Genomic DNA, 72,089 nt, shown 5'->3' with positions numbered 1-72,089 from the left:
TGGGAGTCAGTGTATAGGTGCAGTTATTTACTACTGTATATAAAAGAAATATCTTTTGCATAATCACATTCATGTAAGTATTGATTGGACGTTTGTTTCTGCACATCATGGAAAATTCAGTCATTTTCTACCACTTATCCGAACTACCTCGGGTCATGGGGAGCCTGTGCCTATCTCAGGCGTCATCGGGCATCAAGGTAGTATACACCCTGGACGGAGTCACACACTACGGACAATTTACCAGAGATGCCAATCAACCTACCATGCATGTCTTTGGACCGGGGGAGGAAACCGGAGTACCCGGAGGAAACCCCCGAGGCACGGCGAGAACATGCAAACTCCACACATACAAAGCGGAGGTGGGAATCGAACCCCCAACCCTGAAGGTGTGAGGCGAACGTGCTAATCGCTAATCCACCGTGCCCTCCTGGAAAATTCACAGAATATAAAAAATATGCAGAAAATCCACAACAAGATTAGCAAAAGTTACCTGAGTGTTTAATATATTCGAATATTTCATGCGCACTTCATACACACTTCTGATATTTAAAATATTTCAGTAATTCATAACGATTTCAGCACAAATTTCCGTCGCAGATTTTTTTTTTCCGAATAACGTAAAGCCTAGTTAAAGCAATAAACAATTCTCTGTAGTGCTCTGATCAAGTCTAGCAATTAGTAAATCTTTATCTTTAGCATTAATGGCTGAATAAGTTGACACCGCGTTCACACCAGCTTAGGTGAGAAAAACCTTTTAAAGCCTTTTAACACCTTTAACACCTAAATACATTGTGTACACACAGATAGGCTTGAATTTAAAGCCCAAAACAGGTTGCCATGGTTTTCTCCACACACCATGGCTACCAATATAACATAGCACCTCCACCAATTTCCCAACTCTTGAAATAAATAGCTTTGAAAGTGCACATGCTCGCAAGGCAGTACAAAATCACTGGCCTTTACTGTGTTACTGTTTTTCACCCATTGCTTCTTTTTTTTTTCATTCAGAGGTTGAATAAGTCCAACCTGGACCACTTAACCCTCCTGTAGTGTTCCCTACTTAGCAATGTTCAGAGCCATCGCCTCAGGCTGTCTCTTTAGATTTTATAGCACAAAGCACCGGTGGGAGAGGAAAGCGATGGAAAAAGAAGGATGTCGCTAACATCTCCTTTCCGCTTCACATTTACAAAACGCCAAGCGTTTTTAATGACCACATTTCACCCTGTTTCTCTCAGGTGTGTTATGTGCCTGTTATGACTTTTTTCGGTTCTGTTTGTGGGCGGCTCTAAAGTTGCCGCCTCAAAATCGCAGGGTTTATGGTTCGATCCTGAACTCCAGCTACTGTCTATATGGAGCTTTTCTCCTTATGTCTGTGTGTCATGCAAAAAAAAAAACTCATCTCATTAGGTAGAAGGTAGGACTGTGATAAAATGCCGGAGTGACATACAGTGTGTACATGTATGTCATCAAGAACATGTTTTCTCACTCAATGCACCTATTGGCATGTTTTTTAGAGATGAGTGGAAACCAGAGAACCCCAAAGAAACAGGTACAAGCATGTGAAGTGGTAACTCAGGGCTTAAGATGTTTTTCTATTGCCTGGAAAGTTGTAAGTTCAGGTCTCACAACTGCCATGCTACTGTACCTGTTCTGGGCTCTTGAACAAGGCTTTAACAATTTGTCTTCTAAATATTGTAAAAATAAATGCATAGAAGATGAGTGTTGTATTTGTAAGAGTGTCGTCCTTAATCTTGGAAGAAAATAATATAAAAAAGGTTAAAACACTACATTGAGAGATTAGGAGAGCTTTGAGGTATACACTACTGGAATACTTTGTTCATTCATTCATTCATTTTCTACCGCTTATCCGAACTTCTCGGGTCACGGGGAGCCTGTGCCTATCTCAGGCGTCATCGGGCATCGAGGCAGGATACATCCTGGACGGAGTGCCAACCCATCACACACACACACACACACACACACTCTCATTCACTCACACACTCACACACTACGGAAAATTTTCCAGAGATGCCAATCAACCTACCATGCATGTCTTTGGACCGAGGAGGAAACCGGAGTACCCTGAGGAAACTCCCGAGGCACGGGGAGAACATGCAAACTCCACACACACAAGGCGGAGGCGGGAATCGAACCCCCAACCCTGGAGGTGTGAGGTGAACATGCTAACCACTAAGCCACTGTACTCACCAATATTTTATTTATTTATTTATTTATTTATTTATTTATTTATTTATTTATTTATTTATTTATTTGTTTGTTTATTTATTTATGTCCTTCGTTTCAGGCCATCCCCATGTTCATGTATTGCTAATCAAGGGTTAATATAAATCCTGGTTTTGTCTGGGCATCTCAGTGGCTGATGATGTGACAAGACTTCTTTCTAACCAACTATTCTGAAAAGTTCCACCTTGTCTTCCTGTCACATCTTTACACCCACACCATCTCTCCTTTCCCCCGATACCGCTTTCCAGTCTGGATGTAGCAGGCGTTCCGTCTCAGGTTTGCAGCAACCGCCATGGTTTCCCCTGTCTTTTACGGAATTATACACATATCGGTGATTGACGTGGGCAAACTTTTAAATGCAGCAGCAGTTCCGGACCCTCGTAGCTCTCATACTGTAGCTTTACGGTTATTTTCATGTAGTTCTTGAGCAACTAAGGAATTAATACAAAATTCCGGTAAAAGTTGAAGTACAGCTTGAGATTTTTCACTCGTGTTAAAGCTTAAACTCTTAATGCATTTGAAATATAAAAGTACACAAAAGATTCCAAGGATTTTCTAAGTTTAACTGCTGAGAGAATGTTTGATTGTGCTTTTTGTCACAAAGAAACCAGCAGGCAGCTTGGGAGAACATCAGCAGTTTTATTTCTCATCTCTTCCTCATAGCTCAGGTGATGAAAATGAGTTCTAACCCAAATCCAATCTAATTCATTCATTCATTCATTAATCCATTCATTCATTCATTCATTTTCTACCGCTTATCCGAACTTCTCTGGTCACAGGGAGCCTGTGCCTTTCTCAGTCTACTTCGGGCATCGAGGCAGGATACACACTGGACGGAGTGCCAACCCATCACAGGGCACACACACACTCTCATTCACTCACACACTCACACACTACTGACTATATTCCAGAGATGCCCATCAACCTACCATGCATGTCTTTGGACATGCAAACTCCACACACACAAGGCGGAGGCGGGAATCGAACCCCAACCCTGGAGGTGTGAGGCGAACGTGCTAATCAAATCAAATACAATCTATAACACAATACAAAGTGTCATGCTAAATATGAGTTGAGATTGGTCACATATACTGTAGGATGGTTATTAGATCTCATTCTCAAGTGATTATGTGTTTATATTTTGTTTAAGTTGAAAATTTCGATTTCTTATAAAATGTAAATCAACTCAACACAAGGTGCAGTGATATGAGTACGACGACGTAGAGCTTATTTAAGTTTTGAAGCATCAAAAGTCAAAAGTCCTGGGCTATATATACATGACTAAATTCTATGCTAATTTCTACGCTAACTATCTTAGCATCCAAGTCATATTCCTACTTATCGATACTCAATACTAATAGCACTTTTTTTTTTTGCTAACTTTTTTGTGCTTCCTATCTCTGGCTTAGTTTTCCAAATCTCGAACAAAAATGTCTTCTTCTACTTATTCAGGAGCTCCTTCGCATTTTTTTTTAGTGAAACAGCTGATGTAGTCTGTTATACAGTGACTAAGTCCCTTAATGTCCTCCCCATGCGATCAGAGTGCTTTCAACTCTGTACTGTAAGCTATCCTGCAGTGCTTCCTCAGCTCTTTTTTTTTTTTTTGGCTATTCCCTCACAGACATTATGGATCAGTAGGTCAGGATGAATTGCATGAGGTTAGGATCAGATATACCAAAGGGTAGGATACTTGCAGTTGACTAGGCATATACAGTATATGTATATACATCACCGGTCAGTGTTTTTAATGTTTTGGGTGAAATTTATGGCTGGTACAACATGCAAACTAAGCTAAGTATTTACAGCGTTTACATATACATCCACAGTTATCTTCATTAGCAACCCAAAATAAATTTGAACTGCCTACTTTATTTCTGTCCTCTACTCATTCCAGTATTCTTATTTAAGGTGATTCAGTGATTAGGGTGCCAATTTTTTGTCCCTCTGAGATTGCAAGTGTTATAAATAAATGTAGTGTCCTTCACAACACCCGACAACCTATGTGTTGAATTATAGTAATTAAAATCCCACTATCCAGTGTCACGCATCAGAGGATGGGTTCTCATTATGAAGAAACTCGCAAGACTTCTTCCTCATGCCATCTGAGGGCGTTTTCTACTCACCACGGTTTGCCCATTAGGGATCTACATCGACAGATGTCGAAAGAAGAAAGATGGGCACAAAGATGCTGTATAGATCGGAAGATGGGATACAAAAACATGCTACCACACAGGACAACTGAAAACAACGCAAGTGAAATAACCAAGCACATTATTATTATACTTAGTAATATAATATGACTTATTCATTATTAATACTTGTGATAATGAAACGTCTGTGGAATATGCATGCCTGACATTAAGTCATATTCAGCGGTGTATTCATTTTTCAACATTTTATAATAAATGAATTGTGATGTTCAGTTTGATGACCATACAGTATATGACCAAAATTCTGGCAAATCATATCCTTGCATCATGTGATTAAATTATGAAATGGAAAATAAACAAACAAACAAATAAACAAACAAACAAACAAACACTGGTTGATTAACTATATTAAATCATTTAAAACCTAATAATGAACACAAGTACCCAACTTATCATTTATTAGCTATCTCACATCCCTATTATTTATTTATTTATTTATTTATTTATTTGTTTGTTTGTTTGTTTATTCATTTATTTATTTGCTTTTTTATATTTATTTATTTATTTATTTATTTATTTATTTATTCATTTATTCATTTTATTTATTTATTTTTGAAAAAAAAAATTGTAGATGGGCCATTTAGACCCACATGGAACATTAAGGGTTAATCCTTAGAGGAGCTGCATTAACCTCTGTGACAGCCTGGTGCTTTTAGAAGGAATGTGTTTTTCTCTCTCTCTTACTCACTCTCACTCTTTCTCTCTCTCTTTCTCTCTCTTACTCTCACTCCCTGTGGTCTTAATGGCAGGATGGACTTCATCCCTAGCCCTTTGGCTCTAATGCACTCATGGGGCAAGGAAGGAAAAGCATATGGAGGACTGATGAGAAGGAGAGAAAGACTTTCAAAACACACCATATCTGGGAAAACATGAAAGACTAAGACTGATCTACAGAGTCTTTCTGACCTGACGGAGTCTGGAGTACAGGCTTTCAAAGCTCCCGGTTCTATATACTGGGGCCTAAAAGTCTGAGTTCAGTACCAAATAATGTATCATAATGTACCAGAAATCTATATTAATATTTTGCTCAGGATCAGTGCATTTTTTTTCATATCCCTGCAAACAGTTCTGATGCCAGCCATTTCATTCAGAGTATAACACTGTGTTAAATGTTCCAGTCTCTTATACAGTATAATTTTATTTTCATAGAAGATACAGGCTTATCAGCACATTATCCCAGACTGAGCAAGCCAGAGTGACAGTGACAAAGAAGACTCGAGCAAAGGAGGATAAAAACTGTGGGGGAACTAATTCACTTTCAGGAGGACCTAGGAGAGCATATTCTCCACTGGCCTGCACAATGAATGATGAGGGACTTTTAATACCAGCTAGTCTGGGGAAATTTTCTAAGGAATGCTTTCTGACTACATACTGGTTAGCAATAAGGGCATCTACTGTACAATATACACTGTTTATGAATAGAGTCAGTAGAACTGTAGCTTTAGATGAGCCTCCTGTGTAAAAACATGCAGGTTTTGCCTGGGTTTCCTCCCACTGTCCCAAAACATACTGGTTAGTGACTACAATTGTCCCTAAGTGTAAACGAGCTTGTGATTTTTTTTTTTTTTTTGAATGTGTGTGTGTGTGTGTGTGTGTGTGTGAGAGAGAGAGAGAGAGAGAGAGAGAGAGAGAGAGAGAGAGAGAGAGAGAGAGAGAGAGAGAGAGAGAGAGAGAGAGAGAGAGAGAGAGAGAGAGAGAGAGAGAGAGAGAGAGAGAGAGATGTGCACTGTGATGTCTGGCTACATAGATGTAATGAAAATCAGAAGCCATATTGGCCCTTTGTGGATATGAATGGTGAACCCTATTTTAGCTGGAATAGAAGGGTGAGCATAGTTAATAATATTAGAGCAGGAGCGTTTAAACCTCCATAAGATGGGATTCAAACAGTATCCTCCTTTGAGGGAATGGAGGCAGGACCTTTTGAATTGAAATAGGAGCAAAGGTTTGTAAAAGTAGGATACTGATCAGAGACGGGTCTTGTAGGACTGGGATGCTTCTGGAGTAGGATTCTGATGGGATCTGGTAGATTGTAGCAGGGGGATTTGGACAGAAATGCAGGCTTGTAGGAGTAGGGACCATATGAGAGCATAAGCTAGAGGGATCATGATCGGTCCAGAAGCAATGGCTTTGGGAAGTAGGATCCAGATAGCAGGTTTGGGGCTTGCAGCTCTTAGAAGGGCCTGTGTTTGGAGTAGAACCCTATGTATGGAATAGCAAGAGATGTATTTATGAGCAACATGTATAATGATAGCGTACAGCATTGCCAGTGCTCAGTCAGGAATGACTAGTGGTTTAAGAGTGGAATATGTTACACCAACAAGGCTCTGCTTTGCTTTTGACAATATAAAATTATCACATGGAAAAATTAGCAAAAAAATTAAACAGTATATTAAACATATACAGTAGTTACCCTAACTCCCTGACAATTTTGGTTATTTCTGACAGACCTGAATATATAGAATACAGAATGTCAGGGTTTTTTTTTTTTTGCACTTTATAAAGCCCTACATGTTAGCCAATATCAGTTGCATAGGACAGTACACTGGTTCTCTAGTTCTTGCTAGGAGGCTGAGCACAATAATAACTGGAGATTCATTCATTCATTCATTCATTCATTTTCTACTGCTTATCCGAACTTCTCAGGCGTTGAGGCAGGATACACCCTGGACGGAGTGCCAACCCATCACAGGGCACACACACACTCTCATTCACTCACACACACACACACACACACACACACACACACACACTACGGACAATTTTCCAGAAATGCTAATCAACCTACCATGCATGTCTTTGGACCGCGGGAGGAAACCGGAGTATCCGGAGGAAACCCCCGAGGAAGAACATGCAAACTCCACACACACAAGGCGGAGGCGGGAATCGAACCCCAACCCTGGAGGTGTGAGGCAAACGTGCTAACCACTAAGCCACAGTGCCCCCCATAACCGGAGATTGTTGAAGGATATTTCATGGCATCCAGACAGTAATTTACAGTAATCTAATCTAGAGGTTGTAAATGCATGAGCAGGTCTATTAAGACATAACACCTGATACTGACTTCACCCAAACACTTCCCTGTATTTTAAGCTTGGGTTTCATTGGACAAATTTAGAAATCATCCTTGGTTACAAGTCACAGTCACAGTCACACACATTTGAATTGTCTGTAGTGCCAGACTTCAAGGTGAGTGCACTTACAGTCCAGTTGACTTGGGTGCCCAGACTGCATGTGAAACAATTTAAATGATTTTGTTCAAAATAATATGGCGACATGCCAAGTAGCCAGCATGAAGCCCGGAACGCAGCATGCAGCTTTGCTAACTTGTGCCATGCTGAGATCTGAAACTAAAACAAGGAAACGAAGAAGGTGCTCATATGCACAGATGGCCAAGATGGGACTTTTTTGCGGAACAAAATTAAGGTATGCCATGTGTTGACTAATGTGTGTGAAACTGGATTAAAAGACAGCGTATACTGCATGATCAAAATGTTTTGATGCGTATGTATTTCATGCATAAATATAATGTGTCTTTGCGTGGCCATTCTTCATGAGTAACACTTGGTCTTTCATCATAATCATTGCACTGAATGAGGCTTTGTCAGATTAGCTTATGTAAACTGTCAAGTTAGAATTAGCGATGATATGAACATTAATGAACTTGAAAATCCCTCTCAAGAATCCTGCGTGGTTAGCCTCTCTTAGCAAGCATTTCCAGAACAATTTAAAATCCACATAGATTTGGCAGTGGCTTCTATCATCCTCAAGGGAGCAGAGGCTTATTGTAGTGGGATTCTGACAAAAACAAGGGCTTGTAAGGGGAGGATCTTGTAGAAACAGGACCCTGATGGATCCTGCAGATTGTAGTAGTGGGGTTTGGAAATAACCAGGATTGTTACAGTATAAGGTTGCAGGATAAGGATCTGGCCATAAAGCGAATCCAGGGGTTAGTAGGGGCTTGTAGACCATTAGAGCAGTGGTCCCTAACCTTTTTTTCGCTGCGGACCGGTCAATGTTTGATAATTTTATCGTGGCCCGCTGGGGGTGGGAGATTGGCGGCTATACAATTAAATTAAAATTAATCATTTTAATTTAATTCTTTTTATACATGCCTTTTCAACTCACTACAACGCTAAATCAATGAGAACCCTGAGCTTGTTTCTTTACAACGAGACGGTTCCATCTGGGGTAATAGGAGACAATGACACCCGAAGTGTGTTGCTTATGTCCAGTTTATTCCGTTGTTTTGTTTGGTCACTGCAGAAAACCCTGCTTCACACAGATAGCATGTCGGAAATGGCGATAGGGATTTAAGTGCTGTGGTGACAATCTCAGGGTATTCCGCCATGACTTTAATCCAGAACAGCGGCAGAGTTTCTAACGTTCTAACGACGCCTGTTTCATGGTCATTTTTGCAAATTTGTGGGTTAAATTTGAGCAAACACAATATACACGTACACCAAGCACTGTTAAACATGACAAAGTACCGGTGAACAGAGAGAAGAGCGATACACACCTTCTCTCTCCACCAAAGCTACAACACCACTGCCGCTTGCAGCCGCTCAACTCCAGACGTCACCTAAACCCGGCCCGATATCATGATATTTTGCGCATGCGCGGTATTGGTGCGGCTTTAGGTGACGTCTCTCAGCTCCCGGTTAACCTCTCGTCCATGGAAAGTTGGACAAACCCGAGAGAAATACACCACAGTAAATAAAATGGAAATAATTTAATGTTCCTTGGGCGGCCCGGTACCATTTGGTCCACGGACCGGTACCGGTCCACAGCCCGGGGGTTGGGGACCATTACATTAGAGGACCTTGTCCTCTCAGAGAGCAAGAGCTTCTAGTGCACAAGATAGGATCCCTATGTTTGGAGCTTATTTTTTAAAGGACAGTTTACAAGATACAATATTTCAAGACAAATGAAATATAGTGTAACATACATATACATATTCATCGGACATTTGCCCAGGACGAAGGATCATACATATACATACATATACATATTCGTTGGACATTTGCCCATGACGAAGGATCACATGCAGCTGCATGAGATAATAACAGAAGACAGGACTATACACAAAAACATACAGTACAAGAGATAGGACACTACATAATAGACGATACATACACCACATTTAAAAAAAAAAAATAAAGAACCCTTTACATATGCATTTATGCATTTAGACCATCACTCTAATAAATTATTTCCAAAAAGTTGAACATACACAATTGTATGGAATCCCATTCTATGCTGTAGCATTAAGGCTGCCCCTAACTGGAACCTTTGAACCGGTTTCAGCATGACAATACCCCTGCGCACAAAGCAAGCTCCATGAGGTTTACAGAAGTTGGAATAGAAGAACTCGAGTGTACACAGAGTACACAGAGCTCTAACAGTACAAAGAGCTCTAACATCAACCCCACTGAACACCTTTTGGGATGAACTGGAACACCGACTGCACCCCAAACCTCCTCACCTAACATCAGAGCTCTGTATATATATATATATATATATATATATATATATATATATATATATATATATATATATATACAGAGCTCTGATGTTAGGTGAGGAGGTTTGTTCCAGTTCATCCCAAAAGGTGTTCAGTTTACTCATATATATATATATATATATATATATATATATATATATATATATATATATGAGTAAATAGTTTGTTACACATCTTGCTTAATTCATTTTATATAACTAACTCAAACCTCATTAAGAATTTAATAGTTTAGATATAAAGTCTGTGTATGTTAAAACATTTGGCATTTAAGAGTGCCACTTTACTACTCAGGTCTCTTCTAGAAATTGTATTCAAAGATGTATTGCAAGTACTGCAACGATGTTTATTGCAAACATGTTTATCATTCATATCCTGTGTGTATTTTGTGTTGTCCTGTGACTTTTCACAGAGACGATTATTTCCATTTCATCAACATGGCCAACATGGCCAACATAGCTAAAACTCACTCTCTCTCTCCGGCTCTCATTTTTTCATCCCTCCCCCTTCTCTATCAAATATTATCTTCTCTGAGGTGATTCTATGGTAGTCCCATTACACACCTTATGGAAAGAGGAGAGTGTTTGTGTGTTTTAACGTTCACAACCTCTCTTCTGTTGCACAGGGAGTCAAATGTGTTATTGGATATTTGACTTACAAAGCAGTAGCACACAGGTATCAACATTGCATAGACTCTTCAGCAACGTTCACACTTCTGGCCCTTCTAATATAATTTGGTACTTTTCTTGCTTGTGCTGTCTTGTCTTGTATTGCACATTAGTTTATTGTTGATTGTTGAGCTGTACCAAATTACCACCAACACTGTTGTAATAAAAGAGCGGTGAATGTTGCTGTAGCTAAATTCTGGGTAATTTTATAGATGTGCCTTATGAAAACAGAAATATATTAAACTGAAACGATGCAGAAGAGGTTTTATTTCTATCAATTAGAGTAAGATGTAGCATATATATATATATTTATTTATTTATCTAAGTGAAATTTTACGCACACTGTTGAGGTCTTTTATTGGACTTGGGATGAAATTTTTCAAGGCAATTTGATCTCTTTTTACTTGGCTCGGAGAAGCTACCAAATGTAGTCAATCATAATCAGTCACAAGAAGGCCATGCCACAAAGCCAATTTTATTGAAACAACTATCTACATCAACAAAATTTATAACTCAAGATGATGTATGTATATTTTTAACCTAGCAGATTTTGTCATACAAAAGGATATTGGAGATGGAGCTGCCAGGTAAGAGGTCAAGAGGAAGGCCAAAGAGGAGATATATGAATGTGTTAAACAAGGACATGCAGATAACTGGTGTAAGAGTAGACGATGCTGAGGATAGAGTGAGGTGGAAACTGATGATCCGCTGTGGTGACCCCTAACGGGAAAAATCCCAAAGTACAATTAGAAGGTTTTTGTGATAAACAATCTGTAATGAATTTATAAAAGAACCAAGTGTGTAAATGTTTTTTTTTTATTATTATTTATTTTTACCACAAAGTATACTGTATGTCCCAATCATTCAATCAGAGAGAAATAAAAAAAAAGGGTTTATTGTACGTTTCTTTGTTCAGTTCTTTGGTAAAATGTAACTATGACCAGGCTTGTAGAAAGGTACATACAGTAAGTAACGTTTTCTCTCTCCTGTACAGTAAATGACATTTAAACAGCGTATTTCCGACAACCTGTTTTATTTTGCACATACGCACTTCAAAAGGCCCAATTATGGAATGTGTCTGTGGACAAATATGCGGTTTAAACAAACCAGAGAAGCGGAGCAGGACGTCTGCAGAGGGACGATTATAACACAATGTCACTCTGAGCGTAAAGAGTTGTGTTTATTCCATCTTTAATTGTGTTCACTGTCAAACAAACCTCTCTCTCTCTCTCTCTCTCTCTCTCTCTCTCTCTCTCTCTCTCTCTCTCTCTCTCTCTTTCTTTCTTTCTTGCAAACCCTCATTTTCACTCGAGTGGACGTTCTTGTATGTGATGAAAATTCCATTGCTGGTACGCCTGCACTTTGTTGTGGTTTTAATTAATCCCTGGTGTCTCTGACTTTAAGTTTAAGGTCATGTTTGATTTATGCTGCAGCCTCGTTGTCCGGTGCTCTCTAGTGTAAATGCATTGCTCCATTTTACTGAGAATCAAACACAGAAGGGAACATTTTTATTGTTCAGAAGTTCTTCTTTGACAGCTCCAAAGACTTGATTGTAACTTTATAGTTAATTAGATATTTTAATTAATATATCATTGTCAGAGTATCGCCACATCCGTTTAATACTGTGTAGTGAAACACAATTTTAAACCGAGCATAACCGCTATCACTGATTCCCGAATGTTTAACTTGTGTTTAAATGATTAAACAAAAATCCATCGATGAACAGAATCAGTGGCAAAAAAAGAGCTTCATTACTGCTTAAACCAGGACTAACGAAATGCTAAGGGATAGCATCACTTTGACAATGTTCCCTCATTTTTACACTGAGGCAGTTGCCTGCTCTAGAATAAAGGGAATTTTCTCTGTGGTTAGCCAATTACAGGAATATCATTGTCAAATCTAATGGCACACACACCGATTTAAATAATAATAAAAAAGTATTTTTACTACAGTCAATAACAAAAATAATTATGTAAATCAGGAATAAATAAAACTAATTAGGACTAATGTGGTTAAATTGGAACTAAAAAATAAATATAAAAAATAAACAAAAATAAACTATTTATTCTTTTAATTTTATCAACATTACAAAGTGGGAAATGTAATTGTATATAATTTATTCTGATTATTATTATTATTATTATTATTATTATTATTATTATTATTATTATTACTAAATAAGTATGGTACAAACATCCCCTGCCTGCCGCTGTGTTTTACAAGCAGCATCCGTTATGCCAGCAGAGACCTGCGGACATGACGCCGATGATCAGAAACTTCCGACCTCATGACACACAATCCAATTAATTTCATTTCAATCCCAGGGTGCAACACTACAGAATGTAGACAAGTTCAAGGGGGTGAATACTTATGCAAGGTACCGCATAAATACATTAGGAAAAAAAATCATTTATCCCAGACATTTCTATTCATATAAGCTTCTACAGGTCATACTTGGCAGATCTGAAAGTCGATGATGTTATACAGGTACCAAAGTCATTCACTGATGAGGTGTTAGATGGACAAGCTTGAGCTACACCTTTGACACACTATTCTGCTCAGAAGCTAGCATGTCGTGCTGTTTTATGCTCTTGTGATTCACTGTATCTACAGAGTTGATGTTCTGAAAGATATTGAAAAAGAAACTGGACAGTGGAGGTTGTCTGATTCACTTCTAGGAGCATGGCAAGACTCCACAATGAAATGCTAATCTTGTGAGTTGTATAATGTGAAATAAGCTAGCGATCCATGTCAGCCATCATGCTAGAGTTCATATAGCGTAAAGTAGCGTAAAGTAGAGTAAAAAATAAGCAGGGACGAGTTCACTGATGTATACGTAAGAAATGCATGTATGTGAAGACTGCACACATGATTTCACCGCTGAATGTCTGCATTCTTCATTCTCTGAACAGCCTCTGCCATATTTAGGCCATGCTTGATTATTGATTAAATGGTCTATTATTTTGGCACTTATGCCATTTAAAATAGCTTCATCTGTTTTCTTTTGTCTCGTCCATTGTCCATCTCTCCCCCTTACCCTGTCACAGGGTGAATAGACCCATTAGTTAATGTAATGTTGTACCAATAAAAAAAAATAAATGATAAATAAATAGATACATAAATTTAAAAAACAAAAAAGTTCATTCTTCAAGTATATTCAAATTTATTTATATAGTGCTTTTAATACTTCCCATTGTCTCAAAGCAGCTTTACAGAAGTATGAAAACAGAAGAGAGAGAAATAAATAAATAACTAAATAATAATAATAATAATAATAATAATAATAATAATAATAATAATAATAATAATAATAATAATAATAATAATAATAATAATAATGGGGGCACGGTGGCTTAGTGGTTAGCACGTTCGCCTCACACCTCCAGGGTTGGGGGTTCGATTCCCGCCTCCGCCTTGTGTGTGTGGAGTTTGCATGTTTTCCCCGTGCCTCGGGGGTTTCCTCCGGATACTCCGGTTTCCTCCCCCGGTCCAAAGACATGCATGGTAGGTTGATTGGCATCTCTGGAAAATTGTCCATAGTGTGTGATTGCGTGAGTTAATGAGAGTGTGTGTGTGTGTGCGCCCTGCGATGGTACACACTCCGTCCAGGGTGTATCCTGCCTTGAAGCCCACTGATGCCTGAGATAAGCACAGGCTCCCCATGACCCGAGAAGTTCGGATAAGCTGTAGAAAATGAATGAATGAATGAATAATAATAATAATAATAATAATAATAATAATAATAATAAGAGGAGGAAGAAGAAGAAAAAATAAGGAAAAAATAAATAAATGAATGTATACAATTAGTTCAAAATGTATTTAAATATATTAATTGAACATTTAAAATACTATATATTTATCCCTAACCCTAATGAGCAACCCAGAGGCTTTAATTAGTATATGAATTCAGCATTGAGATTAATTCAATTCAGTTAATTTTTTTAATGCTTTTAACAATTGACATTGTCTCAAAGCAGCTTTACAGGATTACAGAAATAGTATAAAAACTTTAAAGTTTAAAATTAATCTACTATTCATCCCTAATGAACAAGCCTGAGGTGATGATGGTGAGGAAAAAACTCCCTGAGATGATATGAGGAAGAAACCTTGAGAGGAACCAGACTCATGTAAATGCAAATAATGTCCTTCCTACAATAGTTTATAGTTGAGTGAAATAGGAATAAGTACAAAATTTGATCTGTATTGAAGGTTTACTGAATACATCTCTGGTTAATTAAAGACAAATGTACTTATTACTTTTTTTAAGCTTCAATATTTAAATTCTCTTTGGCTTTCATGTGAGACTTGTCCTTTAAGCAGTTGATAATATTTTGCTATTGATGTTATGTTGCACCATGCGAGTCTTCGGGGTGCGTAATTGCTGCCCAAAAATGCTGTCTACCTAATGGGGTTTTTTTAATATCACGCATGTAAAGTGACTTGACTACAGCAGAAAGAGCACATTAAATGAAGAGGATGAGGAAGACTTAGCTAGTGGGCTACAATGAAATGACTATCAGGCTGTCAAATTAAGACAGATATGAGTTGTATCCTTGCGTCTAATTGCGACTATCCTGGATTCTGGATTTTTTAACAGCACTTTTTAACAGCACTTTCTTCTCCAGAGCAACAGACAGAGGTCCTTTGTAGTCTATCAAAAACATCTTCATGCTAGCGTAAATAGCCCATGTTCTGAGAATACAATAAAGCTATAGCCCTGTTAAAGAGATGGTGGAACAACAAAGAAAACAGTACATGTTTAGGGTTCTTTTAATGTGTAGTGCTGAATGTTCAGAGAAAAGGTAGGCGTTCAATCTTCTTTTGTTGATAACCTGTGACTCAGATGTTCAGAAAACCATGAGATGTTCATTCAATCATTTTTGTGTCAGCACAGAGACAAGTCTTGGGACTACTTATTCTTTTTTCTTTCTTTTTTTGAGAGATCAACTCAAGCTGTGCTTGGATATATAGCTAGAAGGAACCTTGGTGCAGAGTCGAGTTAGTCACTGATTCATTTCTGGCTTTGTAGGCAAGCTTCAAGGGCTTAAATCTCATGTAGTTAGCCAATAAAGGGACTTCAGCAATGAGGTGACATGGGGAAAACTTTCAGAGATAAAAACCTTGGGATAGAAAGTTAGATAGAAAAGATAGAAATGCATGGGAAGATCTGCAAGTGAACTAGTCCAATTTCAAGGTGACAAGAAACTGAACAAGCACCAGCACTGCTTTATTGGACAGAAAAGATCTGTTCATGTAAAGGAGAAACCTGCATGACTGATTAGGTTAGCGACATGAGCGGAAAACAGTAACTAGAAAACAGAAGTGTGAGAAGGTTTCTAGGGTTGTCAGATGGTGAGATGGAGCGAGGTGACAAGATCCTGAAATGGGAAAGCACCATACAGTAAGTGTTGTGTAGCAACTTAGTCTTGGTGGGATTTAGTCTCAGATGATGAGCTGCCATCCATGACGAGGTGTCCGCCAGACACACTGGGGAATCTGTGCAGAAGCACAACTGTGTAAGGGAAAGAAGGAGGAAATGAGATTTTGAGTTTTGCGTCAAAGCCATTCAAGGAAATTACTTCACTGAAAGAGCAGGTATAGAAAACGGAAGACGACCAAACACTCAGGCTTGTGAGAGGACAGCAGAGACTTGTGGAGGCCTTGTTGGAGCCCAGAAGAACCTTCTGGGAGCCTTGTGGGTGGTCAGTGGAGCCTTGTGGGAGCCTTGTGGGAGGCCAGTGGAGCCTTCTGGGAGCTTCATGGGAAGCCATTGGAAATTGCGAAACACTTGGGATCCAGGGTGGATTGTCAATATAGAGTGACCGAATGTCTGTTTTAAATACATTTTCAAATTCTGTGGTAGTATTTAAATACATATATGGGTTCAGGATTGCTGCATGAATAATGCTACTTAAAATAGTACAATATATTTTAAAAATGAAAGCTATTTATACTGGCATATATATGAATTAATGGACAGGAAAGGTATTTGAAGGTGATATTTTGGTTGCAGGGCAGAATGGCCAAGGCTTGTAAGAGAGTACAGGTAAGTCTTGTTGAGTGACTGAATCTCAAAAGCTGCTGCGAGATCTAGAAGGATTGAGAGTACATATAGTTCTGATAACCTAAACGCATAAAGCTTTTTATAAACAGCGCCTTTATTACATTTGGAGAGAAAGTGAAACTGATATTTTTTTTTTTTTTATTTGTTTTTTGTTTTTTTCAGAACGGACATGACACTTGTGTTAAAGACATTTTTAATCTGATGGGAAGTTCTGGAGTCACTTACAATTAAAGTGATGAACAGAAGAAGCTTTTTTAGATGATGGGATGGATGGGATGGGATGGGTTGGGATGTGATAAGATGGGATGGGATGGGATGGGTTGAGTTGGGATGTGATAAGATGAGATGGGATGGGATGGCATGGGATCTAGCATACTAGTGATGAGATTTCTGGATAAGAGAAATTGCCAAATCTCTTCTGTAGAAAGAGGAGAAAGGCTTAAACAGTATGCCCCTTTTCCACCGAGGCAGTTTGAGTGCTGGTTCAGAGCCAGAGCCTAATTTAGAACCAGTTCTTTCTTTTTTGAAAGCCAAAGTACCGGCTCTGAACCAGGAAAAGTGGTTCTCGAGTAGCACCAAAACGTTGCTGGTCTAGACATAAGAATCGCTTGTGTCCGGGGCTGTGGGCGGGGCTGTGGGAGGGGTTACTGTTAGTGCATTTAATATTGTACCTTAAGTATACTAATGTTTAGTACACTTTTGCTTTACCGCAATATGATCAATTATCAGCACATATGATAGTAGGTAGCTACATGCTAAGGCTAACTTTTTTCTGTTTTAATGATAAATAACTTTCTCGATTACAACCTCCGTTTATACAGATTACACGGAGCTGCACGTACACTTTGGATTCGTCACGTTTGGATGCCAGTGTAGGTTCACAAAGCCATGAGCATTAACAGTTAAGCAACATCCGCCATTGTTGATGTCGTGTTTGTGTTTGCCGCTGCTGCGCTAACGTTGCCGGTAAACGTGACACGTATACAGTGACGTCAGACTCCGCTTCGTGACGGCTCTCTAACCGATGAAAAGGCAAACTGGTTCTTAGAAGTACTAGCTCTGAACCAGCACCTGGCTCTTTTTTGGTGGAAAAGGGGTATTAGATGGAGATGGAGGTTGAGTGAAGTATGGTAAAGGTATTAGGTGTGAATGCTTGGCAGATTGCATTAATTATTATCTTCAAAGAATGTGCTAAAGTCATCAGCTGGCAGAGAGGAAGGTGATGGATGAGGGTTGAGAAGCTACGTGTTATTAAGCTTGCGGGAATCACATATAGGTGCATCTAGCTTTCTTTTGTAAAAAGGATGTCTTGGCAGCAATCACATCAAAGGAGAACGTTGGATAGACAAGAGTGGTATGACAGGAGATCAGTGTCAAGTGCTTCTTTCCTCCCTGTTTTATCAGCTGCCCCTTATTTTGCATTGTAGCTGATTTAGCAACCAATCAGCAGAGCAAGAACACTGTGTTGGTTTGACAGACTGAGGGAACAGTAGGTCCACTGATGGAACAGTGTAAATTATTCAACCACAACACCTTTCTATTGCATGGTCCAGAAGAAGTGGAAAAATGTATGTTCAGTATCTAAGTACAAATACAACTGCTAATGTTTTTACCACTACTGATGTTTTTACAACTAGCCATAGCATATATGGTCATGCTTCATAAAGCAAATATATGTATCTATGAAAGAATAAAAAAAAAAAACAACCCAAAAACATTTAATTAGCTACAGTTTCATTGCTAACACTTTTACCATCACTGTGATCAAGGACACCCAATTACAGCCACTCTAAATTTACTACATGGTGTGTTTGGGATTTAACCTGCTTAAGTGATGACATCTAAATCGTTCTCTGTTTAAACAGAAACCCCACTGGAACCCAAAACAAACCTAGGAACTTAGTTAAAAGAAAGAAAGGACACACAAATGGATGCACCTGAATAGTCAGCATGGAAAAAATAAGTGTTTGTCAAGAGATGGTAGAGGCAATTAATGCTATGTATCCTGCTATTTCCCACATTGCAGTAGAATGTGTGAAAATGTCAACAGCATTTAAAATTGAAGCATTAAAAAAAAAAAGTCACAAGAACCAACATAGAAGTGAAATAATTTGGTGTTTTCAGGTAGGTAAGTAAGATCAATTATCACTGTATACAAGGCAAAGGAATCTAGTGTGGCATCTCTTAGACAGTAACAAAGACATTTAAAACGTCGACTGATGTAAATGTAAAAATGTATAAAAAAAATTTTATTTAAAAAATACCCTATATAAAATAGATACAAGATTGAACATAAGCAAGAATTACTACTTTGTACATATTGCATATAATATAAAAAAACAACAGAAGCGTATAGAGTCATACAAACAGTGTACAGTGGCAAACTGTAGTGTATACAAAAGTGTACTGTAATTAATATAACAGCAGAGAATATGCTTAGTGTAAAGCTGCATAATGTATTAATAAACATACAAACAGATTTAACATAACTTTAGACACTCTTATTGCCATGGGATTATACAGTTAAATACTACACTTTTCCATATGTTATCCTCCGTCTAAATTTAATTCAACTGTATTTGATTCTATTCTTATGACACAGTATATATATATATATATATATATATATATAACACTGCATGTTGTACTACAGTATGTATGATTGTGTATGTGCCAGATTTGAACTTTACTGTCTAGAATGAGTAAACTCTGTTTAATCAGCAAAGAATGGAAACAATTTAACATGAACGAAGCAGCCAGTTGACCACATACCTTAACCACATGGTCCTTAAAGGCCTTAATCAGCTGTTAAATTGTGTACATTTCTTTTAATATCATATCGCTGATTCTCTTTATTCAATATTCAATTCAATATCATTTTATTTCAAGAAGAAGAAAAAGCCTTTATTTTGTCATGTGTATATATATATATATATATATATATATATATATATATATATATATATATATATATATTTTTTTTTTTGTGTGTGTGTGTGTGTGTGTGTGTGTGTGTGTGTATATGTGTGTATATGTATGTATGTATGTATGTATGTATGTATGTATGTATGTATGTATGTATGTATATATAACAGCACAGTCAAATTCGTTCTTCTCATATACCAACTTTAAATGTTGGGATCAGCCATTATACAGTGCCCCTGGAGCAGAGAGCGTTGAGGGCCTTGTTACATTTACATTTACATTTACATTTATGGCATTTAGCAGACACCCTTATCCAGAGTGACTGTTCAGTTGTTCAGTTGCCCAACAGTGGGAGCTTGTTGGTGCTGGGGCTTGAACCCTGATAAACAATCCAGAGCCTTAAACACTTGAGTTACAGCGCTTTAAACAAGGAGCATAGTCACAAAGCGGAAATTCAGCATATAAATGATATATTTTACAATAATTTTAAATGTGAAAGCCAGAGGCAACAGTGGAAAGGGAAAACTCCCATGAGAGGATATTAGGAAGAAACTTTGAGAGGAATCCGACTCAAAAGGGAACCCATCATCTTCTAGGTGACACCAGAGAGTATTATTGTTATAATGTTATTTCTATAACTGTACGCTTTATAGACGAGTGCAAACTTCATCTTGGTGGCACGAGCCCTACATCATCATGTATCTGTTGTCTCAGTGATATCCCTTTTTGCTGCTCTTAAGAGTTCTTTCAAAATCTCACCCACGTAAGAGTAATTTATTTATTTCCATTGGTGTCAAACTTAGGTCTTTTGTATAACTACTTTTTTTCTACTATTTTCTGATTTCTAAAAGTGTTTTAGCTCTTAAGACCAGAATTTTTTTTTGAATGTTATTATTTATGTCCAGACCTGTCAGAGGAACCAGATGCAGGAGGACTACAGCTTGACTGAAAGAAGCTTGACGTCACCTAAGAGAGTTAGTGAAATCCCGTTACAAGGAACCCCTCAAGAGACTTTCAGCTCTTCTATGAAGTTTCTCAAGGGGCCAGGTGGGTGATAGATAACAATAATACAAAGATAACAGTAACAGCATGGAATTCAAATGATTAAATGTTAAGGTGTGACAGTGCATGAGGTGTGAAGTGCCATTTCTGAGAGAAACAGGCCTCTGCCCCCGTCCCCAATTCCTTGTAGAGTATGAGGTGGGAAAAAAAAATGCACAGGCGAAGGACAGAGCAGCAGGCGTTGCTGAATTCTCAGGAGTGATCCAAGTCTCCCTGAGCGCCAGGAAGTGGAGAGACTGAAGCTGAGATGAAATCAGCTTTCTGAACAGCACGCTGGCACTTCCACAGCCACTGTTTGAGATTGAGACAACAGCAAAGGGTGGATGAGATATTCTGCGAAACAAACACAGCATATCTGACACCGATTGTGCAATTATAACACATATTTCTGCTAGATACTGTACCTGAACCTCCTGCTTGCGTTCAATATAATGAAGAACAATGAATAGATTTTTAATGTTTTTGACATTTTTATTTAACAATGGAAATTGTCACAAAGCAGCTTTACAGAAATATTAAAAATCAGAATAAAATTTAATTGATATTTATCTCTAATGAGAAAACCAGAGGTGATGATGGGGAGGAAAAAGACAAAAGGACTCTGAGAAGATATGTGGAGAAATCTTGAGAGGAACCGGACTCAAAAGGCAACCCGTCCTAGTCTGGGTGACACTGTAGTGTATGATTATAATAATGTTCTTTCTATAACTGTACGCTACTGTATATAGACAAGTGTAATTGTGGAACCAGCAGCACTTTTTTAATCATTATAAGCAACCTTGTGGAACATCTGAAAGACAAGTTCCTATTATCACTACCATTATCGCAGATGTTCTTTAACCAGCTTCGCATCTCTTCTTATTTATCTTTCTTTCGAAGGCAAAATAAATGTTCCCATAGAATTAAAAGGCCTAAAATCCTCTGAGCATTTTGCAGTGGAGGAAAATATATTGACTGATATTGACAAATTGTTGAAACTGGAGACTGTTTAAACAAGCATCTCTTTTTCTGTAAGCTTCCCCATATCAATGATCATTCACATTTACGTATATATTTTAAATAACAGAATTTGTAATATCATTGTGAAATGATAATATATAAGTGAATTAATATCAAAATGCAACTTGAATTGTATCCACAACTAAGAGCTCCTGTGCTCTGAAACTTTGTTTCTTGACCAATCAGATGGCAGAATATTGTGCACCAGCACTTGAGATATAGTATGATATATTCACTTGAGATATTAATAATCTCTTTTCACTATCTTTTCCTACGGGAGTCTTTTTTTTTTGCCATTAAAACACACTTCACGTCTCTGTATGCAAATTAGCATCTCACATCAACTAGAGAAAGAAAAAAAAAAAAACACAGTACATATGATCCATTCAGAGATCGTATTAGTGTTTAACTAACTGCGAAACACGTACGAAGAGAAGCGAGGTAATTAACTAGCTTTAATCGTCGTGTTCTTACGGTTAAGGGTTTCACTTTCTACGCAGTACAATACACCGTTAACGAAGGACCCGCACTGAAAGCAACAATTTTATTTGCGAAACGGTTTTCGCTTTGTTGCTGAACATCTGCTGTGTTTTCATGAAGTTAGGCTCCTGTAGAAGAGCTGGAAGTAATAAGGGGGGGTTGGGGGGTGGACAGTGGCAGAACGGCAGACGGTGAGCGCCTGGGCCTAACTGTTATAGCCTGAGGCGCACACACACACTCACACATGTGCACACAAGCACGCACAAGTAACAACGCAAACACGCCTTGCGACAGGTGGTGAGTGGGACAATAGGTTTAGTGTAAATGTAAGTCATTAATGAATCATCCAAAAATAACAGATTTATTGTACAAGCAGGAAACAAAGCAACTGAATTTGTGGAGATGCAGCACGGCCCACGCATCAGCTCCATCTCCGTGACACAAATTTAACGTCAGTCACATGGAACCATCGGAAAAATACAGCAGGTCCTGCGTATGGTTCCGTCAGCTGCTGTTTTGTTGAATATTCTAAAAAAAGCTGACATCAGCAAGAGAGCATGTGATAAACACACTCGAGAGTAAGTGTACCCTTTGTTTTTGCCTTTCAGTTCATTATTGTTTAAATATCATACTTTTTATTATTGATTTCTGCTTTTGGGATAAAAGTCAGTGAATTATTTAATAGCATTCAAGCATCTCAGAATATAATATTATTACAACAACCATGGTTTAATTTGAACTAATATTATTATCTCCTAGACTCTAATATTCATTGGTTAATTGGAATGAATCAAACAAGTGATCCGAAGGCCAGTTAACCCTTGTATGTTGTTCAGGTCTGTTTGACCTGTATTCATAAACGTCAATAGTTTTGAAAAACTTTGCTTCCTTGTAAATTTGTTGATTTTTTCCTTCACATAACTTGATTAAATTAGATTTTTTTATAACATTTTATTAAAAAACAACAAAAAATAGTAGCACTTTAATTTAAAAATGTGATGTAATAAAGGTAAATTGCAAATGTTAACTGCTGTTCATATTGCTTCTAATTGGGATGAAGTAAACATCTGTAGAGTATTTTAACATAAAATTCCTGATTGTGTTGAATTAAAAACCCAAAATGCAGCGGGTCACCAGACCCACCAACACTGGCTGAGTAACACAAATACGAACACCATACAAGGGTTAATCTACTGTAAAAGTTTTAGCTGAGAAATGGTAGGAGTGGTAGATCAGTTTTAGGGTCTTGACCTACTGATAAGAAAGTTGTGAGGTTGAATCCAAGGGCCACCAAGCTGCCACTCCTCGGCCCCTGAGCAAGGCCCTTAACTCTCAATTACTCAGCTGTATAAAGGAGATAAATGTAAGTCGCTCTGAATAAAGGAATCTGTATAATACTGTAAATGTAAAAATCTGACACTATTGTATATGGCTCACATGTACAGTACTTTCCCCTGGGTCCTAGTAAACCCCTTGTATTAAGAACCTTATAATTTACCCATGGTTCACACTTCTATGGTTCTGAGCATTTTTAATTGATACGACATACTTGTTTTCGTGTAACATGAGACACAAAATGTCTAGTTTCTGATTGTTTTCTATTGTTATGCATCCAACCATAATGATCTAACGCCACATCGTTTCACGCTGGGCATGTATATCCTGTGTTTCATAACCCTGTGTAAAAAAGCTGTGTATTTCAAAATTAGGTTGAAATTGTCCTTTACCCAGAGTTCAATGCAGGCTTTAGAACAATGACAACCTGGAGTTAAGTGCAGTCTGAAAAGCCTTGAGGTCGATGTGGAGTTCAGACCATCACATCTTTCCTACACTGATGACACACTTGTTTAGGGTATGATTATATGGTTTAACATTAACAACTGAACTAAAGGTCCACGGCCAAACCCTATCAGTGTTGCAGAAATAAATAGATTAAAAAATAAGACAGTAGAATGAATGGTTTGGTTATTTTAGTAGATTTCTATAAGCGGAATTAGCTAACATTTATAGAAGGAGTCTACTTTGTAACTGTCGAAGGTAAAGCTCTATATTCCTCCATGGGACATTCTATAAATGCTGGATGTATTTTTGGTATCATGGTGCATTTTCTTGTATTATTAAATAAATAGGAGAAAGAAAAAAGAGAAGCCGCTGAGGGACAGAGTGTATATAGTTGTTGCTACGCTGTAAGTAATCACAGGAAATAACTTGTCTGTCTCAGAGATATTCCTCAAATGAAATCTAAACTGATAACATCATATCCCAAGTGGTACAACAAAAAAAAAGTGTCTGAAGATTGTGAGTTTGAATCCTGGCAATGACGCAGGATGCTGTACACTCTGGGTGGGAAGGATGGAGTAAAGTCTCTCTCGCTCTCTCTCTTTTTTCTTTCTCTCTCCTGTCAATCACAGTCAATTGTGAACATGCACATGGAAGAAAGCAAATAGCGGTTTTCTCTGAATATGCTACACTGCCCTGTGATGCAGAATGAGTACTTTAAAAAAGATGAAAAGAAGCACTTGACCGGCTACATGTGTTGTCGAGGACGTGCATGTGATAGCTTTCACCCGGTCACTCCTTTTGGTAGCTGTCGTATAAAAACTGAGACATACGGTGGGTGGGAATTGGCCAAGACTACATTAGGAATTAAATCTGAGGTAAAAAAAAAGGTCAATATGTAATTATTAAAAGATAATCAGTTCAGGGCAAGATTAACTTCATGTCAGATTGTCGCCATTGATTAACAAGCCACAACCTCCAAGTTCTTTCTTTTATACTGATTATTTAAACTTACACATGAATAGTCTCACTAGATGGGAAGATTTGACAAAATTACAACCAACAAGACCCAACAAAAGCAGTGCTCTTTGCATAAACCTTCACATTGGATAAAAAAAACCCTTAAGAATCAAAGGGTATCTTTTCAGCCACAACCGTACCCTCAGGCTGCCAATTTCATCTGACGGCAATCTGTGAGATTTTACTGCCACTACCTATGTAGCTGTTAATCTGACACTCCAGTAACACTTTTTTTATCATCAAGAACACGGTTTGAACCCTCCAGAGAGCTCTGGCACGGAAATCACATGCGCAGCACAGCTAATCATGCACACAGCAGCTATATGAGGTCTTCTTCACCAACCACTACTAGCAATTTCTGTCACGCTATGGAAAATGAGCGAAGGAGGGAGGGAAGTTATGGGGAGCGCAAGAGGATGCAAGATTACTTTGGTCTTTTTCGGTCGCCACTTTAGTAAGAGTCACTGTTGAAGCATGACAACAAAGAGGCCCATCAATATCAGCGACGGGGTATTCCAGCATGACTTCACCATGTAAAGCACACAAGTCATAAGGCCATGCAGTGTTATCGCATTCATTTTCACAGTAACAGCATGGCACATTATTATTATTTTATTATTTTCTTCTAGAATCTATTGCCATTTGTGCTTAGCTTATCAGTGCAAATTCTTTATTTAGAAAGCTATAGAAGTGCTCTCCAAAAAGTGGTGCTGCTTACTATAATTGAGAGATCACATGCCTTGAAGATCATACTTGTCCTGCTTTTTCGTGATGGAAACATGGTCATAAGTGACCCCATGTTTGCTCACGAACACAAAATGGAGCAGGTAGAAGAGCTGGCTTCAGGAAAACAGCTACAGGGTCCTTGGAACTGGAGGTTCTTCTAGGTTCCTCTGGGTTCTTCTGGTTTCTTTTCACCTTCCAATAACATACCAGTAGCAGATTTGTCTGTCTTAAAGTTCTGGAATCACATTTTCTCCATGTTCATTATTCCTAGGCTAGACTCTGGCTCATGTTTGTACACTTTTTTGGCCACAAGCCTCAGGATCTTTTGTTTTTGTGTATATTTCTTTGTCTTATTTTCAATAAACTTTCAAAGTTCACAAAATTCTGTCTTTAAAAATTGGTTTAGATAAATAAATAGTGACTAGTTCAGTGTTTCAGGATCAGAAAATCCAGTGTTTGTTGATAAGTTAGCGCTTGTTGTCGGTCGTGCACTATGTCAATCAAATAAAAGTAGGCGTTTTTGTCCACTTTTATTGACAGAATATAGTAGAGTCTGCTGACAATCTGGCTTGTGTGATTAGTAAACAGCTCATTTGTTTTCCCGGGTTAAACAGTATTAAACAGTATTTGTTTTCCCGGGAAAATCAAAGTGTTTTAAATTAATTAACACTTTTCTTGCTTCTTAACTTCTTAATTTACTTTCATTTCTTAGCTACATTAGACTCAATTGTTCAGTTTAACTAAAATGTCAGTCACCAGTAACGTTTGGCTGATGGATCATATTTTTCATTAAAATAGAGACTTCATTAAGGACTCTTCATGTTTTTGGTGGCTTTTTATTTGAATGAAAATGACTGCACAGTGAGAAATAAAATGCTGAATTAAAATTGTTTCAGGATCTGATGTGGTTTTGGTTTTCCTGTCGAGTCGGAAGAGAAGAGACGCATGAATATTCAGCTCTCTGTTTTCATCCATATGCAATTACGTTGTTGATGGTGCCATCCGAGCCTATTTACATGTTGATTTAAAATAAGTGTAAAGGCAAACACACATTTGCACATTAAGAGGTGGATTTGCATGGCCTAGTTCACCATACAGTACGTAGTAAAGTCAGTATGTCTGTATACTGTAAGACGTTGTTTATTAATGCGACATACATTAATAAATATTAATGTAATGTAACAACATAATATTAACGCTGTGCTCATTATTCATCCACATGATGTGAAAGAAAATTTGATTAATCACAACAGGCCTTCTCCTACCATTGGTCCAGATCTGATGCTCAAATGCCCATGGTGTAACTCATTCATGTGTGATTCAGTGAGTTCTGATGCCTTTCTATCATATCCAGCATTCACTTTCAGTAGACCTTCTTAGAGCAGATGGGATAGTCCAACATGCATCAATGAGCCTTGGCCATACATGACCCTGTCACTGGTGCACCAGTTATCCTTCCTTGGAGCACTTTTGGTAGGTATTTTCCAAAGCATACCAGAAACCTGCTGTTTTGGAGGTATTCTGACCCACTTGTCTAGCCATCATGATTTGATCCATGTCAGAGTCACTCAGACCCTTATGCTTGCCCATCTGTTTTGTTTAGGCTGGTTGTATGTGCTCACCTGAGGAAGACATTCCCTTTACATTTACAGCATTTGGCAGATGCCCTTATCCAGAGTGACTTACAGTACATTATCTCATTTTTGTACAACTGAGCGATTGAGGGTTAAGGTTAAGAGCAAGGTTAAGGGCCTTGCACAGGGGCCCAACAGTAGCAGCTTGGTGGACCTGGGATCGAACTCACAACCTTCCGATTGGTAGCCCAACACCTTAACTACTAGGCTACCACATGCCCATGGCACTACGAGGAAGACATGATGCACTATGAAGATTATTATTTTACTCGTTACATTTTACAATGACATTTCTCTGCATTGTACTTAGATTTTTTTAACCTCCGCTTACTTTGTTACTTCAACCCATCGAGCTCACTTTCACGCTCTGTGAGTGATTGAGTTTGGCCACTCAGCATGTCTGTATGAACTCGCATCAGCTGAAACAAGCAGACAAGAAAAGACAGCAAGACATCCTCAAAGCTTTTTCACTCACGTAGCGAGAGACAGAAGGAACAGACGTAGGCTTTCATCGTCAAAACCGACACACACATCCATTTCCATCCCTGACTTAAAACCCTAACAAATCTGTCGTCAGTGCTCAAAGATCAGCAGGCGAGATCCAAGCGTGATGAATAAAACGCTACAAGCTCAGCCTGTTTCCACTCCCACCACGAGATGCTGAGAATCCGCTTGCCGAGGTCATGACCTATACAGTCACCATGTTTACGTCTTCACAAATAAGCTAAATCGTTAAAAAATCATAGTTATTGAAGTTCCTTCAGTTTAAAAGTTACAAAAATTAGCGGTCAAGGCAGAGTGTGCATTTGAGTCCTTTCATACAACTTGAAATCCAACCTGGTCTTGGTCATTTTTCCCCCTATCAGTTCAGTTCACCATTGTAACTAGTCAACTAGTGAGCTACTTGTACACTTAAAAAACTAGGTCCCTTGGGGTTCTATGTAAACCCTGAGGTTTTGTACTAAAAATAGTTTTATGTAGAGCACTTAAAGAGCAATACACTTGTTATTATATTAAAACCTCTATAATTGAAAAAATGCACAAAGTTCCGGGCATGTCCAACAGGGAGGAGGCCCCGGGGAAGACCTAGGACCCGCTGGAGGGACCATGTCTCTCGGCTGGCCTGGGAACACCTCGGTATTCCCCCGGAAGAGCTGGAGGAAGTGTCTGGGGAGAGGGAAGTCTGGGCATCCCTGCTTAGACTGCTACCCCCGCGACCCAGCCCCGGATAAGCAGTAGAAGATGGATGGATGGATGGAAATCAGTGTCATTATTTTTTGGAATTGTATCTCTATGTAGATAACATCTCTGAGTTGTGTTTAAGACAATATATTTACATTTACAGCATTTAGCAGACACCCTTATCCAGAGTGACTTACATTTTTATCTCATTTTTATACAACTGAGCAATTGAGGGTTAAGGGCCTTGCTCAGGGGCCCCAGCAGTGGCAGCTTGGTGGACATAGGAATTGAACACACAACCTTCCGATTGATAGCCCAACACCTTAACCACTAGGCTATCACATTCCCAGATGAGTTTATGAATGACCTATTTTAGAAAAGATCAAATGGTTTATTCAATTTGTAAAATCAGTCAAAAGCAAATGATAGAAACAAACGCTCTTAAGAGATACATATAACTTTCTATCTAAAAGTTCTTTCTACCGTCCTGAAGCTCACTTTGGATTGCCTCTTGGGGAAGCCACTAAAGGTTCAACAAAAAAGCAAGGGGCAGTGAATGAGAACAAAACAAGAAAGTGTTAACCATTCAAAGAACCTTTGCAGAACCATCTTGTAGTTCAATGGCTTTGTATTGTTGCCTCGTTGAGTGCAGTTGTCATTTTATTACTTCTCTTTTACTTTATATTTTAAAACCTTACTGTGAATTTTACTCAATTACCAAGACACTATTTTACCTTACCTTTGTCAGCTCTCTATAGTTCCTGTCCTTAGTATTGTCTAATTTGAACCCATACATCAATTCACAGTTTGTCACAGAGTTTGGATCTGTTCAGTGTTAATTCTTCCTGCCTGTAGCTTGACTTTTACTTTTACTATTAATTGTAACTGCATTCTATTCTGGAAAGAGCAGTAGCACTAGCATTCATACTGTATCCATCCAAAAAGGAATCTTGGCATGCGTTGCTTTTTGGATGCCCTTCACACTCATCATACCTCATCACGTTTAGTGCATTATAAACGTAACCAGACTGCTGTCCAAAGAGAAACAGACACGATAGGACAGCCACATTCACTTCAGTTCAATGTTATTTGTATAGCAATTTAAACGATGGACCATGGTTCCAAAGCTGGTTACAGAAAACTGGATGGAAAGTTAGATCACCATTGGATTAGACAGAGCAGACAGTGGTAAGAAAAAAAATAAGAAATAATTAAATAAAAAGTATGACATGAGGAAGAACGTGTGAGTGAAATCAGGTGTAAGATGGAACCCGTTCAACCGGATAATGAAATTAGAAATCATTACTGTATACTTTATAGGCACTGATTCATGGAGTGATGTGCAGCTCCAGAGTCCGATCCTGAGCTCAGGTTAGGATCGTTTGATAAACCTTTGGTTGGTGTTGGTGGGTTGCTTAAGGTTCACTAGTTTCCTCCCACTTCCTAAACAGACAGGATCCAAATAAATACATTGATCGTTGACCATGGATCTGAAGCTGGTTACAAAAAACTGGATCTAAATTTTGATTTCTATTGGACAAGACAGAGCAAATAGTGGTAAGGAAAATCTCCTCAGATGACATGAGGAAATAAGTGTGAGTGGAATCAGGTGCAAGATGGAACCCATTCAACCAGATAATGAAATTAGAAATCATTACCGTATATTTTATAGGCACTGATTCAGGGAGCGATGTGCAGCTCCAGGGTTTGATCCTGAGCTTGGATTAGGATCATTAGAAGAAGTTTGGGTTTGTGTTGGTGTGTTGCTCCAGGTTCAAGATAATGTGTCATCGGGCAGGCGTGGCCTATTTGATAATCTAACCCTAACCCTAACCCTAACTGTAGTTTTTGGTTGTTTATTTGTTTTTGAAAATAGCTTAACCATAAGATATATAGCATAATAGATATCAAATATAAAATCTACCTGTATGACTGTTTTGTCCTTCATTATACTAGACCTCCAAGACCTCCAGAAACACGCCCACTTTACATCGTGGTAACGAAACCCCTGGAATTTAATGAATGACCTTTCTATACAGACAGGATCTAAGTAAACACAATAACACATTGATTACTGTTCTGGTTAAATCAGTCCGAATATTTTTCAGAATTCTCCCTTACAGTGAAGTATGCTCAATGGTCAAAATTAATTTGTAGCATAAAAGAATGTAGAATGTAGAATATAAATAGAATATTTATATTCTATGTAGAATATTGTGGGCAAATGGTTAGAGAGTCTGACTCGTAATCCAAAGGTTGTGGGTTCGAGTCTCGGGCCGGCCACGACTGAGGTGCCCCTGAGCAAGGCACCGAACCCGCCCAACTGCTCCCCGGGCGCCGCAGCATAAATGGCTGCCCACTGCTCCGGGTGTGTGTTCATGGTGTGTGTGTGTGTGTGTTCACTGCTGTGTGTGTGCACACTTTGGATGGGTTAAATGCAGAGGACGAATTCTGAGTATGGGTCACCCTACTTAGCCGTATGTCACGTCACTAATAAATGGCTAATGAGGCTGTTTTGATGGTGCTTCAGGATACCTGCATTAATTTGACTGTTTTATTGTATAAACAGAATTGTTCCCTAATGAGCCTCAGCTAGCATGACTTTCCCAACATTCAGTGTATATTGCAGATAATTAGGCTTGGATGTTTGTCCCCGTAATACCTTTGATCCCCACGAAGTTGCTATATGAACATGGAGCTGTGACAATTAATTTACACCACCTGCCTGTGTAACTAGTAAACTAGTCAGCTAGGAGATAAGCAATCTCTTATCATTGTAGTCCTGGCACCAAAGGGTGCTGTACCTCATTATGTAGAAACCAGATGTACAGGCTAGATCTTACTGCTTAGTGGAATGAGCTTTCCCTTTCAATCTGAATGGCCACATGGCACCATTCCCTCAAGAAAAGCTCTAAGACTCACATCTTCACAGAATATCTAGCATGCAAGTCTTTTTATTAGAGCTTAGGGGCTGATTATTGAATAATTTTAATATCTATAAGACTTTTTAATGTCGGTCAGAATCTCACCCTTGCAGCTTCACACCGAGCTTTGCATGGAACCTGGGCGGAAATAGCGCAGTGTATTAATTGTTTAGCTACACCGTGTTTTGAACTACACTGCAATTCGATTCAGTTTTATTTGTACAGCTATCTGAACAACAGACATAGTCATAAACCAGCTTTAGACAAATATATAAATTGTAAAGCTCTGCTTAGTCTAGTTTTGCCTCAACAAGCAACATTTCCCTAAACCCTAACCCTTATCCTTTCTGATTAGTTCCTGCTTTCGAAACTTTCTGTTCTATTTGTCTTTTACATCTAAACTATAAACACTGACCTAAAAGTTTCATAACATCGACAGCTTAGGTAACTTGAGTAGAATTATATTTTAAATTACTAAATAATATTCTGCACGGTTAAGTGTTTTCTGCTGTTCCAGTGGATCCTGTGGTCTCCGTGTCGGTGCCAAGAAGGGCATCTGATGTAAAAACTGTGTCAGAATCAAATATGTGAACAAACTAATCCACTGTGACGATCCGAGAGCAGCAGAACAACAACATTTAGCATGGGTTCGAATTCAATGACTGTAACCATGACAATGAAATATATATGTTTCACTCGAATAAAGAAACTAATAGAAAAGTACACCTGAACTTTACGAATTATTATTTGTTTTCATGTGTGAATGAATGTACAGTACGAGTGGGTGAACAGTGTGAATGAGGGAATGAATGAATTGTGTGTGTTGAGTGTGTGAACGAGTTATGGATGAATGTAAGAATGTGTGTTGATGAGTGTATGAATGGGTTAAGTGTGTGTGAAGGACCCTGTGATCTGGGTGTGTGTGTGTGTGTGTGTGTGTGTGTGTGTGTGTGTGTGTGTGTGTGTGTGTGTGTGTGTGTGTGTGTGTGTGTGTGAGAGAGAGAGACTGGCATCTCACCCTGGCTGCATTCCTAATTCATGTTTTTCCAGTATAAGCTCCTACCACGATATGCAGTATATACGTAGCTCTTACTAAAATGAACGAATGAACGAATGAACGACCGAACGAACGAATAAACAGAGCAGCTAGACTAGCATGTAAAGCAGGACCCCATCTGTGCAAACGTAATGAACGGTTAGCAGCGTCTACCCTGAAATACAGAGGTTAATTGATTCCATTAATGAGTCTGTCTAAATGTAAATGCTAACTAGCTAGCACGTGGGAAATATGGAATAAATCCTCTCAGTTATATGTGATGTGATGTGTGAGAATCTGGACCAATAAACCATACGCTAAATACTCTTTTACCAGAAAAAAACAAAACAAACAACAAAAACAATCAAACAAAACCTAACATTTTGACAATTCCTGGTGAAATTTGTGTCAATTTTACATGATGTTGACTTCACTACGCTGTCACCTCTTTTCCTCTAAGCACCTGTGTGTCTTTTTATTTGTCGTCTTGACCTTGGATGAGAGAAAGTCTCGGTATAAATAAAATACATAATTATCGATACGATTATTAAAAAAAAAAAAAACATCTGAGTGAGTGCAGCGCTCATCAGGTCGGCATTAAAGCTCGTTTTCGATCGGCTTGGCCCGTTCCGTCTGTAGTGCCGGGGCTGCTGGTTTCTGCGGGACCTATTAGCGCTGACACACACACACACACACACACACACACACACACACACACACACACACACACACACACACTCGTGCACACACACACTGGAAATGAGCCGTGTCAAAGTCAGTTTTCATTCCTCTCTTTCTGTTCTCTCCTGCTTTTCATACCAACTAGCTCTCTTCCCACCCCCACCCCCACCCCCTCTCTCACTCTCGTTGTCTCTCTCCATCATGCTCTTATGTTGTTCCCTCACCACTTGTTTTTGGCAACATCCGATTTTCAGCTCGTACAGTTTTAAACCCCTTTCCCCTCTATCCAGTTTCTGCTGCTTGTTTTTTTTCCTGATTTGTCAGGCTGCTCTCATCTGTCTCTTCATGAGGGAACTTTCTCTTCTTCTTCTTCTTTTTTATAGACATATTCTTTTGCAGTATTACTCATCACTTATCAGGAGACTGGAGACCTCTCCTCTTCTCTTCTCTTTTATTTTATTCTCTTCTCTTTTCTTCTTTTCTCCTCTTCTCATCTCTTCTTTTCTCTCCTCCTCTCCTCTCATCTCCTCTCCTCTTCACCACTTCTCTTTTCTTATCTTCTCTTTTATTTTATTCTCTACTCTTTTTTCTCTTCTCTTCTCTTCTCTTCTGTTCTTTTCTCTTCTCCTCTTATCTCCTCTTCTCTTCTCTTTTATTTTATTCTCTTCTCTTTTCTTCCCTTTTCTCCTTTTCTCATCTCTTCTTTTCTCTCCTCCTCTCCTCTCATCTCCTCTCCTCCTCACCACTTCTCTTCTCCTCTCTTCTCTTTTATTTTATTCTCTTCTCTTTTCTTCTCTTCTCTTTTATTTTATTCTCTACTCTTATTCTCTTCTCTTCTCTTTTCTTTTCTTCTCTTCTGTTCTTTTCTCTTCTCCTCTTATCTCCTCTTCTCTTCTCTTCTCTCTTGTTTCGTTTCATACAGTTCATAGATTTTAAATCTTTTCTTTTCTTTTCTTTTCTTTTCTTCATTATGGTGAGGAGTGACTGTCTATCATAGGTCAGAATAAGTTTCATGCTTAGTCTTTTATTCTTTACATTTTTATTTAACAGTTTTTGGGGTTTTTCTTTTACTCAAAAATATTTAATTTTTTTGTCATTATTTTACGTCATTATGTTGTTAATGTAAAATAATGACAAAAAAATTAAATATTTTTTCAGCAAGTGAGTCAGCTGTTCAGAAGTTAATCCCACCACCTCGGTGCCAGAACAGAAGAGTCTAGCTGTATATCTACATCTTACCCTGAGAGATGGTGGGACCAGTGGAGAAGTGCTGTAGATCTGAGAGACCGTGGTGCAGTGTGAGGACTGAGAAGAGCTTTGAGGTGAGAGGAAGCTGGTCCATTTTTGGCTTTGTAGGCAAGCAAAAGTTTGTTGAATCTGATGCATGCAGCTACCGTGGAGCTACCGTGCAGACATTGTAGATGGTGGACCAGCGCCCTCTTAACGCCCTCTTAACTCAAAGCTCATGTCACTCACCTACAGTAACTGCACCATGACCCGACCTCACCGTCTCTCAGGGTACAACAAAGTCATGCATCAAGACTTTTCTTAGAAGACCTAATGATTTCTAAAGTACTTAACGACTTCAAATCATTTTTGTACATCGTTCAGGCTAATGTCAAAAGCTGTAAATGTAAATGAATTGTAATTGTATAATATTATATTGGGTAATTATTATTATAATGAGTTTAGCATGTGGGGGGCACGGTGGCTTAGTGGGTAGCACTTCGCCTCACACCTCCAGGGTCGGGGTTCGATTCCCACCTCCGCATTGTGTGTGTGTAGTTTACATGTTCTCCCCGTGCCTCGGGGGTTTCCTCCCCCGGTCCAAAGACATGCATGGTAGGTTGATTGGCATCTCTGGAAAATTGTCTATAGTGTGCGAGTGAGTGAGTGAATGAGAGTGTGTGTGTTCCATACGATGGGTTGGCACTCCGTCCAGGGTGTATCCTGCCTTGATGCCCGATGATGCCTGAGAGAGGCACAGGCTCCCTGTGACCCGAGGTAGTTTGGATAAAGCGGTAGAAAATAAGTGAGTGAGAGAGTGATTTTAGCATTATTACCATATTGCGGTATCGTCATATCTCAACCAATTTCAGAGCTCTCAAGTTTCGAAGACAGGCAAGCGTGACATCTCAGGGTCATGATTGAGGACAATGTCCCATCCAGAGACAAGCTGTTTCGTGTTAAGGTTTTGTTCAAACCGACCATCAAAAATACCCTCGCTAATTGGTTGTTGCGTTAAATCTTACCCAGATAGTGCTATTTTCTGATTGGCTATTGTGTAGCCTCTTTTTTGATTGGCTGATAATAGTCAGCCTCGACTAAGAACTATGACACGCTTGATTTCTGCCCGGTTCCATAGAGACAGCGGTGCGGACTGATACATTTTGGGCGCTGCAGCTTATTAAATGTATGATAAATAGTCAAAAAGTTTTTCTGCGTGAGAAATACGATGTGTGGCGGGAGAACGTGACAAAAGACCCAAATGCGTGACCGTCACTCTCAATGCGTGACACTTGACAGCCCTGCAATTTCCTTATGGATCGAAATCCTATCATATGTGCAAATCTGCGGTTTTCTTTAAAATGTAAACTTTGAAAAGTTTTTTATTTATTTATTATTAGTTTTTTTTTTGTTTACTTTTTATTGTAACTTTGTTACATTGTTACGAAGCAGAAATAAAACGTGGATTTGACAACTTTTTGTTTTCCCTTCGCAGAGGTCCCATATGTTCAATTTATATAAAGCAGATTGATGCTATGCTTTGTGATTTAGAATAAATGAAGTATGTATTTATAGATTTTAAGCAATTCTTGCTTAAACATTTGCATAATGGCAATTAGAGGCGAGAATAATTTCTAGAGTTTTCCCTACCCAGTTGTATATTTGTTGAGTTTTCACTTTCACTGCTTTATTATAAGCGGGTTAGTAAAAAAAAACAAAACAAAAAAAAAACGAAAGCAGTAAGTGAATAAACTCGACGCTGATTATTATTATTATTAAACGGACAATTTCAGCCTAGTGTCGGACTGAAGGAAACGTCTGTGGAGACGTCGGCTAAATCAATATTTTCAACTACATTACGCTTTGGGGTGAACGATCCCCAAGCTAGCTGTTTACACTGTAAACACAGCCATCTGCTTGTGCTTTATAAAATGGTTCTGCTTTGAGCTTCAGGCTCTGTAATCTATGCATGCAAGTGGTTTATTTTTGGGAAGTTCTGTCTTTTTGGACACGACAACAGCTAATGGAATATGAAGGTCAAGAGCAGGGCTGATGCGTACAAGGCAACCATGTGAGCAGATAAATACGGACACGTTTCTTAGACATGATGCCGGGTATCTCTGGTGCGCATAGCCGCACTATTGTCCTCAACTGCAAACTACACGGAAATTGGATTCCGAGATCGAGAGCTCTAAAGAAGCGTTTCTCGCGGAAGCAGGTCGACGTGATAAGGGACTCATATAAGTATGATTGATTTGGAAAATAAATAATTTCGCCTGTGCACCTGGTATTGGCAGAGCTCGTATTAAAATTGAAAGCGGGATGGGGAGAGGACAGCAGGAGGAGAAGAGCAACGGAGAGAGAGGGAGGGAGAGAGAGAGACAGAGAGAGAGAGAGCGAGAGAGAGAGAGAGGAGGGAGACGAGGTCACGGAGCAGCCGCTACGTGTTTAGCATCCCAAACAGCTGGTGACCTTGAAAGACGGACGTAAACAGATAGCTCAGACTGATAGAGCCAGAGGCAAAGTAAGGGCAAGTGGAGAAGCTGGTTACCTTTCTGTGCAGATGTTTGCTAAAATGTTAAGCAAATTCCACAACCTTACAGAGAAAATTACAGATGTGCCACACGAACCGGAAGAAATAGATCAAAATCATATGAAAGTGCATTTGCCTTAAAAGTGCTCATGTAAACTAAGTGCATGTGACATCATGAATATGACATGTGATAAATAATACACGCCCTACTGCACATAAAAATAAATGAATGATGCGTAAAAATGTCAGGTAAAAGAAAATGAATCATGGGGTGGAAAAATATGAACATAATTTATTCATGTATAAAAGAAAGGTAAATATATTAACATATGTAGGTGTAAAAAAATGACCTGCAAATAAGTGTTAAAAAAAGAATCACATGAAAAATAAACATGAATGAAATAATAAAAAATATTGAAGTATTGACAAGAAATGACATGAAAAATAAAGTTATTTGAAAAGAATTGAATTTGTAAACTGAAAAATCACATATGAAAACATATGCGGAAAAACGTGTGATAGAAATGAATACATGAATTAAAATAAAATCATAAATTAATATAATAAATGACTTGTCTTTTAGGAAATGTGAAATAAATTGTGTTAAAAAATTATTTGTGAAAAATCAGTAACAAAAAAAATCATATGAAAATTGAATAATCATGGGAAAAAAAACTTGATAATATTTATAATCTGTTAAAAGTAATATTTTAATAATACCACATTATTATTTAAATTAAAAATAATAATAACAATAATAAATTATTATTATTATTATTAATAGTGGTAGTAGTATTTAAATTAAATTTATAAATTAATATGGAATTAACAAATTAATGGAAAAAAAATTGGTTGTGCTCAAAAGTTTGCATACCTTGGGAGAATGTGCAAGGTGTGTACCATTTCTTAAAAAAAGCATGAGCGAGAAGGCAAAACAAATGTATTGTATTACTTATAGGACCCAATTTAACATGTAAGGCACAATCATCAAACAAAACATTACACAAGAAAATAAGGAAATAATTCCTGTTCAATAGTTTGAATACTTGTAGTTCTCATTTGCTTAGAACTGAGTTCTTTTACCTGATATTTTAAATTTATTTAATTACAAATTACCTCTGCAAATGATCCAAAATGCAGCTGCCCGGCTTGTTTTCAACCTGCCAAAGTTCTTGTATACCACCCCGCTGCTGCGATCCCTCCACTGGCTTCCGGTAGCTGCACGCATCAGATTCAAAACACTGATGCTGGCCTACAAAGCCAAAAATGGACCAGCTCCCTTTTACCTCAAAGCCCTCATCATTCCTCACACTGCACCCCGCAACCTCCGATCTACCAGCACTGCTCGACTGGTTCCACCATCTCTCAGGGTAAGATGCAAGTATACTACAAGACTCTTTTCTGTTCTGGCACCAAGGTGGTGGAATGAACTTCCACTAGAGGTCCAGACAGCTGAGTCACTGGCTATTTTCAAACGACGACTTATTCAGGAAACACTTCAACTAGCACTTCCTTCCCTGTTTGTTGCATATATGTTTATAAAAACTAAAAAAAAAAAAAAAAACTTTGAACAATGTTTTAGACTCATGGTATCTTAAGTATGTAACCTAGTGAACCGGAGTTAATGTATCCAATGATAGAGACTTAAGCACTTCTGTACGTCGCTCTGAATAAGGTGCTGAAAAACATAAATGTAAATGTTGTTCGCATCAATGCCTATAATTGTGCACGAGTTTCTTAATTCTCTTGGTGGTATAGCTGCCTAGTCTTCTTGGTAAAATGCCTCCTGTTCCTGTACATTTTTTGGTTGCTGTGCACAAACTGAGATCTTCCCAAAGTGGCACGATGATATTGAGGTCAGGAACCTTCACCTTTTTCTGCTGCAGCCATTGGAGGGTCGACCTTGCCTTGTGCTTTGGATCATTGTCATGTTGGAACAACCGAGAGCGTTCCATGTACGGCTTTCATGCTGTAGAATGCAAATTGTCTGCCAGTATTTTCTGATAACATGCTGCATTCATCTTTCCATCAAACTTCCCTGTGCATCCCAAAACATCAGAGATCCCCCATCATGTTTTACAGTGGGGATGGTGTAATTTTCAGTGCAGGCCTTGTTCACTCTTCTCCAAACTTAGTGATTCTGCTTATGACTATAAAGTTCAGTTTTGTTCTCATCACTCCTCATGACTCTTCTCCAGAAGCTGTGAGTCTTATCTAGGTTCTGTCTGGTGTAGTGAAGTTGGGCCTTTTTGTGTCATGGGTGCAGTAACTGATTTCTCCTGGTAACTCGATCATGCAGGTCATTTGTATTCAAGTACCTCCTTATTGTTCTCCTTGAAACAACACCACCACTTTTTTCAGAAGCAGCCTGTATTTCTCTCAAAGTTGTTTGTGATCTACCTGACTGAGGCTTATTATCAACAGAACCTATTATTTCCTACCACTTTATCAGGGTTTGAACAGTACTGACTGGCATTTTAGTGTTGAGATATCTTTTTATATACTTTTCCTGCTTTATAAAGTTCAGCTACCTTATTATGCAGGTCTATTGGCAGTTCTTTTGTCTTCCCCATGGTGCGATACCCAGTCAAGTCAGAGCACCAACTTATTTTGCATTATCAGTCATATTTTCCAAATAAATGTCAATGTTTAACAATTTCTTTGAGGGTATGCAAACTTTTGAGCACAACTGTATGACATGAAATGAATGATAATCAAAGATGAAATCCAAAGTCCATTACTTACTGTATCTCCAGTGCATGTGTAAAATCTGTGTGTTAAAACATAACATTAAAGTTCATACATGAATCACTTGTAAAGTGTGTGTGTGTGTTACTGTGTGTGAGTGTGTGTGTGTGTGAGAGAGAGAGACAGAGAGAGAGACAGAGAGAGAGACAGAGAGAGAGAGAGAGAGAGAGAGAGAGAGAGAGAGAGAGAGAGAGAGAGAGACTTGCTGTTATCATTGGGCAAGTGAGCAATGTGATGACATCATCAGAGAGTTCCAGCCAATCACGAAGTCAACAGAACCATAAATTCTTGCTTTCACTATACAAAGGTAAAAAAAAAGAAAAAAAAAAAAACATAACTCTCGCCATTTAAGTGCTTAGAAGTGATTAGAACATTGTTGCTTGGCAACTGGAAAATATGGCTTCCAGACATAAAAGAAGAAATGACTGAGGCTAACAATTTAACTAGCCTTCAGGCAGCCAATAAATCTCTTATATGGATAGTGTAAAGGCACAACAACACTCCGAACGAGACAAAACGATCAACATAGAAACGTTTAACTAAAAAAAAAAAAAAAACACAAGAGAAAAAAAAAACAATAACCTTACTCTAAATCTTTACAGGAGGAGTCTTCGGACTCAACACATTTAGATTTGATCATTATTATTATTCCACTCCTCCTTGCAGAAATGTTTGAGATCTATTAAATTGCGAGGAGATCCCCTGCAAACGGCCCGCCTCAATCATTCTACGGGTTTTCAATAGAATTTCGATCCGAACTTTGACTGAATCGTTTTAGAAAAAGAAAAAAACGTTCATCTTCTTTCACTGAAGCTGTTCTTTTGTTGACGTGGATTTGTGCTTTGGCTTTTTATCGTGCTTGAAGGTGGATTTTTTCTTCATTTCTTTTTCAGTCTGTACCTTTTACATTACAGTAGATTGTACTTTGGAGCTAGCCGTGATTCCTTCTATCTTGACTTCAGACCCAGTTAAACAGAAGCAGCTCTATAACACAATGCTACCACCACCATGCTTCACTATTAGTCGGTCAGTAGTTATCCCCATATTCCAAAAAAGCTCCACCTTGGTCTTTTCTTAGAACAGAAGACATTTTGCCACATGGTACAGTAGGTGGTGACTGAGATGGGCTGGATAATCCCTAACCTATGGAGACATATAGAGAACATACGAGGCTGTAGTCATGGATTAAATCAATATTTTTCAGATATTCCTGCAGCTCCTTTAACGTTGTCATAAGTCTCTAGGCAGCAGCATCCCTGATAATTGTCTTCTTCTTCTTTTATCTATTTTGAAGGGTCACGTTCCCTGTAATGTCACTGTGGTGCTCCATTTTCTCAACATTTATTTTACCTGATTGATAAAATTCTGATCCATTTTTACAGTGAAATCCAGGACATGCTTTAAATTATTATTATTATTATTATTATTATTATTATTATTATTATTATTATTATTATTATTATTATTATTATTATTTATTTATTTATTTATTTATTTATTTATTTATTTATTTATTTTCAGACCTTGGCCTCATATGAAACCAAGAAGATCTAACAAATCATGTAGGATCTGACATGGCAGCATAGTTTAGCAGGTGTATAGAACTTTACATACACTTTAGGTTTGATCAAGTTTTTTTTATTCTTTTTCCAGGATTTCTTTGAACACATTTGGTGTATCAAATCTTTATAGCAGTAAGGAATTGGTTAGCATGCTTAAGGGCCTTGCTCAGGGGCCAATAAAAAACATTTTTAGTGAATTGTAGGACTCTGGAAAGTATGTTTATTTACTGTATATGTACTCAATACTTACAGTAGGTAGAGGCTCCTTTTGCTTTAATTACTGCCTCGGTTCGGCATGGCATGGAGGTAATCAGTCCGTGGCACTGCTGAGGTGGTATGGAAGCCTTCAACTCATCTGCATTTTTTGGTCAGGTCTGGTGAGATTGCTGGTCAGTGTGTGCAGTTTACTTGCTCTCCCAATGATTAAGGGTTTCCTGGAGGTTTCCTGTTTTCCTCCCCAGTCCAATAACATGTTCTCTAGGCTGATCTCTAAATTGTCTGTAATCTGTGAATCGGTGTGTGTGTGTGTGTGTGTATGATTGTACCCTGCAATGGGCTTGAACACGTTACTGGATGTCCCTTGCCTTGTGCCTTGAGCCCACTGTGACAGACACCAGGGTCCTGCACCCTGTATAGGATAAGCGCTATAGAAAACGACTGGACTATTAGTAGTAGTAGTAGTAGTAGTAGTAGTATCAGTAATAGTAGTAGTCTACTAGCTAGTGTGGCACTTCACAATTACTAAACATAGTTTTATATGATTTGAAAAATATACAGTTTAGTTTGCATTCATTTAAACGTATACTGTAGCGATTTATAATCCCTCTGTTTGGTGTCACCCTGATGAGCCTGAGTCCATTTTTGGTCCATTAAAGTTTATTGCTCATGCTGTCTCAGGGAGTTATACACATCGGGTTTGCTCATTAGCAAGCTGTAACAAAGGACTGTAACTTAGAAATAAACCACAATAGAAATAAATTTGTACTGATTTGAATGACTTTGCTTTTATACACTTTTTTAATCAGTTTAGTTTTTTTATGTTTGTAGATGTAAAATATTTGGAAGGAAAACACAAAATAATCAGCAGCAAATGGTAACATGAAAACAAATAAATGAACAGATAAACAAATAAGTCAATAAATATATGAATGATAACTAAATAAAAATAAACAAAAACAAACAAGCAAATAAATAAATAAATACATGTTCATATCATAAACCATAAATATTGTACATAAAATGAATCAAAATAAAATAAACAGCAAAATTAATCAAAAATAAATTTCACTGAGTTCTTGTTAGACTGGGTTGCACCCTCTGTCAGAGCAGACAGTGTAGTTCTGCTCCTTTAGGACGCTCCCGGTCACAGATGACGGGAAAACCAGTGGGATGTACAGTCGGATGCAAATGTTTGCAAAGCCTCAGGACAAAATGAAGATGACGAACTGTCACCACAATAAGGATAAGAATAATTATTTAGTGTGTAAGATTTCACCCACAGTTCTTCATCATCACCTATCACTGCAATGCTGTATAGTCAAATATTAAATCAAAATGAATGTTAATTGTTTATGCCCCACACAGTGTGTGTGTGTGTGTGTGTGTGTGTGTGTGTATCTGTATGTGCATGTATGTGTGTGTGTGTGTGTGTGTGTGTGGGGGTGTGTGTATCTCTATGTGTATGCGTGTGTGTGTGTGTGTGTGTGTGTGTGTGTGTGTGTGTGTGTGTGTGTATATTTGTATGTGTGCGTGTGTGTTTGTATCTGTATGTGCATATATGTGTGTGTGTTTGTACAATATCTGTGTGCGTGTGTGTGTACTCACTAACAATATTTATATGCTTACAGCTGAGATTGAAAGAACAAAGACACACAACTAAGTAAACTCACTGTGTCTCAATAATAATGCCTTCTCTCCGCCCACTCCTGGCTCTTGACCACGCCCCCTCATCCACAGTAACATCCCAGAAAAACTTTCTGTAAAACAATAAAGAGGAAATTTCTTTCTCTGGAATTCTGGAAATTTTTCCCTCTCTAGCTTAAGCAGGCAAACTTGTTAAACTCTAAATAATACGTCATTTATGTAACATGCCAAATTCCTCAGCTTGAGGGTTGAAATATGGTTAAGCATTGTCTGGTTTGTTTTGAGGAATCTATTCATTATAACATAAATGTATAAATGTTTAAAAACAAAAAAAGTTGAAAAAACAGTCAGAGATAAAGCAGTAATTTTTTATTTTTTTTTTTATTATACTACAGAACACTTATCAGATAGAAAGCTGTGTGCTCTGGCTTTGACATTTGATATTACTTTTTTCTTATTACCTGCAAAATATTTTAGAAAGAATAACAAAGGCTACTGATAAGATGGGATTGACTGTTATTGTAGCTACAACTGTGTGATGTTTAAACAGGAACTTTTACAGATATTAACTATAACTATAAAACTATGAACTGATAGAGTATGTGAGTATCACCCTGTGCAACATAAATGAATAGCACAGGCATTTTAAATAAATAAATAAACAAACAAACAAATAAATAAATAAATAAATAAATAAAGTAGTGCAAAGTAGTCCTTGTAAAAGTCCATAATTTGAAGCCTTTATGTACACACACACACACACACACACACACACACACACACACACACACACACACACACACACACACACACACTTTTTTTTTTCAGGTCATGGCCTTAGATGAAACCAAGCAAGAAGATCTAACAAATCATGTAGGATCTGACATGGCAGCATAGTTTAACAGCTGTATAGAACTTTACATACACTTTAGGTTTAATTAAGTTTTTTATTCTTTCCAGGAGTTCTTTAGTAAGTGAGCACATTTGGTGCGTCAATAATCTTTATAGCAGTAAGCAATTGTTTGGCATGTATGGTCACCGTGCCGTCCACGCCACGGAACTCAAAATGACCACTAGGGGATGAGCCAGAAACAAGCTTCATTGCAGCTTTAAAGCATTAAATCCTCTAAATACACGGAAAAACTTATTTTTGTAGTAAAGCTTTTACTCTCAAGATTTTTTTAAGCCCACACACAAAGCATATTATGATTCATAGCCGTCATACTATTTGAAACAAAATTTGTAGTAAACTGACCTAGGTGGCGCTAGACCGGTTTTTACCTTACCTTTAGACGCTTCCCTTTCTTCACTGGGGTAATATTTTCCAAAACAAATGCTTCACAAAAATCCCCACAGGTCCAAGGAACTGGAATCTGTAAGCCTTTTAATCCAAAACGCTTTGGTCGCAAATATTCCGTTTGTGATCCGAAAACTGGAAACAGTAGTGCGCCATCATCTTGTTTTTCGGCTCTAACTTCTCATTGGGGTATTCAAAAATTACACTGATGCATCATGTTTATAGCCCAGGGCCTAACGAACCAAACAAGCCCTCACATGAGCCAATCAGTGCTTGTATTGCAGAGATAGACGGCTGAGAAGCCAATGAGGTCATGACATCATTTTTGGGAACCCGCATTTGACTGACAATTACTCCTTCCAATAGCAATGAAGTAGTCCGGGACCTCTACAGCTCTTTAGCCAATAAGGAGACGATTCCAACGGTATGCAACATGACACGTCTCCGAAGCCTCACTTTCCAGAGAAATAGGATTAATCAGTTTATCAGGTAAACAACTCAGGCGGAACTCAAAACCTTCCATTCTAGCCTCTGTAACTTTGTGCCAGTAAGGCCTAGCACTTGTATCTGAAACTAGAGAATCTCTTCTTTCCAATGAGACCAGGCTCACCCCTTGTGTGTCAAAGTATGTGGGAGCTGTACCACTTTTTGTTGGGTAGGTCATGTAGGCGAAAAACCTGCAAAAAGGGGGGCGAGGTCCTGAACAGGTTAAGGGCCTTGCTCAGGGGCCCAGCAGTTGTGGCTTGGTGGACCTGGGATTCAAACTTACAGCCCTTCTGATAATAATTACAGCCTATCTGTAATTACTATTTTCAGATTTATCTGTATTTTTTATTTATATTTTTTGTAAATATTTTGCATACGATAGTGATAATCTTTTGTTTTGGCATTTGACTGACAGGAGTGGAGATCGAGGTAATCTTTGGCTCTTGTAAGTGTTTCTTTTGGCTCCTCCTCAGTAGTTCTGATACATTTACATTTATGGTATTTGGCAGACGTCCTTATCCTTGTCTCATTTTTCTACATCTGAGTATTAAGGGCCTTGCTCAAGGGCCTCAGTATTGGACACATGGTGGACCTGGGATTTGAACTCATACGGTTCAACACCTTCAAGCACTAAGCTACCACATCCCACTTTTCAGACCACCAGAGTGGTAAAGAGAGGATATTTGCTTTACTTGTAGCCTTCCTATTAACGCTCTCATCATGAAAAAATAATTGCAGCAGATCCTTTATTTTATTATTATTATTCTGTGCAAACTCTAGAAACCGCTGTGTAGGAAAATCCCACCGTTTCCCAAATCTCATCAGTTTCACCACCAAACATGCCACGGATACAGTCAAAGATATCAAACATTTTTTTTTTCCTATTCTGATGCTTGATGAGGTAATTAACTGAAGTTCTTGACCTGTGTCTGTAGCTGCATTGTGCAGCTGCTATGAGATGAGCTGATTAGATCATTTGCATGAACGATGAGGGGTAAAATTTTATATTATTCTGCATTTATATTTAGTTTTGCAATTATATGTTACATCACTTTTTATCCCGCAGTTCTGTGCATTTCATTGCTCAGCACAATGTGATATGAAACGTTCCCAAAGCCTTATTTGAATCAGGTTTAATACTGACAGGGTCACAGCAAAACCTCTTCTTAAATCATTCTTCTGTTGTTCTCTTGATTTCACAGTGTGTGTTGGATTTCTTATCTTGTTGCAAGACACACTAACATTTTTCGATGAATTATAAATGACAAGGTTTGGGTTTAAAAGTTAAACACCTCAGGGGATGCAAACTTTTGCCCCGCACTGAAGACAGCCTGTGTGTTGCTGCTTCTCTAGCAGGCTGGTTGGTCTGGTCTGCTGTTAACTCTTGTGTAACCCATTGCTCCAGGTCTTCTCCTTTGCTTTCATAGCAAAACAACTGTAGCATTGATTTTAAACTCCCCGGTCAATCTTCTCTTCGGCTCTGTATAAACAACCACCGATTGCTCCGGATTTCTCCTGACGGCTGTTGTGGATGCAGAGAGAAAGCAGCAATCGCTTCTGCCTCGCATTTACAAACATTATGCATTCATAATGAACTTTTTATTTATTCCTTTAATCATTAATTTAATTATATATTTTTTTAGTTTCTCATGTCATTTAAAACAACAAGCACAGTCTCTGTGAAACAAAAATAATTTATATATATATATATATATATATATATATATATATATATATATATATATATATATATTTATTTATTTGTTTGTTTGTTTGTTTGTTTGTTTGTTAATATTGGTGATTTTTTTGAGCAAATGTTTGTGTGCAGCTTTTAACAGTTTATCTTTAAAGATCAGAATTCTATATTCATGAAGTCATTTTCTACAGGTCATGGAGATGAGTGCAAAAAGTTTGCATCGCTTTTTTTACACATTTCAGAGAAACCGACACAAAAAGATAGAGAGAGAGAGAGAGAGAGAGAGAGAGAGAGAGAGAGAGAGAGAGAGAGAGAGAGCAAGACAGAGTCAGAAAGAGTCAGACAGGGAGAGAGACAGAGACAGACAGTCAGAGAGAGCGAGAGAGAAAGACAGTGAGTGAGACAGAGCGAAAGAGAGGGAGAGAGCCCAGAGCAAGAGAGAGAAAGACAGTGTCAGAAAGACAGTGAGAGAGACAGAGACAGACAGACAGAGAGGGCGAGAGAGAAATACAGTGAGTGAGACAGACAGACAGAGAGAGAGAGAGAGAGAGAGAGAGAGAGAGAGAGAGAGAGAGAGAGAGAGAGAAAGACAGAGTCAGAAAGACAGTGAGTGAGACAGAGAGTGAGACCGAGAGAGAGAGAGAGAGAGAGAGAAAGACAGAGTCAGAAAGACAGTGAGTGAGACAGAGAGTGAGACCGAGAGAGAGAGAGAGAGAGAGAGAGAGAGAGAGAGAGAGAGAAAGACAGAGTCAGAAAGACAGTGAGAGAGACAGAGACAGAAAGACAGAGAGAGAGAGTGAGAGAGAAAGACAGTGAGAGAGACAGAGACAGAAAGACAGAGAGAGAGTGAGAGAGAAAGACAGTGAATGAGACAGAGAGAGAGAGAGTGAGTGAGACAGAGAGAGAGAGAGAGAGAGAGAGAGAGAGAGAGAGAGAGACAGAGACAGAGACAGAGACAGCAAGACAGAGTCAGAAAGAGTCAGACAGGGAGAGAGACAGAGACAGACAGACAGAGAGCACGAGAGAGAGGGACGGTAAGTGAGAGAGAGAGAGAGAGAGAGAGAGAGAGAGAGAGAGAGAGAGAGAGAGAGAGTCAGAAAGACAGTGAGAGAGACAGAGAGACAGAGAGAAAGACAGAGACACACAGAGACAGACATACAGAGAGAGTGAGAGAGAAAGACAGAGAGACACAGAGACAGACAGACAGAGAGAGCGAGAGAAAGACAGTGAGTGAGACAGAGAGAGAGAGAGATAAAGATAGAGCACTCACACCTCTCCTGCCTTTCCCCCCATCCTTCCCCCTATTCCTAGTTCAGGTTACTGTGTACTCCACGGTCACGCTTCTGTTAATGTTGTGTGTTTGTTGCTTCGCTTTCACAGCTTTGCTCATACTTTCTATATTTCACTTTAGTTTTTGTTGTGTTTTTTTTTCCAACCGTATAAAACAAAAGTCTGCCCTTATTTCCAGTGACAAATAATCGACACACTGCGAGATTGGTACTGTACACTGCGAAGCCCTTAATATTAAAATAAAATACATTTAAAAAATTAAATAAAAAATATAAAAAATATTAAATATAATTAAATATTATCAAGCTGTATTTTTTTTATTTTACCACTAAATGTGTGCTTTGACATATTACTTACTGAAGAAATGCAAAATGCTGCTAATACTGTATAATATTTCAACAGGAACTTATTCTTGGATGTTTCACAACATTAAAAGTAAAGATAAATTAATAAATTCTATGTGAGTATCACCCGGGTCACCATAAATTTATAATATAAAGAGAAAACAAACAAACAAACAAACAAACAGACAAACAGATAAATAAATAAATAAATAAATAAATAAATAAAATTGAATAAAATTAGTGCTACTGAAGAATGACAATGATTGTACTGTAAGAAGGTTCTGTAGTCAGGGTGTACAAACTTTTGCAATTATATATACATATATACAGTATCTGCTCATTTCTGTGTCACAATTTCATTCATTTTCTGGGTCCAAGTCTCTGTTTTTTTTTTTAAATGCACTGCATATGATGGTGATAATCCAACCTTTGCCCCTGTAGCCGACGAAAAACGTCCATTCAATTGAGTTCAACCTAACAGGGTGGTTTCATCTGTGTGACTTTCCGCTTCATCCGTGCAGACTCTAATCATATTCAAAGCATCCGCAAGATTGTATATTTTATGCGCAGATCATCAGAGCAGCACAGAGACGGATGGCCAGACATGAGAATAGGGCATCACGGCCAGACATGAGAATAGGGCATCACTGTTTTCCTGCTTTCCCCGAAAAACACATGTGTGTTGTGCATCGTAGCGAGATGTGTCTGTGAGTCAAAAACTGTAGAGAATACTTCTGGAGTAAAAAACACAGGGCAGCAGATCTGTCCACATCATTCATGTCCAGCAGTGCAGACAACTAAAGGAAAAGAGATTTTTTTACACGTTGCCTGCAGCATTAATGCAGAATGACAGTTATCACCACACGGAAACACAGCAAGTAGCACAAGAATGCAACAATACCAAAAAAAAATGTAAAAAAAAATGCGAGCAGACACACACACACCACACACATACACACACACATAAACACACACACCACACACACCACACACATACACACACGCCACACACATATATATATATATATATATATATATATATATATATATAGACACCTACTCACACACGCACACACACCAGACACATACAGTATATAGACACAGATACAAACACATACACACATACACACACACCACACACATACACATACATACATATACACACATGCACACACACCACACCACACACATACACATACAGTACATACATATACACACACACACACACACACACACACACACACACACCCACACACACACACACACACACACACACACACATTATTTATATATATATATATATATATATATATATATATATATATATATATATATATATATATATATATACAGTATACACACAGCAAGGTTGTATGGAGTGCATTATGCTGGGGAAAGCATGAGGGGGTAATCTTTGATGCTAACGGGAATAAAAGGAAGAAGCGAGAGAGACAGAGTGAGAGAGGGAACAGAGCGTTTGGCAACAGGAGATAAAGCTGGAGCTCGGCGGGAATTTGAATGATCCGCTGTGGCATGTCAAAAGGTTTTCTGCTGACTCTCTGCATTCTGCAAACACACACCACAAGGTACTGTCTATACACACACACACACACACACACACACACACACACACACACACACACACTTAAACACACACACAAACACACAAACCCATTTTGGCTTCACATAAACACAGCAGCTCACACAGAAGTACTTTGAGCTTTATTATAGTGTGGATAATGAGGAGCACTGGGCTCTAGCGGTGTGTAAGTCTTTTAGAAGTGGGACTGAAAGCATGTCGAGCTGCTGTAATTTTCTCTGCCGTCTGGCTTTACACACCAAACAAGGTCCAAATACTTCCCACTCTTCACGCAAGTCCTTCCCTTCATCGGTGAGAAAATATAGTAGAGCTTTCTGCAGCAGTCTCGGCTCTGAAGCGCAAGAATGCGCTTTTCTGTCAAGTCAAACGTATTTAGCCGAGAGAGGTAAAGTAAATTGGAACATCCGGAATGATGAATGATGAGAAATGGTCTGGAGTGTCATTCACAGTCCACAAGTTGCTAAATGATGGATTGTCCAAGGTTTTGCCTCACAGGGTTGGAAAGGCAAGAACAGAGGGTCTTGTTGCACTACGATGAGGAAGCACTTTCCTTTTTTTTTTGGTCAGAGTTTGCATACTCATGAGATGAATGTTGTACCATTTAGAAAAAGCAGTCACCGTCTAACTTCCTAGTTAAAGTGGAAGTTTTTTAAGCGTTTGGTAAACTTTTAAGTGGACCTTTGTATAAACTGCAAAGTCTTGCCCTGCTCATGTTATTCCTCCAAGGGGGTAATATCTCAGGGGCAATTTTTCTTCAGAACATGTTATTACAACTCCCCTGATATTTATACAATGATCAACACAAGATTTTGTGTTCCAGCATGTTAACATCAGTTCTTATGAAAAGTAAGTTAGTTCTATCTGCCCGGCCATGTTGAGCCTGTAAACAAACCCACAGCTCCTGATGCTCCGGATACTAAACTAACCTAAAGAAGGACACGTTTCTTTCTCCCTTAATCACTACAGCAGTTTTCAGCTGTGCTAGAACGATGTGTAAAATGCTTCTCTAATAATCAATAAGCCTTATGAAATGATTAACTCGGATTAGCAAACATAGCAGACATGAGACTAATACAGAGGACTGATTGTTGCTGATAATGGGCCTCTTTGTAACAATGAAGATCTTTCTTTACAATTGATCTGATTCATTGCATGGTTTTGAGATGGATAAAAAAAAAAATCTTTAGAAAACAGAAATGTCTATAGACATACAACACAAACCAGAAAAACAAGGGCATGTCCAACTGATCAAACTTTTTAGATAGATAGATAGATAGATAGATAGATAGATAGATAGATAGATAGATAGATAGATAGATAGATAGATAGATAGATAGATAGATAGATAGATAGATAGATAGATAGATAGAATGAAGATCTTTCTTTATAATTGATCTGATTCATTGCATGGTTTTGATTGAAATGGATAAAATAGTTTTTTTTTTCCTTTAGAAAACAGAAATGTCTATAGAACAACACAAAACGATTCAAACCAGAAAAACAAGGACATGTCCCACTGATCAGAAACTTTTGAATGGTAGTGTATAGATAAATGGAACTTTTAATTAGTAATCCATATCTTCCTGTTTCCCTGGGGTATAAAGATGACATGACACAGAGGCCTAATTCTCTTACCCATTTGTCAACATGGCAAAGATACAGTAAGAGAACACAGCATTCAAGTAAGGCAGATGTGTGTCGACTTTCATAAGTCAGGCAATGGCTACAAGAAAATAGCCACTCGCCTTAACTTGCCCGTATCTACAGTCAGAGGAATGATTAAGAGGTTTAAAACAACTGGAAGAGTGACAAACAAGGCTGGAAGAGGTCCCAAGTTTATCTTGCCATAATGCACAGTGAGTGAGGAAGATGGTAAGAGAAGTAAAAAAAAAAATTCCTAAGCTCACTGTCACAGAATTGCATCATAGAGTGGCATCTTGGGGTCACAAAGTCTCCATAACAACCATCCGTGAAGTATGGTGGAGGATCTGTGATGCTGTGGGCCTGTTTCTCTTCCAAAGGCCCTGGGAATCTTGTTAGGGTGCATGGCATTATGAACGCTTTCAACTACCAGGACATTTTATATAAAAACCTCATGGCCTCTGCCAGAAAGCTGAAGATGGGTCGTCATTGGGTCTTTCAGCAGGATAATGATCCAAAACATGTGGCAAAATCTGTACTAGATAGATAGATAGATAGATAGATAGATAGATAGATAGATAGATAGATAGATAGATAGATAGATAGATAGATAGATAGATAGATAGATAGATAGATAGATAGATAGATAGTATCTGCACATACCTACCTCACCTCCAGCCCCTTATCATTTCCTAAACAGTCAGTAACTTGATAGCTCTATTGTGGCCAGTGCTCTCCGTCTACAAAGCCATTAGATGGCCATTTATCTAATCATGGAAGATTTGTGCTGTCCAGCTCTTTCTTTCTTTACCAGTTTTTTTTTTCTTGCATTTACACTCTTGTTTATACTGGAAAAGCATTCTGACACTTTTTGCCAAGTAGGCAGTTGGCTACTAAACTGTTAGGAAAGAATTACAAACAAAACAAAGTGATGGAATCGGACTGACCATTAGCAACATCTAAATAACAAAATCACATTAGACATATCCTATTGCCTATAATGCAAATTTCCCAGATATTTCCAAACCATAGAGAGCCTTTTAAATTCCACAACATTAGCACACAGTAATGCTATATTTCATAAGGAAAAAAAAAGCCTCAGCTGAATTTAAAGTTGTAGATCTTTTATTCGCTATACTGCTCTATCCTGCTCATCGACAATCTGGAGCCTACCACAGGAACACTGTGAGAAAGATAGGGTAATTATCTTACCCAATAGTAGTTGCCCTAGAAAGTTTTTTTTTTTGTTTCAGGTAAAAGGGCAGTGTCCTTCTGGGTGTAGATCATTTTCTCCAAGTTCCTCAAAAGTTTCAAACAAATAGACTTAACTGTCATTTGCCGTCATATCTGAGGTTCTAGATCGCCAGATGTTGTTTGGTAGTAGTTAGAGTTGTGCTGGAGTTTACTTATTGAAAAAAAAAGAAAATAAATTAATTCATTTGGAATGAGTGAGAGTAAATAAAGTAAATGAGAATGAGTGAGAGTAAATAAAGAGTTAGAGCACCGGTCAAGATTGATAACAAGAAAACTCAATTATACATTTCCCAATCAATCAATCAATCAATCAATCAAATAAATAAGTAAATAAATAAATACAAACAAATTCCTAATAGGGCACGGTGGCTTAGTGGTTAGCATGTTCACCTCACACCTCCAGGGTCAGGGGTTCGATTCCCACCTCCGCCTTGTGTGTGTGGAGTTTGCATGTTCTCCCCGTGCCTCGGGGGTTTCCTCCGGGTACTCCGGTTTCCTCCCCCTGTCCAAAGACATGCATGGTAGGTTGATTGGCATCTCTGGAAAATTGTCCGTAGTGTGTGATTGCGTGTGTGAATGAGAGTGTGTGTGTGCCCTGTGATGGGTTGGCACTCCGTCCAGGGTGTATCCTGCCTCGATGCCCCATGACGTCTGAGATGGGCACAGGCTCCCCGTGACCCGAGGTAGTTCGGAAAAGCGGTAAGAAAATGAATGAATGAATGAATGAATGAAATTCCTAGTATATGTGAGGGATTTTATTTTACTTTTATTTTCCCAAATGTGGGCCAAGAGCCCAAAATTAATGCATTAATGTATTCAGTGTTAGAGATTTAAGCACTTATGTACGTCGCTCTGGATAAGGGCGTCTGCCAAATGCTGTAAATGTAAATGTAAATGTAAAATGAAAACAATGAGATATGCATCAAAACATCTGCTATTAAGGACACTTAATAAGAAAAAGCTGCATTTCTCTCGTTAGCTGATGCTTTTTCTCTAAAGTGACTTACATCTGACACGAAAACTTGTTGTTTAAAGACCCCAAAGTAGCTTGGCAGTGATGGGATTCGATTTCACAACCATCAAGACCTCAGTGCTACTGAAGGTTGTGACCTTAACCCATGTCACATAAATCTTACACTGACCATGAAATTATAATATCATTTAAATTGCTCTTTCTGGAACCTAATGAAAATAAAACACGGTTTAAAATCGTAACCTTTTCTTCCTCTGAGCTGAGATCTCGTGTCCAGCATTGATCTTTTACAGTCACAGGAAGAAACCTACAGGCCTTTGCAGTGTCCCTCCATCACTAACTGGGCTTTTTGTACATTCATTTCTGACTCAGTCAGGGTGAATTAGAGAAGCCTTAAAATCTTCTCTGATTCTGGCACGTAATCAAACACCGTACTCTTTACAGTATCTTTAGTATTGTGCTCACTTTCCCATTGCACGTTATATTGTGTTGCTCTGTCAAAATAAAGCAAAAAGCTATGTGTATGGGGCTGTTATGTACTGTAACCAAACAGGCTCATGTGAGTTCTACTGGCTCACAAGACAGCCATTAAGAATTCACAGGTCAACACAAGTTCAACACAATAAGTCAAAATGAGGTCAAGGTATCATCTACCAGAAGCAAATGTGTTTTTCAAGGCCCACCTCCTTTCTCCTTGATTATATTGGCTTTTCGTTCAGGACAATTGTATTTGCATTCAGTCTGACCACTGCTTTATCTGAGAAAGGGAAACAGCTTAGTTTTCAAATTCCTCTCATACGGTATCAGGGTAGCAAGAGGTCAAAACCGGTAAACGCTACGGCTAAACCATGGATGTTGGCACCTTCGTAGCATCATCGGATGAAATTGTAATTTACATTGAAGCTGATTCCTCAGTTTGGATAAAATGGCACTTAATGAGGCAAAGAAATTCAAATATCGCCCCTTCTAAGGCAAGTGATCCAGAATGAAACTGAGTGAATTTATTCACCTGGAGAAAAAGTGATGAACCGCACTAGGGTAATAAAATCATACGAGACACGGTGAATTAACCGTTGTTGTTATCCTGGCATTGTTTCTTCTTCGGTGAAAAGTAATTCTGATCTCATGTCAGCCTCAATTATTATAGAGAGCATGTGGTAAAACTGCTGCAACACTAATTACACCTCTGAGTAAACAAATGTGGACCAGCAAAAATTCACGATTCGACATTAGCTATTCGTTGTGATGCTGCATGTTTAAGTCAGAGCGATATATTTCTCCTGGGCTTCACTACTGCCTGGGGATGTTTTAATATTGCATGCCCTCTTTAGGCATGAATAATTAAAGCATGGAGTGTGGATTTTGATGAGAGGAACGATTTCCAGTCAGCATGTGGACTTCACTGCTGGCAGCCCGAAGTGAGATTGGTGTCATTAGAAGGGAATCTCAGCTCACAGGGAGCAAAGGGAAAATGGACAGATCTGTGGTGTGAGGTGATATCAGGCTAATCGACTTCGGTAGATCAAAAAAAGGAATGACGCTCAAACTTAAAAGCAAAAGTAAAAAAATGCTGCGTACCAGGCAGAATGCAAGTGCGCTCACTGATCATCTGATGCTGTGATCAGCTGTGAATCCAACAACGCACACACTTTTATGTCCGATCCGTCAGATCCAAAAGTCACTCTTTCAATCTGTGCCAAACTCCTCTCTCTCTCTCTCTCTCTCTCTCTCTCTCTCTCTCTCTCTCTCTCTCTCTCTCTCTCTCTCTTTCTTTCCCTTTCATCTCTTTCCTTCCTCCCTTTTTTCTTATTCTCTCCCTGACTCGTGTTGATAGTTTAGGAATTATAAATACTGTAAGTAGCAAAGTCTTTTTTTTGTTTGTAATGACTATGTTGCATCTCCACCACCTATGGAGATTTGAATTCTCTTGAATTTTCCAGTCAGCATGTGGACATCATACTAAAAAAATGACGTTCATTATACAGACAAAGGGGCTTTTTATACCTGGTCACTTCATGCGTTTTCTGTGATCAGATAGCTATCCGATGGTAAAAAGACCAGGTCTAAATGCCCTCCGAAACGGTTTCGAGACGGATATAAATGCAATCAATCAAACCACTTCAGGAGGTGGTCTGGGATGCATTTCAGATGAAACTGGACAGGTGTAAATGCATGTGGTTGTTCAAGCCACATACGTCAGCACTACTGTATACTCCTTCCAAAAGGAAGTATAGTACGTCACTTACAGGTGTCTCGCGAGTCGCGTATCGTGCCAGAAACAAATATGTTTTCCCACCAGCGCTGGCTCTGATCTTTCACCCAGGTGTCTCGTTGGGTCTTAAAATGCAGCAAAAAGTAAATGCTGTTTTTTGTAGCAACCGCATACAACTAAAGCGTGTTCCATTTCAATTATCCCGGAAATGAGGTAAAATATATTAGCATTTTGGGCGGGAGTAGAAATATCGGATCGATATCCGGTTCGCCGAGACGCATTTATGTGGCCTAATGTAAATGGAACAGTTTTAACAAATCAGATAGCTATCGGATCAGAGACAACACACATGAAGTGACCGGGTGTAAAAAGGCCCTCAATGAATTGTTGCTTTCAGACAATCGGATCATTCCAATTCAACAGCAAAAAATGCTTTAAGTGACCAGTTTCTTTGTCCTCACCTTATATCCTCCTGCTTTGTCATTAATAGCACCTGTGGTTTATGTGGATGCCACCTAGAAGTGTCAAGAAGCAAGGCAATGGTATGATGTGTCTCCGTCGGGATTAAAAAGGATACACACACTCTGTTGCTTAATGAGTGTGACTTCAGCTCCCTATACAATGCCAGCTCCTCCAGGTCACCTTGAAACAGAACGCTCCACAATGCCGTGATCAAACCCAGAGACCTCAGAGAGGGTTGAGGACAGGAAATAGAGTAGCATATGAATAGAATGAAGAGGAGTAAGAATAGAAGAAAAAGATGAATGATGGGGACAGAAGGATAGAGGGGGAAAAAGAGCTTAAAAAAAGAAAAAAGATGGGGAAAGCAGAAAAGAGTTATAGGACAAACAGGAATGATAGGAATATGGTTGAAAAATAAGTATAGAATGTACAGCGTAATGGGAAGAAGGAGAAGTCTGCGCCATGTATAGAGAGGGATGGGGCAGGAAGGTACAAAATGGTAACAGGAATGTGAGAGAATTTGGGACAGGAATATACAAAGTTTGTAAAAGAAAGAAATATGGAAGGCTTGTGGACATGAAAGTACAAGTCTGGCAGCCAGGAAGATGAGAACACTGGGGACAGGAAGAAACAGGAGCAGGTGAGAATGGGGGCAGGATGGTACAAGATTGAGGATAGGATGGTGAAAGGGGTGGAGACAGGAAAAGTCAGAGGTGTAAAGGCAAAAGGTACATGAATGGCAACAGGAGATGAGACTGTTGGGAAAAGGAAAAAGGAAAAGGTCATTCGGGGAGGAAATAGAATGGGGGGGATGCACTTATTTACAGATATTGCATCATCGGGTAGGCGTGGCCTATTTGATAATATAACCCTAACCGTAGTTTTTGGTTGTTTATTTGTTTTCAAAAATAGCTTAACTGTAAGATAATAAAGCATAATAGATATCAAATATAAAATCTACCTGTATGACTGTTTTGTCCTTCATTATCCATCGTAGGTATGTTCTTTTTTTTTTGAAAGAGGGCATTTTTCCAAGACCTCCAGAAACACCCACTTTATGTCATGGTAACAAAACCCCTGGACTTTAGTGAATGCCAGGATTGGGGTCAGGAAGATACATGGAGGCAACAAAACATAAGAGAGCTGGGGAAAGGAAAGAGGAAAAGTTGGGACAGGAAGATAAAATACTGGGGACAGGAAAATGAAAGGGCTGGAGCAGAAAGGAACAGGGTTGGGGACAGAAAGGTTTGTGAAAAAATGGTGCAGGAAGGTTTGGGCAGGAAGGTTTGTGGTTGGACAGGAAAGCTTAAGAATTGTAACAAAGAAGGTGAAAGGAAGGAGCAGGTATCTACAAAATATGTAGACAGGTATTCCAAAGAGTCCACTGCTACTTTGGATGCATGTTGCTAATATCAAAGATACTATATAGACGTGACTCTAGGTTGAATTTGATTGGTCTTGATTTGTCATGATGCGAGGTAAGGATGCGGACCCAAACGCAGGATAGCAAAACAAAACAGGGTTTAATAACAAAGGGTAAACGAAAACAAGACACGGACTAAAGACAGGACAGGACAACAGTAGATTCCGCGCTGCACAAGGCAACGCGGCACAGTTAAATACACAAGACAATCAGATACAATTAGGAGCAGGCGTGGAAACAGAGCAGGGCAGACAAGGGCAGGGCAGACATGTGATGAGGAACATAAACAAACAAATGCACGTGGCCAAAGTCCGGGCTGAGTCATAACATGATTGGTTATCAGATTGATCTGATAATCTGATTAGTTTTCCCTCAGAGACATTCACTCTCATTTGCACTCAACGTTGGCAAACTCTTAACTTTTGCTCACACATTCCCACAATCCCTCGAGCAGGATCTTTGCCTGTCTCCTTAGAAACGGAATAAATAAAGTTTTGCACCCCTACAATGGGAATTCATTGTAATCAACATGACTGAGGGAGACGAGAAGGAAAAGGGCAGCAAGAGGAAATTAGGAGAGGGAAATAGGAGCAAAACAAAGAGTAGAATAGTGAGTGCAGAGAAAGATATGTATGGGAATGTCATCAATCAAACAAGACGTGTTTTGGTCTAAATAAGATTTTTAACCTCCAGTTTAGCAGGCTGGAAACCAAATATCTAATCACACCCCTAAACATAAAAATAGCATGCACTTTTAATTAAAAATAGTTAAATATATAACTCGACATAAAAGGATATTATAATCCAGATCATGTTCAAATGTACAATTCTGTCTTCAGACATTAAGCCACGCCCACTCAAGACATACTGGGCACGAAGAGGTGATGCTAAACCGTATGCCGTGGAAAGTGTTTAAAATGGCTGCTACATCTGTTTTTAGCATAAAACAACCCCGGTGTCTGGGGTTTTATAGATAACAGTGTGTCATATAGTGTCAGAAACTGTGTCTGTTTAGTGTCTCAAAGTGACACTAAACTCCATGAAGGAGATGTGTGATGATTTAGGCATGCAGACACTTTTCTCAGTGCTAAACTGTTGAGCTTGTCTAAGCTGTTGGCTCCATTTGCATTGTAGCTCCAGAACAAAACAAAAAAGTCGAACATGGAAATGCCTTTAAATGCTGAAAATGAGTTTATTTTTAGTAAGATTTTGCTTATTTAAACTAGAGAGGCTTCCTATTACGCACATTCCCTCAGTTTTGTATTTATAGAATAATTTTATGAGAATATATTCAATGCTAGCATAGATTTAAAGATTCGAAGCTCCTTTCATATATTACTTTGATTATGCATACAATATGTTATTATATCAGTGTTCAGTCTTAGTGGATCAACTAGTTGAGCTTGCCTTTATTTGCTCATTATGTTATCTTTGAGTATGATAAATATCAGGCTACAAGGTGATCTGGTTTAAAATCTATCAAATGAATTTGTTTAGACAGCTTTAGTCCTTTAGATATCTCTGATGATTTGCCTGTTTCAGGTTGAAACAGACGTGTGAATGTGAAAACGCTGCTTCCTCCCTTGAGTGAAATGTTACACCCGTCTCCTCCAGATGGATCGATCCTGATGGAGAGGGGAATTAGATGGGGAGGACGGTAAAAGGTCAGTGAAAAAACATCAATGTCACAGCAGTCTTGTTCCCATGATGCTGTTAGGTCACACTGTGTCGTCTGAAAGTCAGAGTCTATTACTGAGGACTGTTTCTTTTTCAGCAGCTATAAACCACTAATCATGTGTATTTATCAAATTACAGACTGTGACCCAAATAAGACTCTCTTCTTTCAGTTAGATGAGTTCATGCAGTGTTTTCAGAGAGTAGGTCAGTGTGTTTGGACTGGTTGAGAAAAGTATAATGTGTTTTGATTGTCAGTGAGCAATACGACGTGCTCTGTCTGGTCATGAGTTGATAAATGTGTTCTGATTGGCTAAGAACAGCAGTGTGTTCTGAATGGCTTAAACTAGTACAGTGTGTTCTGATTGGCTTAATTAAAGTAGTACAGTGTGTCTGATTGGCTTAAAGTAGTACAGTGTGTCTGATTGAACAGCAGTGTGTTCTGAATTGCTTAAAGTAGTACAGTGTGTTCTGATTGGCTAAAAGTATTACAGTGTATCTGATTAAACAGCAGTGTGTTATGAATGGCAGTGTGTTCTGATTGGCTAAGAACAAAACAGGGTTCTGGTTGGCTAAAAGTAGTACAGTGTGTCTGATTAGCTTAAAATAGTACAGTGTGTTCTGATTTGCTAAGAACAATATAGTGATCTTATTGGCTAAAAGTAGCAACATGAGTATTGGCTAAATGTAGTACAGTGTGTGGCTAAAGGTAGTACTGTGTGTTCTGATTGGCTAAGAACAAAATAGTGTTTATTTTTATTCTGTTAATTCTTAATTCTTATTTCTTTTATTATTCATTATTTCCTTTATCATTAATTATGTTTACCTTCTGCTCTATGTTTATGTTCTGTACAGCTGCTTTGAGACAATGTCTATTGTAAAAAGCGCTATACAAATAAACTTGAATTGAATTGAATTGAAGTGTTCTGGTTGGCTAAAAGTGGTACAGTGTGTTCTGATTGGCTAAGAACAAAATAGTGTTCTGGTTGGCTAAAACTGGTACAGTGTGTTCTGATTGGCTATGAACAAAATAGTGTTCTGGTTGACTAAAAGTGTTACAGTGTGTTCTGATTGGCTAAGAACAAAATAGTGTTCTGGTTGGCTAAAAGCGGTACAGTGTGTTTTGATTGGCTAAAAGTAGTATAGTGTGTCTGATTAGCTAACAACAATATAGTGTTTCGATCAGCTTGAAGTAGTAGAGTGTGTTCTGATTGGCTACAGTAAGAGCAGTAGTATGTTCTGATTGGCTAAGAGCAGTACAGTGTGTTTGGATTGAGTAACAGTACACACAGTACACACAGACTGAAAAAGTCTTTGATACTTTTTATTGTGATGATTTTGTGTCAAGGAATTTGGCTACAGTTGTGGTATTCCTCTTGTTAAGCCACTCATAAACCACAGACAACATCAGCGGCGTCTTAGCTGGGCTTAGGAGAAGAAGAACTGGACTGTTGCCCAGTGGTCCAAAGTCCTCTTTTAAGAAGGGAGCAAGTTTTGTATTTCATTTAGAAACCAAGGTCCTAGAGTCTGGAGGAAGGGCGAAGAAACTCATACCCCAAGTTGCTTGAAGTCCAGTGTTGAGTTTCCACAGTTTGTGATGATCTGGGGTGCAACATCATATGCTGGTGTTGGTCCACTGTGTTTTTTGAAAACCAAAGTCACTGCACCCGTTTACCAAGACATTTTAGAGCAATTCATGCTTTTTTTTGCTGACCAGCTTTTTAAAGATGCTGATTACATTTTCCAGCAGAACTTGGCACCTGCCCACACTGCCAAAAGCACCAAACGTTGGTTAAATGGCCATGACTTTTGTTTTTGTTAAATGTGAGCCAAAATCATCAGAGTTGAAACGACCAAAGGCTTAAACTACTTCAGTCTGTGTGTACAGCATTTATATAATACACAAGTTTTACAATTTAAGTTGAATTACTGAAATATATGAACTATTCCACGATATTCTAATTTATTGAGATGCACCAATATATAGTATATATAAAAGTAAAGTAATATACTTTATAAGATATTAATATATTATTAAGTAATATGTATGTATGTATATATATATATATATATATATATATATATATATATATATATATATATATATATGTATGTATATATATATATTTAAGCAATTGAGTGAAATCATACAGCCCTGCACTGCATTAACGGACGTTTCTCCTATCTCTGAATAAAACTAAATCCATGATGACCAACCTCATTAGGCACTTTAATTAATCAGTTTGCTGTTAAATTTGCCACAGTTTTTAAGCAAGGCTAAATGGTCGGTTTTAAAATGTACATCCAGTCGCCTGAGTTCAGTACATTATCAACAGTTAATACAGTGATGTAATTAATTTAATGCTAATAAATTTGGCCTGTTTTTTTTTTTTAGTCCTGGTTTAAATAATTATTAGCTTCTCGTCTGTATTCAGTCAACATTTAAACAAACATAAATGAATATGAAAAGAAATTAATTCTAGTCATATTTATTCTTTTGATTTAGAATGTATTACATTCATAGCAAAAAGCTTTGTTATTAATTGTATTAATTATGTATTATTTCTGAATCCTAGGGCAAGTAAGTTAGTAATTAATGTTGATTAACAGAGCGATTAAAGTAATATGTCAACAACAAGGATTTCACACAAATAAATATAAAGTAAGAAAGATAAAATAAGAATCAGAATGAAACAAGTCGATTGCTAAAGACTAAACAAGTCGACAGCTAAAAGCAGTTTGTCTCTCCGAGCTGAGCTTTGCAGCAGTTAGTGTCAATGTTTTGGTTCTGTCATCTTCTTGGAAATGAAGGCACAGATGCATGTTTGTTATTGGGATACACTTTTTATATTTCAAACATGCCTGTGCAAGTACCAGGAACTTCCTTTTTTCAGCAACAGCTGCTTTGTTTTTTCCGTTTTTCCAGTTTCTCATAGGGGCAAGAAAGAAGAGGGTCAAAGTTCAGCAGCGTCAGAAATGATGTGTCACAGATCGTGTTTCCGGCTCAATGCAAATTTAAGGTTAAAACATTGAAAAATGTTAGGAAGAGCCTAACATATACAGTATGTGTATATATAGGGTTAATGGGTTAGCATGATTGACTTGTAAGGGTTCGGGGTTCAATTCTTGATAACTGCTTCAGGGGTTTCTTCAAGGGACTTCAGTGTCCTCCTTTAATCTATACACATTCATTCTTGGCTGATTGACATCTCTGAACTGATTGTAGTGTGTAAATGGATGTACAGTACTGTATATATTTGTGTGCCCTGTGTTGCGTTGGCACCCAGTCCAGAGTTTCCCTCCCTTGTGGCTTGAGTACCAGGTTCCAGGTTCAATAATAATAAAAGCATGCTTATCTGGTTTTTGGTGAGAAACCATGCTATAGAGTTGTTTTGTGTTTTCAGTTCTGTGTTTCCTCACAATACCAAACATGCTGTTGTGTTTGTAGTTTATAGCCTGGAATTCTGAGAACCACCATGACATACACAGATAAAGGAAATGCACATCTTAGGCCTCTCTCTGTTAAGTGATGTAAACAATGTCCCTTTTCACCAATGACGCACCAAGCCAAGACGTCCGTGTGTGTGTGTGTGTGTGTGTGTGTGTGTGTGTGTGTGTGTGTGTGTGTGTGTGCAATTAAACAAGTGCAGCCAACTGAAGGGTAACCAAAGTATGCAAAACATTCCACAGCAGTAAGACTGGTTGGCTTCACAACAGTGTACAAGATTTCAGTTAGACTGTTTTTGTGCATGATTTCATAAAACCAGTATCAGTAAACTACTTGAAAGGCAAGATTCTGGATGTTTATTTGGTCTGTACATATATATATATATATATATATATATATATATATATATATATATATATATATATATATATATATATGTGTGTGTGTGTACGTAAATATATATATATATATATATATATATATATATATATATATATATATATATATATATATATATCATTGCATTTTTCTTTAAAAAGAAAAAAAAAAAAATCATGTCTGATGTTTGCACCTTATATTTCTCACCAGAGCTACACAGCTTCCGTAGAAAACACGTAAGGTTTGCATCATGCTTAAATCAGACACTCACCTCAACACTGTTTGAACAAAAACACTTCCACAGAATAGCAAGCCAAATGTGTATTAAAACCATTTATGAATATGTATATCATTTTAAAATACAGCGTAAAAGGGAAAAGCTTCGCATAGTGAAAATGCAGAAGAGATTATTGTAGCATGCCGTGTGTTTTTCTCAGAAAAACCTGAAGCACACCGTCTGTGAAAAGCTTTGATCTCTCCTTCCTCTTCTCTATGAAATGCTGATGCATCTCAGGTCCAAAAAGTCTGAGTCCAATACCAAAGACTGTCTTTGTTTCATAATTTATAAAGCGGAGTGAGAAAGAGAGACCTGTAGAATAGGAGAGAATGAACGAGTCAGGAGGTGATCATGTAGCAATAATTTGGGATAAGTTCGCAGACTAAACCAGGCAGCTGAGTGGCGCAGGTGGTCGTGTCAGTGCAGGATTGAATTGCTACCATGCGTGAAGTGGCGAGAGCCATCCATCGCTGTCGTCACTCTCCATGTCAATGACAAAACCTTAATTACACCATTAATTAACTGGCAGATCTGAGCACAGTTCGCACCTACAGGCCCACATGTATTAAGAAGGCTTTTTATTAACAAACACAGGGCATTCAAGACTTTCCACAAGTAGTCTTTTTGAAGAATATCTAGTTTTTGCGTCATGCGTGTGTAAATGAACAAGTGAAATAAAAAAAATAATAATAATTTAAAGTATTTATTTCATTTAATTTCACACATATATATAAAATAGTGTAGAGTAGAGTAGTGTAGAGTAGTGTAGTGTAGAGTAGTGTAGTGTAGAGTAGTGTAGAGTAGAGTAGTGTAGAGTAGTGTAGAGTAATGTAGAGTAGAGTAGTGTAGAGTAGTGTAGTATAGTGTAGAGTAGTGTAGAGTAGTGTAGTGTAGAGTAGTGTAGTGTAGAGTAGTGTAGAGTAGTGTAGTGTAGAGTAGTGTAGAGTAGTGTAGAGTAGTGTAGTGTAGAGTAGTGTAGTGTAGAGTAGAGTAGTGTAGAGTAGTGTAGTGTAGAGTAGTGTAGTGTAGAGTAGTGTAGAGTAGTGTAGTGTAGAGTAGTGTAGAGTAGTGTAGAGTAGTGTAGTGTAGAGTAGAGTAGTGTAGAGTAGTGTAGAGTAGAGTAGTGTAGTGTAGAGTAGAGTAGTGTAGTGTAGAGTAGTGTAGAGTAGAGTAGTGTAGAGTAGAGTAGTGTAGAGTAGTGTAGAGTAGTGTAGAGTAGTGTAGTGTAGAGTAGTGTAGAGTAGTGTAGAGTAGTGTAGTGTAGTGTAGAGTAGTGTAGTGTAGTGTAGAGTAGTGTAGAGTAGAGTAGTGTAGAGTAGTGTAGAGTAGAGTAGTGTAGTGTAGTGTAGAGTAGTGTAGAGTAGTGTAGTGTAGTGTAGTGTAGTGTAGTGTAGAGTAGTGTAGAGTAGTGTAGTGTAGAGTAGTGTAGTGTAGAGTAGTGTAGAGTAGTGTAGTGTAGAGTAGTGTAGTGTAGAGTAGTGTAGTGTAGAGTAGAGTAGAGTAGTGTAGTGTAGTGTAGACTAGTGTAGAGTAGAGTAGAGTAGTGTAGAGTAGTGTAGTGTAGTGTAGAGTAGTGTAGTGTAGTGTAGTGTAGAGTAGTGTAGAGTAGTGTAGTGTAGAGTAGTGTAGTGTAGTGTAGAGTAGTGTAGAGTAGAGTAGTGTAGAGTAGTGTAGTGTAGAGTAGTGTAGTGTAGAGTAGAGTAGTGTAGTGTAGAGTAGTGTAGAGTAGAGTAGTGTAGAGTAGAGTAGTGTAGAGTAGTGTAGAGTAGTGTAGTGTAGAGTAGTGTAGAGTAGTGTAGAGTAGTGTAGAGTAGAGTAGTGTAGAGTAGAGTAGTGTAGAGTAGTGTAGAGTAGAGTAGTGTAGTGTAGTGTAGAGTAGTGTAGTGTAGAGTAGTGTAGAGTAGTGTAGTGTAGAGTAGTGTAGTGTAGAGTAGTGTAGAGTAGTGTAGTGTAGAGTAGTGTAGTGTAGAGTAGTGTAGTGTAGTGTAGAGTAGAGTAGTGTAGTGTAGACTAGTGTAGAGTAGAGTAGAGTAGTGTAGAGTAGTGTAGTGTAGAGTAGTGTAGTGTAGTGTAGTGTAGAGTAGTGCAGAGTAGTGTAGAGTAGAGTAGTGTAGTGTAGACTAGTGTAGAGTAGAGTAGAGTAGTGTAGAGTAGTGTAGTGTAGAGTAGTGTAGTGTAGAGTAGTGTAGTGTAGAGTAGTGTAGTGTAGAGTAGTGTAGAGTAGTGTAGTGTAGAGTAGTGTAGTGTAGAGTAGTGTAGTGTAGTGTAGTGTAGAGTAGTGTAGTGTAGTGTAGAGTAGTGTAGTGTAGAGTAGTGTAGAGTAGTGTAGAGTAGAGTAGTGTAGTGTAGAGTAGTGTAGTGTAGAGTAGTGTAGAGTAGTGTAGTGTAGAGTAGTGTAGAGTAGTGTAGTGTAGAGTAGTGTAGAGTAGTGTAGTGTAGAGTAGTGTAGTGTAGAGTAGTGTAGAGTAGTGTAGTGTAGTGTAGAGTTGTGTAGAGTAGTGTAGTGTAGTGTAGTGTAGTGTAGTGTAGAGTAGTGTTGAGTATAGTAAAGCAGAGTAGATTAGTGTAGAGTAGTGTAGTGTTGAGTAGAGTAGTGTAGTGTAGAGTAGTGTAGAGTAGTGTAGTGTAGAGTAGTGTAGAGTAGTGTAGAGTAGAGTAGTGTAGTGTAGAGTAGTGTAGTGTTGAGTAGAGTAGTGTAGTGTAGAGTAGTGTAGAGTAGTGTAGTGTAGTGTAGAGTAGTGTAGTATAGTGTAGAGTAGTGTAGAGTAGTGTTGAGTATTGTAGTGTAGTGTAGAGTAGTGTAGAGTAGTGTAGAGTAGTGTTGAGTATAGTAAAGCAGAGTAGATTAGTGTAGAGTAGTGTAGTGTAGTGTAGTGTTGAGTAGAGCAGTGTAGAGTAGTGTAGTGTAGTGTTAAGTAGAGTAATGTAGTGTACAGTACAGTAGAGTAGAGTAGAGTAGTGTAGAGTATAGTAAAGCAGAGTAGATTAGTGTAGTGTAGTGTTGAGTAGAGTAATGTAGAGTAGAGTAGTGTTGAGTATAGTAAAACAGAGTAGATTAGTGCAGAGTAGTGTAGTGTTGAGTAGAGTAGAGTAGTGTAGAGTAGAGTAGAGTAGTGTTGAGTATAGTAAAGCAGAGTAGATTAGTGTAGAGTAGTGTAGAGTGGATTAGAGTAGTGTAGTGTACAGTAGAGTAGAGTAGAGTAGTGTAGTGTACAGTAGAGTAGTGTAGTGTACAGTAGAGTAGAGTAGAGTAGTGTACAGTAGAGTAGAGTAGAGTAGTGTACAGTAGAGTAGAGTAGTGTAGTGTAGAGTAGTGTAGAGTAGTGTAGTGTAGTGTAGAGTAGTGTAGTATAGTGTAGAGTAGTGTAGTATAGTGTAGAGTAGTGTAGAGTAGTGTTGAGTATTGTAGTGTAGTGTAGAGTAGTGTAGAGTAGTGTTGAGTATAGTAAAGCAGAGTAGATTAGTGTAGAGTAGTGTAGTGTAGTGTTGAGTAGAGCAGTGTAGAGTAGTGTAGTGTAGTGTTGAGTAGTGTAGTGTACAGTAGAGTAGAGTAGAGTAGAGTAGTGTAGAGTATAGTAAAGCAGAGTAGATTAGTGTAGTGTAGTGTTGAGTAGAGTAATGTAGAGTAGAGTAGTGTTGAGTATAGTAAAACAGAGTAGATTAGTGCAGAGTAGTGTAGTGTTGAGTAGAGTAGAGTAGAGTAGTGTAGAGTAGAGTAGAGTAGTGTTGAGTATAGTAAAACAGAGTAGATTAGTGCAGAGTAGTGTAGTGTTGAGTAGAGTAGAGTAGTGTAGAGTAGAGTAGAGTAGTGTTGAGTATAGTAAAGCAGAGTAGATTAGTGCAGAGTAGTGTAGTGTTGAGTAGAGTAGAGTAGTGTAGAGTAGAGTAGAGTAGTGTTGAGTATAGTAAAGCAGAGTAGATTAGTGTAGAGTAGTGTAGTGTTGAGTAGTGTAGTGTACAGTAGAGTAGTGTAGTGTACAGTAGAGTAGAGTAGAGTAGTGTACAGTAGAGTAGAGTAGTGTACAGTAGAGTAGAGTAGAGTAGAGTAGTGTACAGTAGAGTAGAGTAGAGTAGAGTAGAGTAGAGTAGAGTAGTGTACAGTAGAGTAGAGTAGAGTAGTGTACAGTAGAGTAGAGTAGAGTAGTGTACAGTAGAGTAGAGTAGAGTAGAGTAGAGTAGTGTACAGTAGAGTAGAGTAGAGTAGAGTAGTGTACAGTAGAGTAGAGTAGAGTAGTGTACAGTAGAGTAGAGTAGAGTAGTGTACAGTAGAGTAGAGTAGAGTAGAGTAGTGTACAGTAGAGTAGAGTAGAGTACAGTAGAGTAGAGTAGTGTAGTGTACAGTAGAGTAGAGTAGAGTAGTGTACAGTAGAGTAGAGTAGAGTAGAGTAGTGTACAGTAGTGTAGAGTAGTGTACAGTAGAGTAGAGTAGTGTAGTGTACAGTAGAGTAGAGTAGAGTAGTGTACAGTAGAGTAGAGTAGAGTAGAGTAGTGTACAGTAGTGTAGAGTAGAGTAGTGTACAGTAGAGTAGAGTAGTGTACAGTAGAGTAGAGTAGTGTAGTGTACAGTAGAGTAGAGTAGAGTAGTGTAGTGTACAGTAGAGTAGAGTAGAGTAGTGTACAGTAGAGTAGAGTAGAGTAGAGTAGTGTACAGTAGAGTAGAGTAGTGTACAGTAGAGTAGAGTAGTGTAGTGTACAGTAGAGTAGAGTAGAGTAGAGTAGTGTACAGTAGAGTAGAGTAGAGTAGAGTAGTGTACAGTAGTGTAGAGTAGTGTACAGTAGAGTAGAGTAGTGTAGTGTACAGTAGAGTAGAGTAGAGTAGAGTAGTGTAGTGTACAGTAGAGTAGAGTAGAGTAGTGTAGTGTACAGTAGAGTAGAGTAGAGTAGTGTACAGTAGAGTAGAGTAGAGTAGAGTAGTGTACAGTAGAGTAGAGTAGTGTACAGTAGAGTAGAGTAGTGTACAGTAGAGTAGAGTAGAGTAGAGTAGTGTACAGTAGAGTAGAGTAGAGTAGAGTAGTGTACAGTAGTGTAGAGTAGTGTACAGTAGAGTAGAGTAGTGTAGTGTACAGTAGAGTAGAGTAGAGTAGTGTACAGTAGAGTAGAGTAGAGTAGAGTAGTGTACAGTAGTGTAGAGTAGAGTAGTGTACAGTAGAGTAGAGTAGTGTACAGTAGAGTAGAGTAGTGTAGTGTACAGTAGAGTAGAGTAGAGTAGTGTACAGTAGAGTAGAGTAGAGTAGAGTAGAGTAGTGTAGAGTAGATTAGTGTAGAACAGAGTAGATTAGAGTGGAGGAGGAATTTGAAGGAACCTTTCTGGACACACAGAAAAAGAGGACTGGATACCCACCAGGTTGCTGAGCAGGAATGAGAAACAGAGGCTAGGTAACATTTGTAAATTAGACACCTTGGAAAGTAGGGCACAATGAATCTATCCACACTGGTAATAACAAAGAAATAAAAACAAGGAAATGGCTACAAACAGGGACACTGGAAACAAGTGGGAAGAAATTGAGTGAACAACTATATATTATACCTACAGCAAACAGGAACTAGGAAACAAGGGAATAAAAGACACCTGTAATAAAGAAAAAAAGTAACAGGGGAAGACTTATGTGCGACGTAACTAGGAAAAAATGAAACTAGAGTAATAAGTACTAGGGACAAAAAAAAATGAAAGAAGGTCTGAAGTGAACAGCTGCACATTATAGAACAGGAACTAGGAAACCAAGGACTAGGGACAGTTTTATAAGGATGCTAGAAACGAAAGAAAGCATCAATTCTGTTCATAGGAAAGAAGGAAACAAGACAAGTAGGAAGCTAGGGACACTAAAATAAATCATCTCTCCTGCTCACTGATCTGGGATCTGTCGTGAGTCGGAGCACGGCTGTCACTCGGCCATGAGGTAATCTCAGTTTAACCGACTGAAAGCCTAAATTGTGCATATAACATTAGTTTATACAATAAGCAGATTTTTTATGGCTATGAACATCGTTAAATGCATATTGAATAATTTACGTTTCAGACAGAATTTCACTCGATTTCATCTGAAGACGCAAAGATGGCGGCTTCTCGCACAGGTGTCGTCTGATTTTCACGTTGACGTGCATGCTCTCTTTAACGTCCGTGTTCCCAACCCAGCGCCACTGGGTTATAGCTCAAGACAATTTCCAACCCAAACTTGGGTTAAAACAACCCAAAGACCTACCCAGCGGCCTCGACCCAGCATTTAGGTTGTAAAAACAACCCAGCGTGTTTTAGAGTGTAATTATAGGAAACTAGAGAACACAAAGACAAATGGGACAAAGAAATGATGACGCAATAGAAAGTGAAAAAAGAGAACTAGGGGCATTAGGGAACAAAAGGAAGGTATGAAGTGAAGAGCTACACATTAGGGAAGAAGAACTAAGCACAGTTTTATACGAAGACAGGAAAGAAGAAAACAAGACAACAAGGCAGCGAGGGAAAAGAACACGAAGGAGGAAGGAGGATTCAAGAGAAGTAAGCTGAGGTAAAAAGGAACCTGGGAACAGGAGTTAGACAACACGGAAACTAAGCTAGAAACAAGGGAACATGAACACTAATGGGAATAATAAATGAAATGTTGAAAACTAGACAAGAAGGACAACAGAGACACTGGGGTAAGGAAGAAGGAATCGAGGAAGAGGAACTGGCGAACAAGAAGCTAATGACCCTGGTAACAATGAAGAAGGAAAAAGGGAACACAAACTACTGTATGGGGCTAAGAAAGATGAAGCACTAACAACTAGAAAGGAAGAAAACTGGAAACAAGGAAACGAGGATTGTGCGAAGCTGCAACACAAGGGACACTGACGACTGAGGAACAAGGGACAGGAAGTGATGGACAACAAGGAAATGATGGACAACCTGGAAAGTTATGAGTAGGGAAACTAGAGACAGAGTAATACGAAAAGAAGGATAGTATACACACTAATAAATGGAGGTTTGAGGCAATGTTGTAAGCTAGGGGCAAAGGGGCAAACCATGCACTGGTAAGAAGAAAGAAGGAAAGAAGTTGACAAAAATAATAGGGACATAAAAACAAACACTAGAAAGACATGAACACTTTTAAACTACGGGAAAAAGATTCTAGGAAACACAGAAAAACAAGGACGTAAGGAACAAACTAAATGAGACAAACTAAACCCAGGTTAGAGTCAGTAGACAAATCAGGAGAGTCTAAGGCTCATCCATGAAACTCAGTGTTAGAACTCTCATATAGACTGTATAAGTTTTATCTATCTATCTATCTATCTATCTATCTATCTATCTATCTATCTATCTATCTATCTATCTATCTATCTATCTATCTATCTATTTATTTATTTATTTATTTATGTTGTCCAAATGATGACCTAAGTTGATGATGAAGTGTGTGAGGATTTTTGGGGCAAGTGCATAATGAGAAGGAAGTGCAGTAAACTGTGATTAGAGTTTAGGGCTGATGGCATTTGCAATAACAATGTGTAAGGCATTGCAAAGAACTGTAAAGCAAACTTCGTTACAGTAATTAACAGATTCTGTTCGACGGAGAAGAGACGAAATAAACACACACTCCAAAGACAACTGTGCACATTCCTTCCCCTGGTCCCAATTATACCATGTTTGTTTTCATGGCGGCCTTCAGCACACTTCAGACTGCGGCGGGTAATAAGGATACAGACATGGAGTGTGTGATTAAACACTCGCTCCTCACTCTCAGAGGAACACAGCTCAGAGCCGAGAATGCGCTTCTCTCTGAATCATAATATACATGCCTCTGCTGTCTGTCTGTGCTGTGAGGTGAGACAGGAAACTACAGCATATTTTTCTCTCTGCACCATGTGGTGATACAGGAGTTTGTTTGTCTGTGTCAGGAGAAGAAATTCTAACAGTCTGTCTGAGTGATGAGGTGAGACAGGAAACTAGCAGCCTGTCTGAGTGATGAGGTGAGACAGGAAACTCTAACAGTCTGTCTGAGTGGTGAGGGGAGACAGGAAACTAGCAGCCTGTCTGAGTGATGAGGTGAGACAGGAAACTCTAACAGACTGTCTGAGTGGTGAGGTGAGACAGGAAACTCTAACAGTCTGTCTGAGTGGTGAGGGGAGACAGGAAACTCTAACAGACTGTCTGAGTGGTGAGGTGAGACAGGAAACTCTAACAGTCTGTCTGAGTGGTGAGGGGAGACAGGAAACTAGCAGCCTGTCTGACTGATGAGGTGAGACAGGAAACTCTAACAGTCTGATCATTGAGGTGAGACAGGAAACTGTAACAGTCTGTCTGAGTGATGAGGTGAGACAGGAAACTGTAACAGTCTGTCTGAGTGATGAGGTGAGACAGGAAACTTTAACAGTCTGTCTGAGTGATGAGGTGAGACAGGAAACTTTAACAGTCTGTCTGAGTGGTGAGGTGAGTCAGGAAACTCTAACAGTCTGATCATTGAGGTGAGACAGGAAACTGTAACAGTCTGTCTGAGTGATGAGATGAGACAGGAAACAGTACCAATTTGTCTGATGTATGACGTGAGACAGGAAACTCTAACAGTCTGTCTAAATGA

This window comes from Tachysurus fulvidraco, chromosome 5, assembly GCF_022655615.1.
Source record: "Tachysurus fulvidraco isolate hzauxx_2018 chromosome 5, HZAU_PFXX_2.0, whole genome shotgun sequence".
In the NCBI taxonomy this organism is placed as follows: Eukaryota; Metazoa; Chordata; class Actinopteri; order Siluriformes; family Bagridae; genus Tachysurus; species Tachysurus fulvidraco.
Note: the sequence above shows the minus strand (reverse complement) of the source record.